This window comes from Hoplias malabaricus, chromosome Y (assembly GCF_029633855.1).
Source record: "Hoplias malabaricus isolate fHopMal1 chromosome Y, fHopMal1.hap1, whole genome shotgun sequence".
NCBI lineage: Eukaryota > Metazoa > Chordata > Actinopteri > Characiformes > Erythrinidae > Hoplias > Hoplias malabaricus.
This window is the reverse complement of record NC_089820.1, coordinates 47,149,755-47,221,843: the sequence shown is the minus strand read 5'-3', so window position 1 is coordinate 47,221,843 and position 72,089 is coordinate 47,149,755. Positions and strand designations below refer to the sequence as shown.

At 38.7% G+C, this 72,089-nt stretch overlaps 2 protein-coding genes across 7 annotated transcripts; one reads left to right on the top strand and one right to left on the bottom strand.

The window, feature by feature from the left end:
* Window positions 1-32,844: 32,844 nt before the first annotated feature.
* Window positions 32,845-48,081, top strand: LOC136678734 (bromodomain-containing protein 7-like). Of its 3 annotated transcripts, none has more exons than XM_066656854.1 (17): window positions 32,845-32,979; window positions 34,258-34,445; window positions 34,776-34,899; window positions 34,997-35,054; window positions 36,226-36,370; window positions 36,764-36,874; window positions 37,108-37,289; window positions 39,041-39,161; window positions 39,372-39,447; window positions 39,751-39,858; window positions 42,173-42,308; window positions 42,921-43,032; window positions 43,358-43,450; window positions 45,429-45,534; window positions 46,056-46,199; window positions 47,190-47,330; window positions 47,918-48,081. In XM_066656854.1, exons 1-17 carry the CDS (start codon window positions 32,931-32,933, stop codon window positions 47,977-47,979), a joined length of 1,956 nt encoding a protein of 651 aa, XP_066512951.1. In that variant the 5' UTR covers window positions 32,845-32,930; the 3' UTR covers window positions 47,980-48,081. The 3 variants fall into 3 exon arrangements, with proteins under 3 accessions (XP_066512951.1, XP_066512952.1, XP_066512950.1); XM_066656855.1 differs by having other exon boundaries at window positions 42,918-43,032; window positions 46,059-46,199; XM_066656853.1 differs by having other exon boundaries at window positions 42,918-43,032.
* Window positions 48,082-48,531: 450 nt separating this feature from the next.
* LOC136679191 (adenylate cyclase type 2-like) lies at window positions 48,532-71,702 on the bottom strand. Of its 4 annotated transcripts, none has more exons than XM_066657573.1 (25): window positions 71,526-71,702; window positions 70,768-70,929; window positions 69,496-69,645; window positions 67,082-67,239; window positions 64,450-64,561; window positions 62,579-62,706; window positions 62,342-62,500; window positions 61,897-62,029; window positions 61,420-61,608; window positions 61,262-61,302; window positions 61,012-61,071; window positions 60,388-60,468; window positions 59,823-59,892; window positions 59,118-59,215; window positions 58,903-58,987; window positions 57,936-58,073; window positions 57,772-57,855; window positions 57,066-57,244; window positions 56,824-56,950; window positions 56,296-56,499; window positions 55,193-55,339; window positions 54,926-55,033; window positions 53,284-53,398; window positions 51,435-51,559; window positions 48,532-50,006 (listed from the first exon to the last, which is right to left on the bottom strand). In XM_066657573.1, exons 1-25 carry the CDS (start codon window positions 71,574-71,576, stop codon window positions 49,860-49,862), a joined length of 3,051 nt encoding a protein of 1,016 aa, XP_066513670.1. In that variant the 5' UTR covers window positions 71,577-71,702; the 3' UTR covers window positions 48,532-49,859. The 4 variants fall into 4 exon arrangements, with proteins under 4 accessions (XP_066513670.1, XP_066513671.1, XP_066513674.1 ...); XM_066657574.1 differs by having other exon boundaries at window positions 56,341-56,499; XM_066657577.1 differs by having other exon boundaries at window positions 57,066-57,115.
* Window positions 71,703-72,089: the final 387 nt, after the last annotated feature.

The following is a 72,089-nucleotide window of genomic DNA, read 5'->3' as shown; positions in this document are numbered from 1 at the left end:
TATATTTAAGCTAAGCCTTCTCAGCGTGCAAATGTAAATGTTTTAGTAGGTATTTTACTAAACAATGTACACACTTTGCCAGGCTGTTGTAAAGTATGCTGTTGTACTGTGTGAAGCAAAATATGGCAACAAAGAGTACTGTGCAATATCTTTTTTTCTTTCTTTTGGGGGAATACAAGGTTTGAGATTCAGATTCAGATTCAATTTATTTGTCATGTACAAAGTTATACAAATACAACATTGCAGCGAAATTACTTTCCGTCTGTCCACTCACCCAAACAGGGGTTAGGTGTGTGCATCAGACGCGACGGCAGCAGGTGCCCGTGCCATCTTACAGTTAGAAGAAACAGCTGGATTACAACAGGGAAGTGGTGGTAAAGAAAGAAGGTCACGGACTGTGCCTGTATATGTAACCACAAAATTTTCTCCATGTAACCGAATCATTTAAGCCCAATTCAAGCCAGTTCTATAGGAAAAGAGCTCAGGGAAATTCCATTGGTCAGTCCTAAATAACTCATAAATCTTGGTTTTGTGGAATAATCCATATTTGTTATCATTTAACAGGACAGTGATAAACTCAAATGAGTTGGGAGCCCTTGGGCAGATTGGCAGCTTGGGAACTGGCTGTTAACTACAAACTACAAAACTGAAGCACTGTATTAAAATAACTTTAAGTTGACTTGTTTACACCAAAAACTAACAAGATTACATTTTAACTGTGAAGAAGGGTGTGTTCTTGCTTTGCGCCCAGTGATTCTGGGTAGGCTCCAGACCCACCACCACCCTGAACTGGATAAGGGTTACAGACAATGAACGAATGAATGAAATGAGTTTTATAGCATTACTGAAAGCAAGCACCATTTTATCAACCAGAAGTAATATATACTTGATTAAGAAACAGGACGGGTTTTAGAGCTTATGGGTAGAATTGGAGGAAAGACTGTTGTCAGTCCTAGAATTTGTTGGAATTTGTTTTTTTAGAAAAAAAGGCTGCAAAAAAGAGGACATGTCTGGTGAAAAGAAGAAATCTGGTGACCCTTGTCTTACCTCACAACACAAAAGCCACTAAAATCATTCCCATAACTTCACTACATCATTAACAACAGCAATAAACAACAACAAACAGCCTGACCTAGGTGACTGAGGATTCGTCTGGGAGCCACTTGTACCACATTATATTGTGTTGGGTGATATTTTGGTATAAACTTACCTGCATCATCCCACTCTGAACTGCTGCATTTAATTATTCTATAGAAATCTTTTTTAAGGCACGGAAATGAAAAATTCCAGGAGAAAATGGACAATGGCTAAAATGGATGAGATAATTGTACTTTACCCAGTGGATTACTTCTAGAAAAAAGAGACATAAATAGCAGTGATTCTAATGAGCTGCCCCCAGGCTGGAGAAATCTAAGGGCCATGAAAGAAAACTGTCAAAGCACTGGAGTATGAAGGATTTCTAGTTGGAAAAGAAAAGTGGGAAATGGGTTACTGCTGATTGTGTGTGTTTGTGTGTGTGTGTGTGTGTGTGTGTGTGTGTGTGTGTGTGTGTGTGTGTGTCTGTTCATTGGCTGATAGGATTATCATGTGTGAGTTAACTCTCCCCATGAGTTACAAACATTCAGCACACTCCCCTCTAGTGTCCAGCTCTGCTGACCCCTGACACCTGTTACTTTGAAAAATGGTTGTGTTTCACAAAGCCAGTCAGCAGGAGGTGTTACCCAAACTCCCTACACACAAATGCAAATACACACAAACACACACACACACACATTCACGTATAACCCACACACATCTGAACATGTGGGTGGCGGAGCATGAAGTAGGATGGGGGAGTAGTAAAAGAGAGAAAAAATTTTCCTTTTTTTTTTTTTAAATATGTAGAATTTAAACAAACAGTAAATGTGAGCTGGGCGGCACGGTGGCACAGCAGGTAGTATCGCAGTCACACAGCTCCAGGGACCTGGAGGTTGTGAGTTCGATTCCTGCTCCGAGTGACTGTCTGTGAGGAGTTGGTGTGTTCTCCCCATGTCTACGTGGGTTTCCTCCCACAGTCCAAAAACACACGTTGGTAGGTGGATTGGCGACTCAAAAGTGTCCGTAGGTGCGAATGTGTAAAAGCACAGCGAAAGCACTGGGGTCATTGTCTCTGAATGTTCACACGCATGCAAAAAAATTATTTTTGACTCTGCCGCTGTACGCTGCCGTTTTTACCATCTGAGAAACCTTGCAAAACTTAAGCATATCCTTTATACAAAAGATCTGGAAATTGTCATTCACGCTCTCATTTCCTCTCGTCTTGATTACTGTAACTCACAGTACTCTGGTCTCAGTCAGTCCAGCATGGCACAACTGCAATTAGTTCAAAACGCTGCTGCCAGACTCCTGACAGGCACAAAGAAAAGGGAGAGCATCACCCCTGTACTCGCCACCCTGCATTGGCTTCCTGTGAGATACAGAATTGAATTTAAGGTTTTACTTTTTGTCTTTAAGGCTTTACAAGGTGTGGCACCTAGCTATATATCTCACATGATCTGTGTTCATTCCTCCTCTCGATCATTGCATTGGGTGATCAGGCATTCTCTGTTGCTGAACCGAAACTATGGAGCAATCTTCCATTGTTCATAAAGTCCTCTCCCACATTAGAAATTTTTAAGACAAATTTAAAAATTTGTTTGCCTTGTCATTCGAATCCTCATAGAGATATTGTGTAGTTCTGTTTGCTTGTTTTATCAGTTTTATTTATTTAAATTATGCCGTTATCCGTTCGATTTTAGAACAGGCAATCTCACTTTGTCTCAATTCATAATTTATTCTTAAGTTGGCTGTGTTACTGTACAGCAGTTTGGTCTGACATTTACTGTCTTTTAAGGGTGCTATATAAATAAAGTTGTCTTGTCTAAAGTTGTCTTGTCTATTAGTTAGCATTGTGGAGACTTTAATTAAACTCACATTAATTTTGTGAAGATTTAACCATAACTACAAGCACAATCCTTACCCTAATCTTAAACCCACACACACACACACACACACACACACACACACTTTCCATAGGCTGTGCTTTAGAAAAGTTGCAGGTAATGTTGACACCTTCTTTCTTCTCTAAATATTTGCTATTTTATCTCTGCTTTTGTCTTCCTCTCGTTCGCATTTCCCTCCTCCCTCCCTCCCACTCTCTCTCTCTCTCTCTCTCTCTCTCTCTCTCTCTCTCTCTCTCTCTCTCTCTCTCTCTCTCTCTCTCAGCAGGAGTCTCGTGAGGCAGGGTTTAATCATGGGGGTCCTGCTCCATCAGTGCAGACGCAGGCAGAAGGAGCCCACTGCAGGAGAGCAGCTGCAATCAAAGCCTTCTCCACCCAACTCCATCGCCACTGCCACAAAACAGAAAAAAGCAGCAGAAACAATTATTTATTCCCTTTGATGTGGGGTTTTGAAGTCACCACCCTACTGCAACAGCCCTCCTCTCCCAAAAAATCTCTCTCTCTCTCTCTCTCTGAATTTCTCCTTCCCTCCCTCCCTCTTTACCTACTTTTCTCTCACTCTCTATGTCCCTCCCTCTCCTTTCCCCTGTCTCCCTCTCTTTCTGTCTCCCTATTACTCCCCACCCCTGTCTGTCTCTCTCTCACTTTCTCTCTCTCTCTCTTTCTGAGACAAGGTCACCCAAGATCCCTCCAGTAGAGGATAATCAGTGTGAGTTTGAGTTCTGTCCTGTTGCTGTATTCTTCAGGGAATGGAGAGCGAGCTGGGTGTGTTCCGTTAGTATTAGACAGTATGTCTGAGTCTACGAAGGTATGAAGAACAGCACGGGAGCACTCTGCATCACTTTGATTTGTCTCATCCTTTTTAGATAAAACATTAAGTGAAACAGCATTTATTTTTGCTAAAGTACTAAGAAGGTTGTAGTTAGGTGTGATTATGTAATCAGTCACTGTCAAGAACCTTGGTTTTTAATGTTTTCCGAATTTCACATATGGATCTACTGCACGGTTTCACAATAAATGGATCAGTGGAAAAGATCTTACATCCTTTGGAAATTAATCTTATTACTTATCTGTGCCATTACAAGGCTCTCTGAAATTAGCAGGGGTTTTTCAGACACTACATCCACATACAGAATCTACATAATAAATTACATTTACCTTTTCTTTTACATTCTGTAGCACAGTGTCCTCCTGTTAAGAGTTAAACCCTTAAAACCCCCATAATATTTTAACATTGTTTTAGATGTATCTCTTCACCTTCACCTTAGAAATATGCAATTGGTTCCTGCCTCTCCACAATGGAGATAATTATCTGCATTGTCTCCACCCACATTTCTACCAATGTGCAGCTTAAAACCACTCATCCCACAAATTGACAGATTTATGATGTAAGAAACCATGGTTATCTGAGTTCACCCATTTGAGTCTTTGGAACACTGCAGATTCAAGGTGGAAATGCCCAGCTAAGACACTGTTTCAGTCACTGTGTATTTTCTAGAGGATAAACAACAACACACAAAATTGAATTTTACATTAGGGGTGTAGCTTTTTAAAATATTTTTTCTTACTAAAAATATTAAGCATAATCAATGATTAATGTAAATTCTATTTTCCCCCCTAATTAAAAAAAATCACTTAATATTTAATTCAAAATTCTAACAGGAGTTGGAGGGTTGGGTGGAGGAAGGTTAAATAAATAAAACAAATCCGACTTGCTTTGACAGTGCTGTTTAATGTTGTACGCTCTCACTAAACATGCTGATGGGGATTAAAATTTTACCTGATATTGCCACTGAGTGTGGTGATCTTAGGCTCATATGCAGCTGCTCCAGTCCCATTCTGTTCTCAATGTCTATATGTAAGTTATGCTGGTGTGCGGCTGAACATATGTATCCACAGTGGGTGCACTTCAGAATGTGAGTGTCAGCAAATGTTTGAAAATACAGAAGTTAGCCTTTTTTAAATGGACATCTGTGCAACTAAAGCAACTAACAACACTCACAGTATGATATGCATCATCTGAATACCTTAACAAAGCATTAAAAGATTTATATTCTACAAATATTTTCTTTTTGACATTTTGTACAGGGTGTCCTACCTCACAACAGAAACATTAATTTATTATCTGTAATCACTCATCCATTCATCAGGGTCTTGGTGTGTCCCGAGCCTACCCGGAATCATTGGGCGCAAGATAGGAACACACCCTGGAGGGGGCGCTAGTCCTTTGCAGGCTGACACATACACATTCACATTTGAGTCGCCAAGCCACCTACCAACGTATGTTTTTGAACCGTGGGAGGAAACGGACGCACCCAGAGGAAACCCACACAGACACAAGGAGAACACACCAAACTCCTCACAGACAGTCATCAGGAGCAGGACTTGAACCAACAACCTCCAGGTCCCTGGAGCTGTGTGACTGCGACACTACCTGCTGCGCCCACAACTCTTTAAAAGATGGTTCATGAAGGGTTTATTAGTATAGACAATGATTCCATATAGAACCATGAAGAGATAAAGAACAGTACTTTGGTTGAAATGCATATTCAAAGTTTTGCAGAATAAATAGAACTTATTTTACTGTGGTTCTATATGGCAATACAATGCTGTATAGAATCATTTACAACATACGTTCTCTATCAATCAGATGAACTGTTTCAACATTTTTTTGGGTGATTAGAGTTCTATATACAGCCACTGTTTTGTGGGTGGAATTTGGTTGGCTCATTAACCTCTAATTTACACACACACACACATACATAGAGATTAAAACACTAAGACTTCATAATGTTATACTTCTAGACGCAATAGGTCAGTCCAGAGTTCAGGGTAAAATTATTAAATCATACTTCCACTGTTGGACTCAACATCATAAACAGTGGAATATTTCATAAAGGAACAGAAAATTGTCTTTGCGATTCAAGTCAAGCCCAAAAACATCTGCTGCCACCATCAAGATTTGTGCACAGCCCCAACAAAAGGCTCAGAAGCCCGTTCCCCTGAGAGAGGCGACATTAATCATGTTTATATCGCTCACGCAGAGCTTTGATAAACTAAAGTTTAATTAGGCTTGACGCAATACTGCATTAACAAGTCATTTGCAGAACAGATTTCTCCGTTTGACGCTGAATCCGGCTTGATGTGGTAAACATTAAGCAAAATGTGGTCTCTGTTCATTCCAGGAGACAAAGAGACTGCTTTTTTATCTTTGAACATTAACCACTTCTTTAACAAGATGACTTAGAAAAACAGTACAACACCACGGCAATTAAATATACCAGGACCAGGACAGTACCGACCACAATCATAGCCAAGACTGTAGTAAAGAAACAGTAAGTCTAATTTGTTTTTCAACTCGGCAATGAGAAATGCATGCCTTTAAACCACATTTGCATGGCAGGGGTGATTTTTTTTTATTTACTGGGAAATTCAGTTTTCCTTCCTCATCCCAGGACATGTTTTTAACATCTTAATTTTTCTCATACATATACAGTACTGTTCAGAAGTCTTAGGCAATTATATATATTTAAACTAATGCCTTCTCAGTAAGTGTGGTGCTTGTATAAAGCTATATATAATCACAGTAAATACAAAAAAGTAATAATATAAAACAAATAAGAAATATAATAATTTACTAAATAGTAGTAGTAGGTGAGAGTGAGTTTGAAGAACAATGTTTTGTTCAGATTCTCCTTGTTTGCATGAATTTGTCAAATCAACAGTACACATGATTTAAAATCATTTTTTATGAACTGGTAAAACTAGGTATTAGATGATAACCTCAGATAATACGGACTGTAACAAGGAGCTTGGATTTTTACCCTAGCTTAATTTTCCTGCTTCCAACACAAAAATGTCAAGACTGTCAAATGCTGTCTAATACATCCCACACCTTGAAAGGTGCCACTGTAAAGAGATGATCAATGTTTTCAATGCTTTTAACTGAATGGAGTACTAAAACATTTTTATCATCATCATCATCTTCTTTTCCACTTTTCCATTTCAGGGTCGCAGTGTAATACATTTTAATAATTATATATATATATTTCTTTCTTTGTGTGTGTGTATGTGATCTTCTACACTATTTTATTTAATCAAATAAGAAATGACAATGAATCACCACTGCGCTAATTTGAACTTGGTTACACAATAAAAAAAAGCACAGCCAATCAGTCATAACACAGCTTTTTCAGACAGACACAAAATAAATGCTCATCTGTGTTAGGGTTTTGCAATCCATATAGCTGCAATGAGAGAATGCCTTTGTAGGAGGAGCATGGATAGATTGATCTCTAATCTGGAATTGTTTTATTAGTATTCATACAACAGTGTGCATGAAACAGAACACAGGTAATAGGTTTACTTGCTGAAATAAAGAGGCACTTTCAACTTTTACTCTAAAAGTTCCAGCCCATAAATCTCAGAATATGAGGCCATCCATCATAAAGTTATACTTCAGCTGGCACCAGTGCTAACCGCAGTCCGAGTGCCACGGTCCAGTCCAAAATAAGTAAAAGTTACTGGCGCGGGACAAAGGCTGTCCTTAAAATACGGTTGAACCCCGTGGTTCCTGAGTTGGGCAGTGTCTGGAGGCGGCGATGACAGGAACACTTTATTTTGACGGGAGGAGCACTGACCATTGCCAGCAGCAATGCCTCAAAACCCCTGGACAGCAAAGGGCTAGCTGTGGACATTCACCTTTCACCAACACATTGATTGTAATTTAGAATGACAAAATCTTAAGCATATTTATTTATTTATTGAGACAGCTACTGTATTTTATTATTATTATTATTATTATATAAAAACAAGCAGAAAAATTATTCAACAGAAAATTCTGTTTCATTTGCTATTCTTTCCCCTTTTGTCTGTTTCCCTTTCTCAGTAACAGTATCATGGTTGTTTTATGTTCATTTAGACTGCTATTATTCATTTGTTGAATTGTTATATCACAGTGGAAGGATGAACAGGAATGATTTATTGGGTCTGAAATAACAGTGGAGTTTCATTTTCTCACAAGTTTCAAAGCAGAAAGCTTTAGGTTCTGTTTATCTGATGGTGACTGTCAATGAGAATATTCCACAAAGCAGTATTTGTCAGTTAGCCAGATAACTTAAGCCAAAAGTAGAGGATTGTCCTGATCCTCAGCTTTCCCTTCAACAGACATTTTTGGGTTATCTGGCACTATCTGAGATTTTACACATTCATATAGCAGCAAACTATTCATTTCAATGTAAAGGTGTAGTGGAGTAAAGGTGTCCTGAGCAGAGGAAGAAGCCAGACATTGTGTCCACACTTCTGGAATCTTGGGCCCTCCCCAATGATGCCAACACAGTCTACAACTTTCTCTATGCAAGATTACAGATTCCACTACCAAACATTCAGGACAACATGACCATCCACATATTCCTCTACTGAACACCACATTCTTCAACAAGAATAGTCTCTAACAAAGCAAGTGAGACAAGAGTGAGACAAGACTAACTTTTCCAACATGGAGAACACCAAGTTCATCTGAAAGGCTCCAACAGGACTGTGAACTCATGGTTATTCTCCTGGAAGCACTCTCCTGGGTCAGTGACTCTTCTCCCCTCTGATGTGGATTTGACAGTGGAATACAGCTTTCACTTCTCTAAATTCCTTTTTCAAGTAAATTCCAGCTTCGCTCACTGCTGTGTGGTGTCTGGCGGGGCGGGAGAGCGGATTTTACGTTCCACCTTAAAACACTGCTGCATATACACGCTGTGTAATGCATGAGCATGAAGTTAGCATCTTGTTGAGTTCACTTTGGGTAATGGAAAAGCACCAGGTATATATGATTTTTGTATTGCTATATATATATCTATCTGTATTCACGGGTGAATGGCATGATAATGTTGGCAGTTATGGATATTATGAATTTGTTGTGAATGTTAAAAGCTCGAATGGACTTTTGCTCTCAGCTATTAGAAGTTAGGGAGAAGGTGAGGCTGAAGAGAAGGGTGTTGCTGAATACCTGTTTATGTTTGGCTCTGAGATGCTAGTGTGATGTCTGTTGGCAAAATCTTGGAGAGTGCACCTCTGCAATTTATGAGCTAATTAACAACACCATCTGAATTTCAAGTGGGTTTGATGTGGTGAAGAGAAAACTACAACATGCAGGGCAGTGGCCCACCAGGACAAGGATTGAAAACCACTGGTCTATACCAAGAAATCCTGCTTTTAGAGTATCCACCAGGTCTTGTATGAGTGTTAGGAGCCCCAATAGCAATCTCTTTGTATCTAAGTTAAGAAAACTCTAGGTTTATATATTTGCTATAATCATTGTGCTTCTGTTTGTAACTGGATTAAAATGTATCTATTGGAAATTAGATTAAAGGAATTACAGTGTCTGATTTTTGCATTGCACTTTATTTAATTAAATGCAATTTTATTTATAGAGCACTTTTACTACTCTTTTTTTTTTACACAAAGCAGATTTACAGAATTTTGGGTCCTAGCCCCAAGTGAGCACTGCTGAAAACTGGACATGGAAAACACCCTCAGAGTATGAGGAACCAAGACACAAAAGGGAACTCATCGTCCTCTGGTCGAGCAGTGTGAAGGAATAACAGTAAAGTTATAGTGAGTGTACATTGGTATGTGTTAATAAAGTATACTCTTGAGCCAAGTGAGCCAATGAGCAATTCTAATGAATGTAAAAGCTCAGTCTCATTGGTCATCTGGTGTATAAACCAGTTTTATAATCACAGCAATGACTTATGCACATTTTTAATCACTTTAATATAATTTACTTCAATATTTGCTTTAATTTAGTGAAAGTAGTCAAAATATGTTCTCACAACCATCCCATAATGAGCCATACATGATGTATTACTTGCATAAAATACTCTATCATTTTCTAAGATATCATGTTTCTTTTTCTTTTATACTCTTTCTTTAAAAAGCCACCTACCTCTCTAGCCAGACGCCATTCCACTAAACCCAAGTAGACGTCTTGCCTCACAGGCTACTGGGGGCCCTCCTGGGGCCCCTGGCTCATTTGTGGTCTCTTTACTGGGTCTAAATTCAGCCTGGTGACCTTCAATTATCACACAGAATGTACACTGTGCAATTATGCAATTATCAGATGTGGTAATGTGTCTATATGTGTAGGAAGAGGTTTTTACACTGTAAACAGTCCCTTTGCTGCAGACCTCATTAGAATTCCAGTAGCCCTGCAGTACTGTACAGTTTACTAGTGAGCAAATTGCTAGTGTTGTGGTTTAAATAAGAAAAAGAAATATAATTAGTAGACATAAGGGGATGCAAAATTAATTGCCAGGATCTAATCAGAAGCATCTGGAATGATTGAATTATAATTAAGATCAATGGTGATATTAACCAGTATTTATTTGATTATTTTAAAAATGCTTTGCATAATTTCTGTGGTCCTATTTCACGTTCCCACAATTACAGTGATTTGGATAGACCAACATAGAAAGCATGCCAAAGTACAGGTTTCAAAGCTGCTGAAAATGTCCTCAAAGGCCAGGCAAGGGCTTGTTAAGCATTTCATTTCTGTTTTATAAGCACTTTTAATGTGTCTCTCATTCTGCCTGCTTCAAATGTGCCTCTAATTAAACTCTGGCTAATTACACTACTCCTGTACACTTCTCTGGCCTGTGGACACTTACGGAGAGCAGCTAAAGATGTTGGTGTTGCTAAAAGTGAACCGTGGGCTGACACCCAGAAATTTGCTGGTTTCCTCTTCTTAACAGCCAAAAAAAAAAGAACTTGACCAGTAGGAGTCAAACGAGGCCACTTCACTCTAATTATCTCGTCTGGATTCCAGCTGTAATGAGCTCCACAATGACAGCTGGATGAAATGTGTTATGGCTGGTTTAAATTTCTGCAGAGATCCACGTAAACGTCTCTGTCTCGACAGTGACACCATATGCAGACATTCATATAGGTGTCAGTCAACATATATATGTAACATGAACATATGTTCTAGGGGCAACATATAAACGAGCAATGAAGAAAGCCTGGTGCTGTGTTAAGCAGAATTAATTGAAGCATGTTAATGGAATAAATAAAGATAAATATTTATTTAATAATTATTTCCCATTTATACATTTATTGTCTGAAAGCGCTTATCTAGTTCAGGGTTGGGGTGGGTCCCAAGCCTATCTGGAATCACTGGGCACAAGGCGGGAACACACCCTGGAGGTGGCACCAGTCCTTCGCAGGGTGACAAACACTCACACATTCCCTCACACACTCACACCTGTGGACACTTTTAGCCAATCCACCTACCAACGTTTGCTTTTTGACCATGGGAGGAAACTGGAGCACCCGGAGGAAACCCACACAGACATGGGGAGAACACACCAAACTCTGTTTGTGACTGCAAGACTACCTGCTGTGCCACCCTGCTGCCCCTTTCTGGTTTAACTCTATGATTTTTAAATATTTACACATAATCAGTTATTCAGCTATTAATTGTATACAAGATTTGACATACATAAATGATTTCATCTGTTTAGGTCAAATTACATTAAAACTTACAATCTAGTCATTTTTAATGAGAAAATGTATTTATTTAGACATTATCCTTGCTTTATTTTTTATTAATGACAGTATTAATGTATTTATTTACTGACTCCATAACCCACCACAAAATTCCCAAAAATATAAACACAACTACATCTGTTTGGGATGAAGTCTACAGAATTTTGGCTGAAAGTTGGTAAAGTTATTCCATAGAAAAGAAACGAGGCATTTTCCATGGGACAGACCGCTCCAAAAAACCTCAAGCAACCCTATAAGCCTATAAATCTTATAAAAGTCATTCTGAAAACCTCCAAACCAAAGCCATTCATTACCGCTTTACTGTCAATGTTTCATAAGTCATTCAACTCTGAAATTTCAAAACATACTGTTTAGTCCAAATGGTAGAAATGCGGATAAACCATAACATTATGACCACTTTCTTGTTTGTGCATTCACTGTCCACTCTCTAACTTCCACAGACGACACAGGAGCACTTTGTAGTTCTACAATTAAAAACTGTAGTCCACATGTTGCTCTGCATACTTTGTTTGCCTCAACCATACTATTCTTGAATGGTCAGGACCAATATAAGACCATCACAGAGCAGACAAGATTTGGGTGGGGGATCATTCCAGCAGCACTGCTGTGTCTGAGCCACTCTTACCAGCACATATTGTGGCGGTTCTGACAATTGAAGAACAGGGTGAAAGGGGTCAAAGAGTGTATGCAGAGCAAGAGATGGAGAACTACAAAGTGTTCTTGTAAAGTCAGTTTATATGACAATTGACAGAGTATACAACATAGACATAGTATAGTGTGTGTGGACTTCAATGTTACCGCCAGTTCAATGTGCCACAGTTTAGCTCCACCTATTAACAGTGAAGTTTTAATGTGTATTTCACTGTCAGTTATGCACAAGTTCTCAAATATATTTTGTAAAAGTATATACTAACGTAATCCGGGTAAAACAAGTCCATTAAACATCCATATTAACACCTGCAAGGTTACCTTTGGGCTGGAACTAAAGAATCCAAGGTTTTGGATATTACCAATTTAAATACATATTAAAAATCAATATTTACATTTATTAAAAGACAAAATATTTATTAGCAGGGCACCTTTTGCATGCCTCCCTCATTCACTCACTCACTCATTTTCAGCAGGCTGAAGATTCTCCACAAGGAGGTGCCATTAACATTATACTGCAGAAAACCATACTGCTGAAAACTTGTGGATATTTGCTCACCCAATATTTAAATAAAATTAAGGGTAATCAATAAGCAGATTGTTTGCATTTGCTGCAGTAACACTAGAACACTGGAAATGCTTATGTAGATGGAATGTTTCTGTCACGCCCTTGTCTTGTCTTGTACTGTTGTATGTCTGTTTCCCCGCCATGTGCTCAGTTAGCACATGGCTCTGTTTGTTTTGTTTTTGTCTCCGCCCAAGCCTCGCCTTAGTCCCGCCTCAATCTCTGCCCACTCATTAGTGTTTCCAGGTGTTCCTCATTTGTCCTGTGTATTTATACCCCTTTTTTTTGCAGAGCTGTTTCTGTGTCTTTTGTGTTTACCCATGTCTACACCAGTTCACGGCTGTCCCCTGTTAGTTCCTGTCCTTGTTTGTTCCTGTTTAATTTTGTTCAGTTTATCCTGGTTTGTGTTTTTGCCTCCTTGCATGTGTTTTCTCTGGTTTTGCTTTTGTTTTATAAATATTTTTTTGTGTACGTCCGCCTCTTCGTCCTTCCTGCCCCACTGTGACAATTTCTGTGGGGGTTTGATTGCATTTTTGTGTATTTTAATGAAAAAAGCTCACTGTAGACAATACTGCCTTTGCTGCATATGAGTAAACATATATACAGATGGTTAAAACAAATTTTAGGGTAGGTCAGAGTGTCCCATAAAAACAAGCATTATCCCATGAGATTTTTCACTGTTCAAAATTATTTCTGTCATAAATTCAGTGTAAAGAAAATAAACATATGGGCAAGAATAGTGAGAACAAGTCTTGAACACTTTGTGTAAGAAACTAAAAGAAGCATTACAAATTATGTTGCAAAATCAAAGCAAACTCTCATTTTTACTCCATAATCTCATTAAAATAATTTCAAATCACATGCAGATTTTCTTCATTCAAGTCTGAAGGAGTGTCTGAGGATAGTTGGCTGATAATATCCCAGATTGATCCAGTAGTGAAGAAATGAGACATTTTCCATGTGAAATATGTTTCACATGGAAAGAAAAAAAGCAGCTTATGCAAACAACCCCATAACTCTTAAAAGTATTTATGTTGCTCTGTCAACCTCAGAATTTGAAATCCAAGCCATTCAATACAGACAAGCTATCAGCACATTTCATAATTCATTGGCCTCTGAAATGTGATTTGTGAGAACACAGCTCAGAGTGGAATAAAATGGTATAAAATAGGACAGCTACCAGTAAACACAGAATTAAATGGTTGTCATTACTTAGTGAGTTGCCTTGCTTCCTGTTCCCTTAGGCAGCATTTAAACCAAAATTAAACCTAGATAAACAGCATATTGAGTAACTAAAGCTTAATTTACTCAAGAAATATCTTAAATAAGAAGATTGACAAAACTAAACACAAGCTAGAAATCTGGATATTTAGTTAGCTGGAGAGTTGGTTAGAAACTTTAATTATTTAATTAAACTTTAATTATTTGGCTAGTTGAAAACACTATGTATTTGGTCATTTGGATCGCTAATTAATTAGTTAGTTGAAATTGGCTTGTTGACTCATTTAAAATCTTTCCAATTTGCAATTTGAAGTTGGCTAGTTCAAGAAAAATTAATTAGTAGCTGGTTGAAAGAATAGTTAGTTGGGTAACTGAAACTGCAGTTAGCTGGCTGGTTAAAACACTTATTTACTGGCTTCTTTAAGAGTTAGTTGAAAATTTTGGTAGCTAAATTTTGAAATAAAAGTTGAAATACTTCTTAGTTGAAGAGTTAAAACAATAGGTAGCTGGCTTCTTGAAACACTACTTAGCTGGCTGCATAGCATGTTTAGCTATACAGCTGATATACATTGATCTGCCAAAAAATGAGACCAAATAACCATTCATTCATTCATTGACTGTAACCGCTTATCTAGTTCAGGATCGCTGTGGGTCTGGAGTCATCCCGGAATCACTGGGCACAAGGCAGAAACACACCCTGGAGGTCCCTGGAGCTGTGTGACTTCGACACTACCTGCTGCACCACCGTGCCACTCTGCCAATAACCATATGCAATTACAATAAACAAAACCTAAAATGTCATCTGATGTTGAACAAATGGTGCCTGTGTAGTCATCTATAGGACACACAGTAAACAGCTGGCTTTGTGTTCAAAATGTTTTCTCTGTTCCACTGAAATGATAAAGTTTATGTCCATTTTGTGATGCTGCTAATCCATCACTGGAAAAAACAGAGGACAAGCGGTCATGAAAGCTATGAAGAGAACACACATTCCTCTTACCCTGGGCTCTGGGTCTCTGGTCATTCATCCACCCATAAATCCCTGGAAAGAGAAAATATTAGGGTCTTTGGCAGGCTGATGTAGGTTCAGTCACTTGTCAAAGAAGCACAGCAGGGGAAAGTGTTCTCCTGTGCTCGGCCACTGGAACACTGCCTCTCAACCAGCAGCTAACAAGCCCCCTGACACACACATTTATTCTTGGTTGTGTCCAAAGAAAAAAAAACATGCATCACCAAGACAGCACATTTATGAGTAAAGGTTAAAAAATAAATAAATAAATAGAGATAAAACATTCTAGCTAATGTTTGACACAGGGAATTGTGACCTTAAGCTCATGTGCGGCTGTGTCAGAGCATCCCAATTGGTTTCTTGCATTTGCATGGGGATAGAAGCCGCATGTGCACATTTGAATGTCTTTGTCCAAACAGATGAACCTCAAAGTTACTGAATCCACGTATTATAAATGTTACAAATGGATGAAGTATAATTAATCTTCAAATATTTATTTGTCTAATCATTTTCTAGTTTGCTGCAGGCAGGATGAGAAAAAAACCTTTTAGTGTCAAGCTACAGAGAGGTGGAAGTACAACTGAACCTTTCCAGCACATTCTAAAATGAAGAAATTGTCAGCAGTGGTATGTGTAATGTAGACATTCTAAACCACTCGTCTGACAGATAAATGCTTTGTGGATATAATGAGAGATTCTGATCCCCCTCTCTCGCCTTCGTGAGCTTGTCAGACACGTATAGCTAAATGTTACTAATCCACGCTGAATTATTACATGCCTCATGCTGTCCTACATTCAGTCTGCATAAAGCTTTAGGGATGAGAAAAAAATAATAACAGGATAAAAGAAAAAGCTTACTGCTCTTTTTCTGTTCTCTTCTTTGCTCTTCCCTATGTGCTTATTAGTCAGATATGAGTCTGATATCAAGACATGTATGTGTAAAACAGCACTATTCATGCATATGTAAACAACAATAATACAATACTGTGTGCTTATTAGACTGCTCTTAAAGGTGCATCCAGTGTGAACACAAGTGTATAAGTTATACAGCTATAATCAACATAGAAACACAGTTCCAGGGTTTTGGTTGGATCTGTGCCTCAGATCACTGTCTTTGTGATGCTTGGTGTGTTCTCCTTGTGTCTGTCAAGGTTTCATTTGGGTGCTTTGATTTCCTCCCACAGCCCAAATTTGAATGTCCACAAGTGTGAGTGTGTATTGCCCTGTGACGGACTGGCACCCTGACTGGGGTGTGTTCTTGCCTTGTGCCCAATGATTTCAGGTAAGCTCCCACTGTGCGTCTGATCAGGATGAGGACGTTACAGAATGAAGGAAGAACAAAAAGACAGAAAAAATGAAGAAGGAAATAAGAAGAATGAAAGCAAAAAATGATTTTGCCCTGAGCCCTGTGAAGGACTGGCGTCCCCTCCAGGGTGTATTCCCGCCTTGCGCCCGATGATTCCAGGTAGGCTCTGGACCCCCCGCGACCCTAAATTGGATAAGCGGTTACAGATAATGGATGGATGGATGGATTTTGCCCTGATAGTATGTTGTTAGATGCGTTACTACAATGCAATCCTAATCAACTTCACAGTACATCCTACAGTCATTCTACATTGAGCTGATAATGGTCATAATGTTGGCAAAATAACAAAACTGAATGGCCAATATGTAGTCATTTTATGGAGTTCATTTTGATTAACAAACAAAAGAGTACATATAATAACCAAAAATATTATTAATTCATTAATCCATTAAAGCCCTTGCTTTATTATTAGTGCCTTAGTTAATTTTGGCCTTACCTTGTTATTAGTCCTATGTGAGAATATTTATTTACATTGTCGTTAAAGGTATAAAGATGACAATAATAACACTGGATGGAGCTGTTTTTGTAGTTTTTAGTTGCTGTTTTTTAAAAAACAAGAAGACTTGGAATAATAACAATAAAGGCAGAAAACCTCACTGGTGATCTTTTCTTTGCCCCCCCCCCAAACACACACACACACACACACACACTATCTCTCTCTCTCTCTCTCTCTCTCTCTCTCTCTCTCTTTTTTTATTTTTTTATTGGAACAGCTCTAGCTGCGTGCACGATCCCTTTATCTCTTTCATTAGCGTGTCTGCGCTGCTCTTGGTGGGGAGACAGTCACTTTCTCACCCCTGTGAAGTTCAGGCAGATTACAGAGGGGCTTTGAAGCTATTGCTGCCTCCCTCCTCCCTCCATACACACACACACACACACACACACACCCCTCCGCACCCCGGCCGAGCAACAGCAGCAGCTCCCTGCCGACGAAGGAACTAAACGCCCTCCGATGAACCGCCATCTTTTATGTCGTCGCGTCTGTTCCCTCAGACAACAAAAGACACACCTAAGCAATCTCATACCAAAAGGGACCCAGAGTGAGAGGCAGAGATTGGACAGATAGAGAGAAGTCCAACCGAAGAGAAGCCGGAGGGAAAATAACGGCCACATTATAATTACTTCTACCTGTGGGTATCCGACTGCAATCTAGTCAATAATCGTACAGGCCTCCCCCGCAGTCTGCTTGCCTTTAACATGCTGCTTTTCCCAATGAGTCTCAGTAAAGACAGGAAAATAATGACTGCTGTTTTATTCCGATACAGGGATTCTACACTAAATCAAGTTAAAGCTGACTGGGTCACAGTGGAGAAGAAACTGGAACCCCAGCTGTACCGAGAATAATCATTCTTATGGGCTATAAATTATGAGAATAAGCGGCAAGACATTACATGATTATTAAATCACATCATCTGACCAGTAGTGATCCTGGACTATTACTATTATGCCTTCAATTTAGGTAAAAACAAATTATTAAAATCATTTCACTAATTTGGCTACATTTGCACACATGGACCAAACCCAAAACTGAGCCTGAAACAAGAAGGTGACCTCTGCAGAAGTTCTGGTTAGTTTTGATGTTGGCACAGAACCTGGACCCTCCAGCTTTTCAGCAGGAGAAAGCAGTTATGGAAAAGTGTGAGGTGACGGGTGGCAGTAGGATGTATATTTTTCATCACAGGAGACTGAAAGAGCAGACTAATATTTATAGGACATGGAATGTGTAGGAGGGGTTTCAGGCATGGTCCTGTTCATAACTCAATTTCTCCACTTTATTGCAAAGATAGCAATTGGTTCAGAATTACATGTGCCAGTGCTTCCCCTGCCTGGAAACCTGTATTGAACCATTACACCCAGGGATTGGTTCAGTCCTGCTCTAGCGCCCTCCATGCTCCACCCGTAGGCAATTACTCACACCTGCAGCTACTCAAAGTTATGTCTCCTGCCTTTTCCATATGATTTGAAGCTTAACCCTAACAGAACCCTGTTTCACCCTGAGGTCTTACCTTTGTGTTTCCTCTCTTTTTTCCCTTCAACACCATGAATTAACCCAGTCATGGACAGTACAAAATTAAGAAATGTACAGGAAATCACTGCATTCGGCAGTTGCAACGTGGATGCAGTCTTTCTGTAAAGAGAGGATTCCAGCAGATGCTTCGAGGGTTGATTAATAGGACTGAGCTCTATGGATTACTTAGGACACCATTCAAGTACTTAACATGAAACATACATTGTGAAATCATACATTATCTATGTCAATTTTAGAAAAAAAGTGCATGAAAAGCCAAAGAAAGCTAGGGTGATTTTGAAGAAACTCATATCAGGTCAAAAATTTGACATACAGGTTTCAGCCATAATTGTTGTGTGCAGAGCCAGAATCTCCCAAAACACAACATCCAACTTTAATCTGTAGAACTCTATCTTCATCAGAGCCTTGAACCAGAACTTGGACAAATATGAAGAGAGAAATAAAAGCCAGAATATAAGCAGTAACAGAGACCCTAAATAAAAACAGACAGGGATATTATCAGAGATAATAATGCAGACAGACACGGGCAGTGGAATGATGACAGGGACCAGATTGGAAACAGAGATTTGGACAGAGAAAGAGAAAGGGATATGACAGAAACAGGGACCAGGGAAGAGGTAGTAACAGGAACTAGAATTGAGATAGGGTTTTAGATAGAGACAAAGACAAGGGCTGTCATAGAAACCAGTACAAATGCAGAGGCGCTGTCAGAAGCTTAGGCTGGGGCTGCAACAAAGACAGTGACAAAGGACTCAAAGAAAATAAGGACTGAGACAAAGAGAGTTTCGAAGAACACAATGGAGACAAAGGCATGGAAAGAGACAGAGTGATATGAAACAGGAAGAAGGACAGCAAGTGACAGGGACTGAGACTCTAGATGGGATAGAGTGAGGTGGGGTTAGTAACAGGGATGTGATATAGACAGTGACTGGGATAGGATCCATAATCAAGACAGAGACTGTAAACAGAGATAGAATGGACACATTGACACCATCTATGGCTAGACAAAACACAGGACCCAAGAAAGCTCATGGGACTGGACTTAAGTCTTCTTGTGGGATGGGGCCCAAGTATCCTGAAAGGACTGGACTCAAGGCTGCTCCAGGAATTGTACCTAAGGCTGCTCAAGGGATTTGACCTAAGGTTTCACAATGGGAAGAGCCCAAGGCCTCCCAGATGAGTGGATCCAAGCCTGTTCAAAGGAACTGGGCCAAGTCTTCTCAAGATGGAGCACTAGACTTCTTAAAAGACTGGATCCAAATCTGCTCAAGGGTCTCTAACAAGACTAGAGTTGGCAATGGATTCAAAAATGTCCAGACCTGCTTAGGAGTCCCAGGACATTCATCTCCTTTTAAATGTGCAGGTGGGTCAGATAAGAAGAGAAGTGGAAAACATCTTTTTATATTATGTGTGAACAAAATAATTTGCTTTGGTATGTGTGCTCTGCAAATGTCAGACTGACCCCTGATAATAGCACAGGTGCATCCCTGACATTTTCACTCACTCCCAGTGTACGATTGATATTTTATTATTAACTCTAGAGCTCCTTCTACACATTTCAGCATTTGGTGTAGATGGTACATTGGTTCTCCAGTCCACGTTAATCTTAAAATTGCTAACTATAAAAGGTAATGAAGTAAGCAGCTGCAATAAACCTATCAAAACGTTGTTCTCGTTAGACAGAAGATACTGATAAAGACAAATGGTCAAGGAAAATGGCAATCTGATTGTATGAATATGTGCAATTGATTTAATTTGTTCCTCAATCACTTTACTGAATTAATAAGGGACAGAGTTCATCCTATATTTTGTACGATATATCATATATTAGGTCTTCACACTGGTGAGAATTAGCTTAATACTGAATCAAGTTGTGGAAGGCACAGTGGTGCCGGCACAAATGTTAGTGTCATGTTCACACAGTTCCGATGACCTGGGGTTCTGGGTTCCACCCTTATTTATGGTCACTCTCTGTGAGGAATTTGGTACGTTCTCTTTGTGCCTGTGTTGGTTTCCTCAGGATTTTCTAGTTTCCTCCCACAATCTAAAACACATATTGGTAGGTGGATTGGATGGGTGAAACCATAATAAGTGTGACTGGGTGAGTGTGTGATGTCCTGTAATGGCTTGGTGCTCTGTCTAGAGTGTGTTCCTGTTTGCTCCCAGTGCTTCCAGGTGGGTTTTGGATCAACTGTGTCCCAGATCTCTTTGTGAGGTGGTTATAGAAGATGAATGAATGAATAAATGAATGAATGAATGAATGAATGAATGAATCAGTAACAACATTTGAACTTCACACTGGGAGTAGTAAAAGCAAAATAAAGCAAAATTTCAATCTATTTGCATCTACAAGGAAATTAAAAAATCAGTCCTTGAGCAAAACTTTCCTGGGCACACTGTTTAAAAAGAAATATTAAAAGTCTTAATTAACACATGGAAAAGTATATAAAAATGTGCCAACGCATTGTGGACTACTCTGGCCTACGTCAGGACACAAAAATGGCATACCAACACAAACCCACTGAGAACACACCTATACAGTGTGCATGCACCCACATGCATCTGCCCCTTAATGTTCAGGAAGAAAATAAAACCACAGAAATGGAAAGAAATCAATATAAAAACTAGGATATTCCAAAGCATTAAGAATATAAATCCGTAATGTAAGGTAATCTGAAACCTCCCAGATGGTGATTTTGCAATCACCAAAATGATCACATCTTGTAACCAGCTGAAGCATCAATGGTTAGGTGGCTTATCATTTAGGGCCATAGATTAGTTAGGTTCTGGATAACAACAGCATTTTATGTTCTTATAATCTGTCTTTAAACCTACTGTTTGTTTCTGTGACCAGTGTAGGAACAAATAAATTCACATTTAAGTAATGGAAGTTATGCCAGAATATTCAAAAATTAGTCATCCCTTAACATATTGGAGTAGTGACAACACTTGAATGAATCAATAAATTTGTTCCACTATAGCAGGCTGAGCTGAAAAAGCACATCACTGGCATAACTATGATCAATTATATAATATGCTGCTATTTTTCATTTTAATTGTATGTCATATTCTGATTTGACAGAATGATGAGTGTACTCCTGAACACCACTAACCCACAAAGAAACAGTAACTGCTAGTGTGCATTTAGCCCAATCATACTGACCACATCCCATCCATTCTCAGACATTATTATACAGATCTTTTAATGCATCTTTTAGGGAGGTTATATTTTAGGGAATTTTCATATTTTGTGTTAAATTTTTCCAGTGTTAAGCTGTCTAAAAATGTCATTTCTGCATTCATTCCTTGCACGATGTTCCAGTAAGTTTGCCTTATATTTATTTAATCCAGTTTTCTTTGTTTTGTACATGATGCTAAGTACAATGACAGTTTTGTCAGATTTTTACCAGTGATTTTATATGTTTGTGAAATATTGCTGTAGCTTTTAGTTTTTGAATTATAGATCTCTGTGTATTTATAAGGGAGGCACAGTGGCACAGCAAATAGTGTCGCTGTCGCACAGCTCCATGGTCCTGGGGCTGGGGTTGTGGGTTCAAGCCCTGCTCCAGGTGACTGTCTGTGAGGAGCTTGGTGTGTTTTCCCAGTGTCTGTGTGGGTTTCTTCCGGGTGCTCCGGTTTTCTCCCACGGGCCAAAAAAACCCACACGTTGGTAGGTGGATTGGCGACTCAATGTGTTTCTAGGTGTGAATGTGTTAGTGTGTGTCACTCTGCGAAGGACTGGCGCCCCCTCCAGTGTGTGTTCATGCCTTGCACTCAGTGATTCCAGGTAGGCTCCGGACCCACCGTGACCCTGAACTGGATAATCAGTTACAGACAATGGATGAATGAATGTCTATTTATAGTGATAGGATCCTGTTCTTTTATGAGTGGAAATAACTGCCAGACATATTCCATATGGTCACTAACTGGACAGACCTTCCTATAAGGATCATGATTACACAAAGAGTGAGACTTAATAGAACAGTACATTTTTCATCTAAAATGTAACTTTATAAGACCTGCATACTAGAACTGCAGAATAGTGTTGTGCTTTTTGAGAATACTGGTTCTAACCCCTCTCTCTTTGTATGCTAAATTCTGAGTCATGGTGAACTGTTCTCTGGGTAAAGACCGTTTCCCTGTGGCAGAAGCACAGTTTATGCAAACTTTTCAAACGGCTCTGAACGCAGCAGCAAGCCGTCAGCCCGCTGCACAGCTTTGAACACATCATCCCCAGAGGACTGAGCCCTCCACAGGACCACTGCCTTCAGAGACCACTGCAGAAGAAAAGCCTCCAGCGACAGTTAACAAAACCTAACCCCCATCACACCACCTTCTTTCTCTTCATCATTTATCTCACATACACACAAGGGTGGAAAATGGTAAAATTAATGTATTTCTTTAATATATTTTAAAGGAGCAATTCACTATTTTTAATAACAAATATATCAAACAATATTTAAGATATTATTTACTATTTTCAAGATCCATGGTGATTTTGTATTACCTGAATGAATTCATTAATGGTCATAGGGTGGGTCCCTCACTTGAGGGCAGCCATATTTATAATAGGTTTAGTAAAGTACCTCTGACACATACCGGCCACTAGATGTCAGAATTTACATTAGTGAGAAAAAACTGGCAGATTGCCCCTTAATGTAATGATATGAATGTGGGTGTTTTACTCAGTTGAATATTCTTAATAAATTGCATTTCACTATCAGTTACATTTTGTTATTAGGACCTCCACAGTACTCACTACAAATCTTAAAATTGGCAAATTTTTTATTTATGCTGTCTTTTTTTTAATTCAAATATATTTAATTCAAATATCCATAAAGGGGCGGCACGGTGGCGCAGCAGGTAGTGTCGCAGTCACACAGCTTCAGGGACCTGGAGGTTGTGGGTTCGATTCCCACTCTGGGTGACTGTCTGTGAGGAGTTGGTGTGTTCTCCCCGTGTTCGCGTAGGTTTCCTCTGGGTGCTCCGGTTTCCTCCCACAGTCCAAAAACACACGTTGGTAGATGAATTGGCGACTCAAAATTGTCCGTAGGTGTGAGTGAATGTGTGTGTGTGTGTGTGTGTGTTGCCCTGTGAAGGACTGGCGCCCCCTCCAGGGTGTATTCCCGCCTTGCGTCCAATGATTCCAGGTAGGCTCTGGACGCACTGCGACCCTGAACTGGATAAGCGGTTACAGATGATGAATGAATGAATGATCCATAAAGTGGACAATCCAAACCCCCTTATCTATGTTGATTTAGCCTAACTTTGACAGAAGCCACAGACGGGGTAAAAGTTGGCCAGCAAATGTTAGTTAAGTAGATTCACGTTACAGTTAAATAATTAGAACACTGAATGTTAGGGGTTGTGGTAAATGAGTTCACCAGTGAGGTAAGCTAGACTGTAAACTGTTTCTCCAAAATAAAGGGCTATTTTAGGGATTAAGGAGTAAGGTTATACATATATAGCTACTTTGTTGTGAATTCCACTAGTTAATGTCACCAGCCTGTGAGGGTTAATGGATTCTCACATTGATTAGCATAGTGCTTGTAATACGGGGGAGGGGAGCCCAAGGCCATATTCTCTTGGACTAGTTGAGGCATCAGCAAAGACTGAACCAAAGATCTCCCGATGTTAGGGTCAATGTTTATATGACTGCACCACTCAGGAGTTTTTTTCCTAATTTTAATATGAATTGCTTCACCAACAAATTATTTAGCTAGTTAACTTAAGTAGTCTGTTTATATGTCAGACTGAGGCTACTTTGACCTAATCTGAGACTTTGTCTGGTGCTGGGGCTTGGTCTGTGGTGCTCCAGCAAGATGGAACTTAACATAAGATGGAAAAAGAGAGAGAATACAATTACACATGTTTTATGTATAGTTTATAGTTTTCCCCCAATACTTGGAGCTCAGTAAACAAACATAACCTTTCCACTATTTGTACATTGACCACGAGTGTTGAAACCTACACATACGGCTGTGTAAAATCTGCATAGTCCATACACATAAGGCTGTAGAAAATTTGTCAGCAGTGAGCTTTTCTGATGTGTATAATACCGTATTTAAATGATTTGATGTCATATTATGTCAATGTGAATACCAATGGAACAGAAATAAAATGTAACTGATAGTCTCATCATTTCCTTTGTGCCTAAAACAAGCTTAAACTACTAAATGTTATTTTGGAATAAAGAATTAGTTGATCTGTATTGTTCATCTTCAATATGAGCATTTGAAAATTAGAAATATTAAAATGACATCAGGTTATTCTCTCAAATTTGCCTGGAAACACACATACCCCCACAAACTCACTCACTCTCTTTCTTAGACACACACCTCCTCCCTCTTTTACTCCCACTTTCTTACACACACACACACACACACACACACACTCACACACACATACATGCACACACATCCAACAAGCCTCCCCACAGAGCCTCACATCATAAAAAGCTCTCAACTTCTTTTGTAATGGGGCTGTTAAAAACAGAATAATACATTAAAGCAACTTAAAGCATCAGACACAGAGGGTGACGTTCCACTACAACAACAATAAGCGCCCAAGATGAAATATACATTACAGTAATTGGTTCAGAGAGTCGAGAGGCTGAGAGAGAGAGAGAGAGAGAGAGAGAGAGAGAGAGAGAGAGAGAGAGAGAGGATTATATAGAGGCAATGAGCGCTGGTGTGTCTAGATACTAACGACAGTCTATCAGATTGATCCATGTGGCACTTCAGTTCAAACTTCTGTCTCTCTCAATTTTCCTCTTCTTTCTCTCTAGTGAGTGTGAGTATGAAACGCTTACTGCTGGAGCTTGTTTGTATTTTATATTTTTGGAGAGGATTACTGCCTGCCTCCACTGCCTGAAAGAGGTGAGATGTTTTTTTTAAGCACAAGCTGTCACTGTGTAGAATGAAACATTTAACAGACAGTCTAATTGTGATTCAATCTTGAAAGTGGCAGGCACAGATGAAAATGGGGTACTGTTGTCTGTGTAACTACACATGTACTGCAGGTGGACAGAACTTAGCTGCATGATTCCCCATAATATAGGAAAGTGAAAACAAAACATCTCCTTAATATCATGTTAGCTTATCTATACAGTACCTGTCAAATGTTTGGGCACACCCACTCGGAGAGTTTCCTTTGTTTTGGGCCATTTTCTACATATTGTTAATGCCCAGTACCAGTCAAAAGTTTGGACATCATCTTCTTCAATGTTATTTCTTTGTTGTTGTTTTTTTTTATTATTATTATTTTCTACATTGTAAATTAATATGGAAGACATTAAAACTATGAAGGAACACATATGGAATTATGTAGTAAACATTCAATCATTTAATCATTATCTGTAACTATTATCCAGTTCAGGGTCGCAGTGGGACTGGAGCCTACCCGGAAATCACTGGGCTCAAGGCAGGAACACACCCTGGTGGGGGAGCCAGTCCTCCACAGGGTGCCACATACTCACTCACACATTCACACCTTTTGGACCATGGGAGGAAGCCAGAACACGTGGACACAGGGAGAACACACCAAACTCCTCACAGACAGTCACCTGAAGCAGGAATCGTACCCCCAACCCCAGATCCCTGGAGCTGTGTGACAGCGACACTCCCTGCTGCCTCAGCTTTGCACACTCTTGCCATTTTCTCAATCGGCTTCATGAGGTCTTTACTTGGAATGGTTTTCAGTGAACAGCTGTAGCCTCGTCAAGAGTTAATTTGTAGAACTGCTCACCTTCTTAATGTGAGATCATGATGTGGGTTGTGCAGAGGATGGTACACAGTCCTATACAATGAATAGCCCTATTCCACCAATTACTAATGAGAAGATGTGTCCAAATATTCGACTGGTGCTGTATAACTATATAGTCCTTCCTTGGACCCCTTTTGGTAGGTAACCACTGCATACTGGGAACAATGCACAAGACCTGTCATTTTGGAGGCCCTCTGACAGAGTCATCTAGCCATCACAGTTTGGCCCTCGTCAAAATCAGTCAGATCTTTATGCCCCTTCTATTTCTTCTGCTTCCAGGTCCTTCATGGACCTTTAATTTGTTTCCTGATGTTTCAAAGCCTTTGTTGGGTGCCAATGTAATGAGATAATCATTGTTATTCTCTTCACCTATAATATGTTTTTTTTTTACTTCTGGTCTTGTGTGTATATTGTAAATTTCATGGAAAACAAGCTTTTATCTCCAAATACAGGAGAAGTAAAACATATTTAACTTGTGATTCAGTCTAAAAACATATTTGTAAATGTCTATTTATCATGAATTGTACACAATGTAAAGGAAAGCCAGTGTTAACACATTATGTAAAACATTGTGTATGCAGAATAGCATAGTGGTACAAAGGATATTGTCACTTTTAGTGTCATATAGAACCATTTTCAAAAAGAGGTGCTATCTACAGAACAAGCTATAGCACATTCTCCATTAATCTGAAGAAACAATTAATGATGCAAAGAAATTTTTAGTCATGCAAAAGGTTCTGCACATGTTCAGGGTTATAGAACCATATAGAACCATTACCTTTAGTTAAGAACTTGTAGAACCATCATTTTTAAGTGTGTATTATATAATAAAAGCATGTGGACACCTGTTGTTTGCCTCAAGACTTTTTCAATTTTCAATTTTTACTTTAAAGAATATGTTAAGCATAACTTCAAACATTTTACAAACTTTGAAAAACAGGCAGTATAACAAATTGGCCAAAAGTGGCTTAGACCCCAAGCATCTAATTCCAGTAAGCAAGACATTTTTTTACAGTGCATGCTTTTGGGAAATTCCAGAAATTTTGCCTTGTTCCATTGTCCTTTAAAACAATAGCATTTTCTCTTTGAACTCATCTGGTTAAATGAGCCATCTGTGGCTCAGATAAAACAGTAATCATTTCCTTTGGGGAGGGGATGGAGGGGATGGAGGGTTAGGAGCGGAGTGGAAGGAGAGGGTGAGGGACGACTGTTTGTCTTTTGTTCTGGTTGTATGGAAACCAAAATCTCCAGTTCCTCTCAGGCCACAGCAAGGTTTCCCATGATTCCAGTGGGATGGGGCTTTCATGTGTGTGTGTGTTATGCAGGCTTGTCTGGATCCTTTCAATATCAGTGTTGTGACAGAGGGTAATGAACTTGACTACATCTGACAGTAGTTAGCCCTTCTGGCTGGAACTGGTCTGCGTTTTGTGGTGAGTTTCCAAAGCATATGCTGCAACTGAGAGTCAGGCAATCCTGCAACACACATATACACACATACACACACGTATATACACACATACAAATGTCTGCTATTATGTCTATTCTTGTTTACAGCATGGAGCATTTTATACCAGCTCCCAATTATTATGTAAACAAGTTAACTGCTTGAAACTTTCCCCCATTCACTATTTTATATTGGAAACTATTAGCAAGCACATTGTTTCCTACACTGGAAAATTAGGAGCGCTATACGGAATGTTATTATAGAGAACACATTATTCCCTATACTGGAAATAAGAAAAAGAAAGTACCCTTCTTTGAAGATTTGTGATTCCTTCGTTTGGTTTTAATAATTACTATTCTAACTGTCTATTTAATTTGTTTTGGGCCACAGTGGTTAATGAAGATCAGTATTTATTCTAGTGTATTACAATGCTAACATTATTGAATGGAATTTAACAGGAGTAGATGAGGTATGGGATGTAAGGTTGGACCGGGACATTACAAATCAAACAGAATTGGTAAAACATCACACAGATATGTGCTCGCTGAGTCCTGTATGAAGAAGCCAAGTTAAACTAAAACTGCGTAGGATGAAAAAACACTGAATTTCTTGGCCATTAGAGATAGAGAGTGTGCTCTTGATCCACCTGATGAAAGAGTCTGTCTTCACGAGGGCTTAAGAGTACCAGACACAGACAGTTACAGTCCTGAACCAAAAACCCTCCACGTGTGCGTGCACGTATACACAGACACGCACAGACTTTAGCAAGAACCAGACACACACACCTACACACAAGGATTTAACCCATCACTGTAAAATAAATCATTATAAATCTCCAGAACCGCTCCATCTCCACTTATAGAGGCCCAGTATTCCAAGCCTACAGGAATTCCATGCCTGAGAATGCAAGGATCATATCATAATTCCCAGTGTACAAGCTCTGATCTAGCATATAGTATTTTCTGTAGGATTACGGGAATATGGTCCACTGAGCAGCTGCTGAAAAGGTATTGAAAGGAGGTGAAAAGTTTATTACATGTCCTTTCAAGGAAATTTCATTTAACAGATGTCATGCCAGAGTGCAAGTACCCCATGTGTGCAGCAGAAAACAGATGTTGACTTGCACACATTTGGACTCACACCTTTGTACCCCAAGTGAAATGCACAGCTGATACAGAGAGAACTGCAATGGAAGAAGTCTGAGCTTCAACACAACATGCACTAACTTCTTTCCAAGACAATCAGTCAAGTTATTACTTATGTATGATATTACTTCCCAATTTAAGAACATAATTTTAAAAAATGACCACCCTGCAACTGTATTTTACATTGTTAATTTACATTGAAAATAAACAGCTTTAGACAATTGTGGGACCTAGCCTCCAAGTGAGTGTCACATCGGTGACAGCGGCAGGAAAAAAACTCTCTTAGAACAAGTAAAAGAAACACTGAGAAGAACCAAGACAGTGGGACCACTTCTTCACAATGGAGCAAAACAGAGACACAAAAAGAGCAGTATGATGAATTGTGGACTTGAAGTGCAACTACAGTATACAGTCTCATATCATTCACATATCTCAGTCACATATCATTCTTTCAAGGCGGTAGAGTGTCTGATGATTCTACACTCCTCTTGACTGATTTCCAGTCAAAACAATTATTAAATGTATATTATTCATCATTCAGCATCAACACAAAAAAATGCATATCATAAATATTTAACAGAAACTTTCACACACCCCCAAAAACTAAATATATTATCAAAGAAACCATTATTTAAAGTGCCCCCCCTCCCTATCTCCAAAGTTCAGTCAGAGTGAGGTTGGTGTGGGCTATGGGGGGATCAGGCCATTGTTCTGAGAACACCAGCAGCCTTTTTGCTTTCTTTGATTTTCTTCTTTTTTTGTTTCAGTTTCTTGAATTTTTCCCACAGCTGCATTTATGGTGAAAGGGGCAACACTCTACAGTTATTACAAATAAAAGATTTTTAAGCTTGTTTTATGTAAATTCAGAAAACAAAGATGTCAAAAAAGTCTCTGAATTGTTTTTAAATTGTTAGAGGGTTTTCAGCACACAGCTGCACCCTGTGAGGGATTTAATATACTCAACAAACTTTGGGTGCAGCATAGTGTCTGCAAAGGGTTTAGCTGACTCCTAATTCATTCCTGAGACGCCTTGTTTAGAAAGGGCTTATTACCCTGAACTTACACTTTTCAAAATAAAAGTTCCTGTCTTTGATATACGGTATAAATCCAGGAAAGAGTCATTAATCATTATAGAACCTTTATATATGTGGAGGTTATTTAGAAAGCATGAACAGTTGTTCAAATCTTGGTAAATGAGTATCTATTGTCTGTTCTTGGCATGGCATTTACTTATTCAACACAAATATATTTTACAGTTTTTTATAGACTTATTTATTGTTCCAGGGCTTTTTGTACATCTGAAAGGTGTTTGTGTCATAATACTGATGTGCTGTTTAATCAGACATTTATTTGTGCCCAAAAATAAATAAATAAACCCATACAAGGCTGTATCATTGTTTGTTGTCAGATCTAAACTGTTTTATCAACAGATAAATAGACAGAAACAACAGGCCTATTTTGGGATGTGCTCATCACACATTTCCTAACGCTGCTATTTCAGCTTTGTCTCTTTCTGAGGAGCAAAATATTACTCCTTTATTGTAATCAAAGGTTTACACAAATATAAAAGGCATTTTGAGGATTTTTCTGGTTTTCTTTATGAGCCATTGGCACAGCAAACTCACCAAACATCAAATATGACAAATGCAGCAAACCTCTCTTTCTCCACATCTGGGTTTTTTTCTGAGCAAAAGCCATCCAAGAATCTGTCCTACACAGACGATACGAATTTGATCAACACACAAGAACGCATTGGTGGAATCTGGAATCTTCCTGTCATTCTTGGAGCAGATGGATTGGGACACACACAACATCACCCATCTGACAGGGCTCTCACCCCATTAGAATCATCCCTCTATCCAGAGCAGCGGTATGGGTGGAATGGTGGACGGATGGATAGAGAGGGTTTATTTTCCTTCCAAAAAATTTGGAATATGAGAGCTGGATCCCTCAACGGGATGCTTCATAAAACCTGGAATGTGCTTCAAAGAATGTGCACTATCTGCCCTGCATGAATAAAACAGCTGCCACTTAGCAGTCTGCACAAATGCCCAAAGGTTTCACCAGAGCAGAGCATGGTTGTAATGGCAAACACCCACACATGCACACACACACAAACACACACACACATACACACACACACACACACACACAGAGTTAAACAAGGCCTTTGTACCATTTACAATCTCATAAAGGACGTACACTGTACAGCTTTGCTCAGTTTGTTCATTCTGATTGACAACTTATGATTTGAAAAAAAACTAAGTGAATATGTGTGTGTGTGTTTGTGTGTAAGTGAGAGAAAGAGAGAGAGAGAGAGAGAGGGAGAGAGAGAGAGAGAGAGAGAGAGAGAGAGAGAAAAGAGAGAAAGAGAGAGAGAGAGAGAGATTGATTATAATCCTTATGAAATCATATTCATATTCAAAATGTTCTGAGAATATACCAAAAACATAACTAAAACAGCTTTAAAACTTCCTCAGTAAAAACTGCTCTACAGCATTCATTATCTGTAACTGCTTATCCAGTTCAGTGTCACGGTGGGTCCAGAGCCTACCTGGAATCATTGAGCGCAAGGCGGGAATTCCCTGGAGGGGGCGCCAGTCCTTCACAGGGCAACACAGACACACACACACACACACACGGACGGACGGACACTTTTGAGTTGCCAATCCACCTGCAACGTGTGTCTTTGGACTGTGGGAGGAAACTGCAGCACCCGGAGGAAACCCACACAGACACAGGGGAGAACACACCAACTCCTCACAGACAGTCACCCGGAGCGGGAATCAAACCCACAACCTCCAGGCCCCTGGAGCTGTGTGACTGCGACACTACCTGCTGCACCACCGTGCCGCCCTGCTCTACAGCAAATATAGAAAATCTTTGTTATTTCTTAACAGCAGCCAAGTTATGAGTGTATGCATAAGCCCTACTTTTCCTAATGTTAGTAAACACCCCTTATACTCCTTGTAAATTCAGCTACTTTACAGAGCATCCATTTGTGGACACCCCTTCTACTGTGCACAACCCACTTGTATAATCTCCAGGGTAAAGTATGAAACTAAACGGGATGTTCTGGATCAGCAGAGTATAAGTTCAACATGTCCAATGTCAGCACTGGGCTGTGGAGCAGGGGAACTGCATTCTCCAGAGAAATGCTGCCCTGTCCAATACCTTGGTTATGACTTGAAATAATGTTTGTGATCCAGAATGATCACCCAAGATTAGTACTCTCTCTCTGGGCTGAATGTTATCAAATCCCGACAGCATTCCCCAAAAGAGAAAAAGTTCTTACTGTAGGAAATGGGGGACAAACTACCTACTAATAACTTTACTTTCAGAAGGATGAAGGATGATCAGGTGTCCACAAACACCAATCCTTCACAGGGCAATACACACTCACACCTATGGACACTTATGGGTAGCCAATCCACATACCAGCATGTGCTTTTTGACAGTGGGAGGAAACCAGAACACCCAGAGGAAGAACACACCAAGCTCCTCACAGACGACTGGTGTGTTTTCCCCATGTCAGCGTGGGTTTCCTTCAGATGCTCAAACCCACAACCCCAGGACCCTGGAGCTGTGTGACAAAGATAATACCTGTTTTTTAAAGGCCATAGAGAGGGCAGGAGAGAAAAAAAGAGAAAATCCAGAAATCTAACTAGAATAAGTATCTTAAATCTCCTGACAGGAATATGAGACAATGCTGCCTCCTGCTGTTTGTAGTAAAGTTTTACACTCACCGCACAGTTACAGCTAAAGCCAACGCGGAATTAATACCTAAAGTTACATTTAAAGTATTTATGAAACTATACGCATTTCAGGATCATTCATGTGCACACAGGACAGGACATTTACAGAGTGTAACTGAATATAATTTTGAGTAGAGGTAACGTGTATTGTGCCTTTCTTACAGCAGTTTCAGTTCCCCGTCCAGGCAGGAACACCACAGTATAAGAATTCCTTAAGCAAAACTCCAAAAACAATTACATCAGCCTACCAATGTAACATGTATAAATGTGTGTCATGCTCCTTAGAGGCTCTTGATAATATCTTCTACTAAATGCAAAAGTATGTTGTGCCAGTACAGACCTCCTGTCCTCCGTGGGGCGCTGTTTAAACACAAAGCTGAACCCTGAAACTCCTCCACAACCAGCACACAAACAAAGACCTCTACGCACTGAGAGCGGGTGTAAATGCAGTATGGGCAAAAAGCACAAGAAACACAAGTCTGACAAACACGCACATGAAGGTAGGAGGACCTTTAACTCTGTCTAGTTCACGTTATTGTCCGTCTGTATGTCTCTGTTTAGAGCAGTTTACGCATTTACCGTTAGCCGGGTTTCCCTCAGAACTTGTGTGTGCTTAGCGCGCTAGCTTAGTGTACAGACCGAAGAGGAACTAAAACATGCGGATACAGAGGGTGGGTTAATCATATATATACTGCTCCGTCGTATCGATAATGTGCTTGTGTATACTACCTGCTTTTTTATATATTGCTAGAACATTAGCTGACAGACGTTTCACAATGTCTCCCTCAAAGGTATCTACACACCTATCTGATAGCTCATCTCAAAATCTAATACTTAGACTATACGTCCGGATAAAATACGGTTATAAACTTGATTGTGTTGAACAATGTTACATCTACTGGAAGTATAATTTCACCCATTTCCCAAAATGTCGGATTTATCATATTCCTAAAATGTGATTGTAGTCATTCAATATGTTTTTGTGGGAAACAGCACTGTAAAGAACCTCAGACTCAGGATTCCTTACCTATGTGATTATGAACTAGGTGTCACATTAAATGTAAAATGAACCCCTTTGTCCTAAACAATCAGTAAATCTACAGGAGTCAGTATGAGATGATGATAACTAAACAATGGTAGTTCTGAGGAGGGAAAAAAGTTAGAGAACTAAGAATAGAATAAAATAGAAGCCTTTATTGTCATTATACATAGTAAACGAAATTGGAAGCTGCACCTTAAAAAGTGCCCACAGTGCAATATTTAAATAGAAAAGTTAGAAATAACTAATAAAAACAACTGTGTAAAAACACGCTACTGTGCACAGACAAGAACTCAACGTATAAGTGCACAATAGACAAATAGGACAGACAAATAAGATGAGACACTGTAAATGTCAGTTAGTGCAGATTCCCATTTAGCAACGTGATGGCTTTGGGAAAGAAGCTGTCCCTGAGTCTGTTTGTTTTGGCCGGTATGGACCTGTAACACCTACCAGAAGGCAACAGGTTAAGGAGGTGGAAGCCAGGATGGGTGTTATCCTTCAGAATGTTCCTGGCCCTACTGAGACAGCGGGAATTATAGATGGAGTTTATGGAAGGCAGAGCCAATGATTTTTCCTGCAGTATAGGATTTTTCCTGCAGTATAAGAGAAGTTACACACAGTCCAGTTCTGCACAGAATAATACAAGCATCTTATTTGACAATGTCCTTAAACTTTTTTTGTTTTTGTTTGTTTTGTTTACTTTTCCTTTAATATCTTTTTTTGTGTTTTCTTACAGAATATGTGGAGCGGCCACTGAAGCTGGTTTTGAAGGTGGCAGGTAATGAAGTGACCACTGAACCTGTTGATGATGAGCAGATAGAACACGACAAGCACAAGGATAAGAAAAAGAAGAAGAAGAAGAAAGACGATAAGGACAGAGAGAGCCCACCACTTTCACCAGTGGATGACAAGAAAAAAAAAAAGGTTAGATGGAATCCATTTTTGTGGTGAGGGCTGGTGTATTATACTTTAAAATAAGACAGATTTCAGTATGTTAGTCCATGGCTTCCTAGATGTTTTGGAGTAAAATAATAAGCATGTTTTCAAATGTTTTTTTTTTTTTATAACTGTCAGTTATGAATATCAGTCAAACAGAAAAAATGTATGTATGCAGTTAAATTCCAATAATGATATTCTACAATCATAATACTGCTGTGAAGCATTAAAATGTTGTTCTTCCACAGAGGATTACAAAATTAAATTAAAATTTTCTGCATTAGATGGAAAAGATGTTCTTTCTCTATGTGAATGCAGATGACCAAGAAGAAGAAAGGCCAGGACTCTGTGGACATGGATATTGATGAGCAGAGCAGAACTCCTGTCCGGTCTGAGGCATCTCAGGATAAGATCTTCACTCCCTCACTGGCTAAATCTGATGGTATTTTTCATTTTGAGTGTCTCTGGGTGCCATGTGACTACACTGTTTGAAGATGAAATATGTTAAGAAATTGTCTTTTTTTTTTTTCTTCAAACAGATAAAGACCAGACTCCACTACAGGAAGCACTGAGTCAGTTAATAAGACAGTTACAGAGGTATGACCAATTTAAAGACATTTTTTTTTATCATTTCATTCAGTCATTCATGTATCACTTTTCCAGCTTTTATTGAAATCTGCTAGACCCCCAAGACACATTGACAGATTAATTTGAATGTCCATTGTACAAGACGGAATGAAAGGAATTCTATATAAATTGCATTTTGTCTGGTGTGTAACGGCAATTATGGCAAAAGTTTTAACCACTTGACCATATACAAACTCTAGTTATTTCCGTTTTATTTCACTCATTTTATTTTAGCATGTCAGAGACTACAGACACAAGCAGCATATACCATTGTCCCATTAGTTGTGGATTAGTGCACATAAGTCTTTAGTCCCTGTAACTTTAAAAACAGTAGGATGTTATAAATCATTATTCAGTAGAAAATGTATGCAGGAGGTCCTCGGGTTACGTCAGTCACGAGTTACGATGTTTCATGGTTACGACACCTCTTCCATTTACTGTATAAAGCCTTGTTTCGACTTCACAAGGGGACTCCCTTGTGAAGACTCCTCAACGCGAACTTCATGTTTGGTGTGCTCGGCGGAAGAATACACGGTTACGCGGCTCGGGACCGAGGAGGATAGGTGTTAGGATAGGATAAGTGCTTACAGTATGTTATTTACGTACTGTATGTACGTATGTTCCGACTTACACCGAAAAACATTTTACAACGCGATGTAGGAACAGATCAACGTCATAAGTCGACCCCCTGTATATTGTTTTCTGCTTTTGCAGTTGATACACTGCCTGTTTTTAAATGTTTATTCCCAAGGTTTGAGAGCTTGTAATACACTGGTAGTAGCCAGTGTAAAATTATGCACATGTTGCAAAATAAAGTCGGATCCCTTCTTGTCAGTCTGGGGACACGTTTTAATGACAGGTGTAAACAGAATCTTGTCAAAGTACATCCAGTTACTATCCGGACACAAATCACATGTTAATGCCAGGTGTGAACAGGCAGTGATCTGAACGGGACTTTCACTGACCCTTTCTAGTTAGTGAATGCTAACTATTGAATGTGTACCTCTTTCCCATTCAATAAATAAAGCTATATGTACTCTATTAAATTTGTGATTTCACCAAACTCTGCATTGTTTTTGTTAGTGTTTTTAGTGTTATATTTACTGATTTTCTTTCTTTGTTCTGGCATTGTTTTTGGCAGGAAAGATCCAAATGCATTCTTCTCTTTTCCTGTAACTGACCTCATTGCTCCTGGATATTCTTTAATCATAAAGAGGCCCATGGATTTCAGCACCATGAAGGAGAAGGTGAAGAGAGACTGCTACCAGTCTCTGGAGGAACTTAAGGTATCCTATATGTCCATTTAATCTATTTTCTGTACTATAGGTTCATTTTTCATTGTCAGCATAAATGATCAGAATTTAAAATGGTTATATTTTGGAGTCAGGTATTTTATGTGATGCACCAGTTCAAATTCAGATGCCATAATGCACAAAAGATGTTATTTACTGGCTTCAAAAGTTATTCAGATGTACTGGCTGTGTTTTTGAAAGCAAAAATGTAAGCAAATGCATGCTATGTAAAACCAATTTGACACACGCATTCTATATAATCATAATAAGCCATCCAAAATGGATTTCAAATATATTATGTATTTCAAAATGTTATTTCTCAGTTCAAAGATGCTTTATGACCTTTTTCCTATTTTTGTCATCACCTTTATGGGTCTTTTTGAATAGATGGATTTCAAGCTAATGTGTGAGAATGCTATGGTTTATAACAAACCAGAGACGATTTACTACAAGGCTGCCAAGAAACTCCTCCACTCTGGCATGAAGATCCTGAGCACAGTAAGTTCTCCTGGAAAACTGCTGACATCTTCCAGTACATTGAGTGGTTATTTGTAATGTTGTGAAATCGACACTAGAGGGAACCTCTGTACTATGTTATTGTTTTGCCCCTTTGTTAAAATTGGAATTTGAGTTTTACATTGGTTTATTCTATTTAGAACAGGTACATATTTAAACATGGGTTAAGACAATATTGTTATACCACATCACACAGTATTTGTGTGTTTATAAAGGAGAGACTTCAGAGTCTGAAGCAGAGTATTGAGTTTATGGCAGACTTGAAAACATCCGGAAGGACAGTGGAAGACAGAGAGGAAGAAGGATCAGCAAGTGACCCCGCCAAAGATGGATTATCATCAATGGATACCAGTGACAACTCTCAGTCGCCTAGAGTGGCCAGCAGGGACACACCTAGGTATGGTTCTCTCATTTCAGATATCAGTTCTAGGAAGAGCTCGGCAGACCTAATAACTAAATGCTAGTCATATACATGACATTTTCATTTAAATAATGACATTAATGTTTGTAATAGTATATTTCATGTATGTTAATTCTTGTGTGATTTAATGATGTAACAACATGCACATATTCAAACACATCTTGTTAAAAATAACTTCTCCTTATTCAAATTTGTCATGAATAAATTAAATCCATACATGAAATTTGAATAAAAGCAAAAGTCATCTCAGAGCTAATACTGTTTATTAAAATGACAAGAACAAAATATGAGAATTTGATAAAGCCTAGTCCTGGATTAAGTTGGAGCAACAATGTTGAATCATTATTCGAATGTAGATCAAATATACAAATACAGGGCCTATACTTAAACTGTTTATTGTTTGTTTGTTTTTGTCTGCGTAGCAAGGAAGGCTACTTGAAATTGTGATGTATGTGTATAGTTTGCAGAACTCTAGTTAGTGGATATTAGTTTTCTATATTTGTTAGTTATTTTAGCATTGTGGCTCCAGACCCAACATAAAGAATGTACTCTGCATTTATTGCAGGCTTTCTTGGTCAGGCCATTCACAGCGGGCCTAGAAAAACCAGGTCTTTGCACTTCTAACCATTACATATGGGCAGAGCCTCTTATTTTTGGGTTGCTATAGCCTCACTTGAAGCACACACATTCACAGATCTACAATTCTTTTGTTCTTTTCCAATATCTCAATATTTAAATATTTTTAAGAATCTATTAGCAATATAAATAAAGGACTGACATATTATGCTGGGTCTTTCTCTCTTTCCCTCTCTCCCTTTCTCTTTCCTTTTCTCTCTCTCTTTCTTTTTTTCTCTTTCCCTCTCTTCTCTTTCTCTCTCTCTCTCTCTTTCTTTCCCTCACTTTTTCTTTCCTTCTCTCTCTCTCTCTCTCTCTCTCTTTATCTTTCCCTCTCTACCTCTCTCTCTTCCTTTCTCTCTCTCTCTGAAAACTGCTTTAAGAGAGGAATGTGTAAAATCATGTCAAGACTTGTAAGCCATCTGTGGCGCTTGTGCTACCAACCCACGCTTCACACAGCAAGTGCTGCTCTCACTCTAAACACATGCTTAACTCTAGGTAGATAAATACACATTTCAGAATGTTGAGTAGCTGCTTCTGCAGGGTGGGGCAGGATATAAACATTCCAGTAGGTGGAAAATGGTCAGAATCAAGATTTTATAATTTAAAAGGAGTGATTCAGCCCAGAATATTATTTGAATAAGAAAATAAATATAGAGCAGTTAGTTAGAACAAGGGTAATCTAAAGGCATATTAATGAAATGTTCATAAGGGGGCAGTCATGGCTTTGAGGTTAGAGATGCGAACAACATTCATTCATTCATTCATTATCTGTAACCGCTTATCCAATTCGGGGTCGCGGTGGGTCCAGAGCCTACCTGGAATCATTGGGCGCAAGGCGGGAATACACCCTGGAGGGGGCATGCGAACAACAGATAAATAAATGTTAGAAATTGTTTATGTTAAGTAAAAAAATATTCTTAGAACCATGAAACCATTCAAATATCAGAAGTGGCCCTCAGAATTAATTTAAAATCATGTAGAATAAATAAGCATTGACCCTGTAAGAGAAATAACTTCAACATTTGTGCTGGCAGCATTTTCAGAAATGAGATGATTGCCAGTTGTGAATATTTTCTAATGGCATTTCTTTGCCCATTTCCTGTCTCCAGTAAGGACTCTAAAGAGGATGCTCAGAAGAGTGTGAACCAAGCAGAGAAGGATCTAGAAGAAATTAAAAAGATAATTGCAGAGTCTGAAGGTAAACTGTCCAACAGGAGCCTGCAGTGTGAGGTAAGATATTAATGGCCACATCAGTCCTACCACTGGAAATCGGAGTTATGACAAATCTTCCACAGAGTTGTTTAAATTAATTAATCCACAGGGCACATCGACAAATAAAAGCAAGTGGAATTAAAGAATTAATGACACTATATAATTTGTAGTTCAGCTGCCCTTATGTTAAACTGCTCAAAAGGCTAATGTTATTTTCTTTCCTGATAGCTTCAGTTTGAAAGAAGAAAATCTGATGGCTCGACCACTCTGGGCATCCTAAACCCGGCTGACCTGAGTGCAGGAGGTAGATGAGCATAAGTATATTCAAACATGTTACAGAATTAGTGAAATACATTTGTGTTAGTAACCAGTGCAATGTGATGTCGTGTGTTTAATTTTGCTTTATTATTTAAGAGTGTTTACACATTTATTTGCATGCGGAGAAATTTGCTTTATGTAGCGAGATAATTAAAGTTGAATTGCTCCTTATTTTATTTTTAACTTTAAACGCAACTTCTGAAGGTTAAGCTCTATACTCAGAGCATTTGTATGTGTTAATAAAATTGACCTTTAAACTCTGCTTATTATTCTTGTGTTTGTGGATCAGACCCTGGTTACTGTCCAGTGAAGTTGGGGATGATGGGTGTCAGGCTGCAGACGGGTATAAACACCTTGCAGGGTTTTAAAGAAGACAAGAGAAACAGGGTCACCCCAGGTAAACCCCCCCCCCCCCCCCCACACACACACACACATTCACTCCCTAAATAATATATATGTCTTATATATACTGTAACCGTTATTTATTTTTATTTTTTTAGGTGTTAGTCAATCCTTGTATTTGTCCCTAAGTGTAAAATATCACATGACATTCCATGTATTACTGGATTTAATCAGGCACCAGTAGATCATGTTGCACACTGAGGTTCATATTTCAGGAGTGTAGTTGATACTCATTTGCTTTGTCACCTTTCTTTTCATAAAGGATCTTTTTTGCATATGTAAGATGTTTATCATCCTAATTAATAATGTAATTGCAAATTTGATGCCACTTGTTCATCTGTGTTAGTAGAAGTAGTACAGCACAGTGCGTCACCCCTCAGCATGGTTTAATTTGTGAATGCTGTAGCAGGTCTTCAGAGTCCATGTGGCCATTAAATCACACTAGGAATGGCAGTATATAGAGCAGAAAAATGGCTTGTTATTGCATGGAAAAAAGGTGTTTGTCTTTTCCTGGTTTCATAATTTCCTAACAGTAGCCAGGAGCTGAATCATTTAGACAGAGTCTTTGAGAGGACACAGTAGATCCTGTTGAACTAATCAGCAAAAAGAATGTTAAACTGTATTCTGGAAAATGCCCGGCTCTGCCAAAACTGATGAATTAGTGACAATAGCGCTGCATTCAGGTTTTAAACTAAAGAATTTGCTTTAAAAAAATAGAAGGATATGTTTTTTTTGACACAAAATTTTTTTTTTTTTTTAAGATTTTTTACCCCAAAATAAATTGCTCTAGTCTTTAAGTCACAAAAGCTTCCATTTCATTTGTCTCCTGGTGACGTTAAGCCATTTTAAAATGCATCATGACTGAAGTAAGGTGCTATCCAATAGTTATAGTCATAACTCTGTACCTGCCATCATCTAAAATCTAATATTCTGTGCAGGTTAGACTTAATTTTTTTTGTCTCCCAAATCTTTCTCGTTTATCCAGTTGGCTTAACCCAACATTGATCTCAAACCAAATTTAATTTTATACATTTGTATTCAAAGTAAAATAATTATTAGGCATCATATACAGACAAATCTCTTGTGGCTCAAAGGGTGATGGATTGGTTTACTGTCCATATATTTTCCTGATGCCACTTGATGTACTAATTAAGAGTTCCTTTCTTTATATTTAAAGAAATGTGGGCTCTGTATTTACAGAAATGTGTGATTTGCCTTATGGGAAAATCTGCCCTTGAGCATTCCAAAACTGGATTTTCGTACGTGGTTGGAGAGAATCTATAATGATGACAGGCTACCACAAAATTGATTGGAAATAAATAGTGGAAAATGGTTTAAATGTTTGAAAGCATTTTTGGGTGATTATGGCGGAATGTTTTTGGCACAAACCAAAGTCTTAATATTGTGCAGTGGGATAAACTGGAAGAGAAGAAATAAGGACACAGACAACATAAAAGTCTTTATTTCACTTGGCTTTGATCTATTTATTTATGTTTTATTTCATATGTACAGGATTCCACGAAAGTGAGGTCTAAAGAAGTCTATTTACCTCAGTGTATGGGCTTTGGCCTAGAGGCCTTGAACATGTGGTTCTCATGTTTTTGCTTGTAATCCCTGTCTTCAACAGATCAACATAACATTATGCACATCCTCCTTTCTGCATTCACTGTCTGTTCTCTCAGTTCCATTGACCATACAGGAGCACTTTGTTTTTTCTAAAATTACAGAATGGAGTCACTCTCTTTCACAGAAAACTGTTTGCCAGTTTAACCCTGTTCTTCACAGAGAGGATTTGGCTGGTAGCTCATTCTCAGTGCTGCAATGACACTGACATTGTGGTACTGTGTTAGTGTGTGTTACGGTGGAACGTGTGGATCAGCAGTGCTACTGGAGTTTTTAAACCCTCGGTTTCACTACTGGACTGAGAAAAGTCCACCAAATAAAAATGTCCAGAAAACAGCATCCTGTAACCATTGATGTTGGACTCTCTTACCAATGCAACACACATTACCATACCACCACGTCAGTGTCACTGGAGCGCTGATAATGATCCAGGTGTCAAAACATACCTGCTCTCTTGTGGTCATGTAGGGAAAATGTGAAGTGTTTTAACTGATATAAGCAATATAGAAATCACAGCCCTTTACCAACTGTCTATTTTAAGCTGTTATTCAGTATTTCTTTTATTTTGGTGTATTATTTATGTGAGTGAGAGACCCTGTGTATGTTTATGATCCTATGTTAAAAACAAAATTTGTCCATGTGTCTTATCTGTTCCCTCCAATTTTATTTTATTTTTTTCCTGCTAGTGACCTATATGAACTATGGGCCTTTTAGCTCATATGCTCCTACATATGACTCCAGCTTTGCCAACGTCAGTAAGGAGGATTCAGATCTTATCTATTCTTTCTACGGCGAGGAATCCAGCCTCCAGGGCTCAGAGAGGTATTTCTCACATTAGCTGTATTTAAATCTACATTCTACACAGATTCCTAGAAACGAATGTGTATTTTACGTTGATAAATATAATGATGGCATTTGCTGCTTAGCAATATATAATGCTCAATATAATATAATATTCACAATGGCTTAAACTCGCATGTTATGGATCAAATTACATTAAATATATGTTCTTAAAAATGTCCGAGTTTAGTATAAGAACACATTTGGGGAGGTTGTTCATTATTAGTATAAATTACTGTAAATAAATGTTCGTACTCTGCTGATGTGTACTTCTTTTAGACTATTTTTTCACCACTGATTTATGATTGTGCAGCTGTTTTGGGTGTTTGTCACATAGGTATATATCGATCTGTGTAGTTTTCACATATTCTTTTTATCCATTTTGAAGTGATGTCAGTTTTTAGAATGAAGTGTAAATGTATTTATTTTTCTAAAAGTAAAATTACTTACCCCGTAGCTGTCTGTGCTGATGAGTCAGTTTTAAGTAGTCAGCAAGCCCAACCCCTTACTTAATCAATGCCTCTATTCACACAGTCATCATTTCACACTCACCTTGAAATACATTGCTTCTGTGTATGTGTGTGTGTGCAGCAGTATTGCAGATTTCCTGGCCAAGTCTGAAGAGCATATGAACAGACTCGCTGATAATATTTTGGATGCACTGACCAGTGGAGAACATTCTAAACAGTTAAAGGAGAAAGAAGCTGTAAGACTGCATTCCCAGAATTTTGTTTTACTCTATTGAATGGATGTACAGTCAGCTTAATCTCAGTGAATGTGCGTACATGAAGTAATATGAAGTTTATTAAAAATAGTCGACATAAAATTTAAAAAAAAACCTACAATAGGTGCAAATTATGTTGTATTTTACCAGCACTCCTATACATTTATGTTTAATGATTATGTAGGGCCTAGTATAAGTAAAAGGGCCCATGAACTAAGAAATAGAATATGACTACTTGTTTAAATCTCTCAAAAAAATGTACTTGACCGCAAAGAAATATTAATTGGAGTATACCTGTTTCCATCAGACTGTCCAGGAGGCGGAGGAACCAATGGAAACTTCAACAGAGAAATCAGCTAAGACTGCAGCAGAGAAGTCAGACAAAGCTAATGATGTTGAGGTAATACAGAATGGAAGACATTAAGGTCTACTAAAATGTACAGCTCATTACACATTCCGCTGAATCGATTATTAGTTCCAAATATCTGGCATGGGCCGTTGAAATGGAATATTCCTTGTAGTTTGATAAACCTAAATGAAATTGTGTAGCCTAATGCTAAAATGATATAGAAGTGGGACTGCACAGATGGAATCTAAAGATGTTTTCTACCAACACACTATCAGCAAAATTATGCATGACCAATTGTGTTAAGGGGGGCAATTCCAGGTAGACATTTTTCGGTTTTTGGACTGAACACGGCTCCAAGCAAGAAGCATTTAAACCACTTCAAAACACCTTGAGGTAAAGCTGCGAGCTGCCATTGTGAGTCAGATAAAAATAAACGTGAACACTGCTGTAAGATATTTTACAAGTGGTGAATTTGTGCTGGATTTGAATGAGCTCTGCATTTTGTGGTAATTGACATGTCTCTCTGGGCAGTCAGCACTCCGTAATCACCATTTAGTACCTACTCAGCATGGTTGAACCCAGGCACAAGTAGGTACTGAAAAAGTACATGGTTCCGGGGACCAGGTACCGGATTTGGCCAGCGGAAAAGCAAAAGAGCCGAGCTGAGTCAAGTAGAGTCGTGCAGGTTCCATTCAGTGGAAAAGCGCAATAAGAATATGCTTGTGTTATTCTGTTCAGTTGGCCCTCGTACACTCACCCCCACCCACCCAAGGGGAAAAAAACCCCACAACTAAAAATGTCCTCATCAGTCAATTTAGTCACTGTATAATGATAATTAATTCTTTGATGGTTGACAGATGTTTGTTTAACTGCCCAATGTGAATGCATAAAGTAGTTGATACATGGGAAATGGACTGTAAATCTCAATCTTATTCATGACAGTGATTGCAGAAGTGAATTAACCAACGCAGTAAAGTCAGCTAAGAAAAACCAAGCCCAGGTCTTAGACTGGCGTCTCCCTCACTCTTTGCTCCAAAGCAGCTGTGTCAACAGAGCCAGTCCACCCTCTCACATGCATACGCACATGGAAAGAACATTTACTTTACCATCACTCTCTCTCTCTAACACACACACACACCTTCAGCAGAAAGAGCGGCCTTGGATGCTTCTGAACATATCTAAAAACAAAATCATGCCAGTTCAAATCACAGTGTTGCCATTTGTAGATTTAATTTCAATGTCCTCAGGTGCCTTTTTATAAAAACAAACAATGATTTCAGTTTATAGCACGTCACAGCAAACATCCACCACGTGTTTCTATTGACTCAGTTAATTCAGTAATAAAAGCACCTGCAAACATTCAGGGTGGGGCATGGAACAATACAGAGCAGTTTGTTGCTTTTATTGGTTTTTGTGTCAGTGTTAAACATATATTCACTGTTGAAGTAAACCTCATTCTTAATTTTCAGTGCAAATTAATATAACAAGTGTTTATTTCTATTGGTCAGTTCATCCTGAAATTCTTACAAAGTGTAAAGGACATACATTTTTCTTTTAATGATAAGGAAGACTGTAAAGTCTTGTCATTTTAGACCCTAGGAAACTGAAAAAGTTTATTAATTAATTTATTTAAATAATAATATAAACCTAATTACTGAAATTTTCAGCTGTGGTGAAAAACATATATATAATATTGATAAATGTGTATTGTATAATACACTCAAGTTTTCACTGTTGGAAAGATGATGGTATTGTGAGTGTGTGTGTGTCTTTTAAAGTGCTGTATATTTTCAAAGAACTGAAAAGGGTACCTGTAAGTTCCTTGAGCACACTGTAGCTTTTGTACTACTTTGTGTGTGTTTCTGGAAGCATTTCACTGACAGCTTGAGCTGACATTTAATGGAACACTCTTCATGTAGATACTCTGGCAAAGTCAACTTATTTCTAAAAATGTGTATCTGAGTGAGAGAGTGGGGGGGTGATTTTGATTTATTTATTTTTCATGCATTTTCCCTCTCTCTCCCTGTAGGTGGTTGTGTTAGAGTCCAGCAGTGGGAACAACATAACAGCTCTCGGTTCAGTCACGAGTTCGGGTCTGGGGCTTGACCTCCGGCCCGAGAGCTTTGACTCAGAGGGTGAGAGCACACACTTGTTAAAACAAAAGTTACATGCCATTTTCAAGTCTTCTTTAAAATTGTTCACAAACTACAGCTGCATATAGCGTATACAGTACAGGCGTATACAGGATTTAGTTGTGTGTATATAATAATTATTTATTAAACGCATTGCATTATTAATATTGGATGCATCGTAACAAAAAGCAGTCAAGTTTATATCATTGGATTAAATCATGATCACTAAAACGTATTTCCCCATCTATTTAATATTGTCGATGTTAAAACCTTAGAATAAAATTCTTAACATTTCTCAATAAAAATGGACAGATGTGGGTTTTCAACTGGCTCCACTACGATGATGGTGACCCTTGGGTCATTTTAATTTGAAGCCCCTTCCTGTGGTACAACACAGAGCTGTGGAGTATCTTGTATTTTGTGTGTCACGTGAATATCGTGATTCCACAGTTGTAATAAAATAATGATTAAAAAAAAAAGACATATGTACACTTGTGTTTTTCTCACTCAAATTTCTGTCTCAGAAGCAGAACAGTTTCAGAAGAAGCTGGATGAGACCACTGTGCTTCTGAGGGACCTGCAGGAAGCTCAGAGAGAGAGACTAAGCGCCAAACAGCCTCCAAATATTATCTGCCTGCTTGCTCCTACTGCTAAAGAGCTCCAGCTAGGTACACACACATACACATGCAGTAATTCTCAACCGTTGTGTTCACACCTGTGTTCTGAGTAAGGTAATAATTTTAGGTGTCTGTCTGTGTTACGTGTTCTTTGACATGAACCAGGCATTTTTTTTAAACATGCTTCAGGCAGGTATAATCCAATATGTTTGAGAACATAAAGCACGTTATTGTGAAAGTTACTAAGACATAACAATTATTCAGAGTGGTTTGATGTTGAAATCCTCCATTCTAGAGAAATTCTAGCCGACTTCTGCTTGCTATGCACCATGGTATAGAAATTAAAGTAAGTCTAGCCCAAAAACCAAGTCCCATACCTACATAGCAATGATATTAAAGCAACACACCTTGTGGGATTGTTGGTAAAACATTGTACTGCGCACACTGCCATCAGCCTGGGAGGGGAATGCATGCACATGCTTCCTCTCAGGCATGTGAAGCCAGCCACTGCCTTCATTTTGAACTGCCACTAACACAACACCACGGGACAGGTCAACAGAGTGGTGGAGAAAGCCAGCCAACTACCCAGATCCGCTATGTCACCCACACAATGCCCGTTGTATTGCCTCTGTGGTTCTGTGACTGGAAGGTGGGGTGGACAAGGCCCTTCAACTCCTGGACTCAAATGGCTGAGACATCATTTCGGATTGAACAGCTTAAAATACTGCACCACTTGGGAACTCAAGATTTCTCAGCCTTCACAAGACACATATAAGTTTCATTATTCACCTGTTTAATTGTCCAAGATGAGACCATCTCGTTTTGTTTTTGGGGACTCTACTGTCGCCATTCTTGCCAAAAGGACCTAATTATTAATGTGACGTTCCCTGCAGCTTTCCTGACAAAATAAAAAATGTGCTGTTCTTAAAGGTTTCTGATTTACAGCTCAGAGTAAAGTTCATTTTGAATTAAACCAGCCAATGATAAACCCACTTACATTTGCTGAGATTGTAATACAAAGTGTTTTGTTCTTGTGTGCAGCGGAGAAGGTGACCGGGAACCTGGCCCAGCTGACCAGTCAGGTGACGCCGGGTGATGTGAGCACTGTGTATGGTATTAGGAGGGCTATGGGCGTATCGATGCCTATTGAACCAGAAGAGACACTCGCACACCTGACTACAGGTAAACTATCAGCAAAAACTAGTGAATGATCACATCTGATTTCATGTGTCTTTCTGCCTGCATGTATGAGCTTAGTGCTTTCAGCAACAACATACAGGCTGTCTCTCAACTAGATCAGTGGTTCCTACATAGTGCACTGCACAGGGGTTATAATTACGGCTTCTGTGCTAAAATAATATACTGAATATAAATGGATTATTGTTATATATATTGCGCAGTACATGGGTTTAAAAGCTGTTTAATAAGAACCTACGTCCTGCACTACAGTGATTAGGGGTATATTTAGGACAGACCCAAATAAATCTACCAATGTGCATATGCATGCCATTTCAGGGACAGATTATGAATGTGAACTGAGAGTACAGCCAAATCTGATCTGAGCTAAATAATCTTAATTGATTGTTTTCTGTAATGTGAATGTAGCCTAATGTACACATTTGCTTTCAGATGTGAATTGCAGTATTTCCTTATCAGTTTAAGAGTAACAGATTCTATTCTTTTCTGACTTCATGTAAATTCATTTAAGCTTCCAATTTGTACAGTTTCATTCTCAAAAGAGGTGTCAATCACATTTTCTTTTTCCACAGTGGGAGCAGATATGGATGTGGCATGTATTGGCTCAGAGGACGTCCCAGCCATTACAGTCTAGCTGACCATTCAACTCTGTACCAATGGTGCTCTATTTGTTCCATGTTTGTTTGTATACAATGTCAGTAAATAAATGTTTTTGGGGGTTTTTTTCAGTACTTGCTCATATTATTTTTTTTTTTTTATAAAGAAAATTGGTTTCAACAAGCTGTCTCTCTTTAGAGCCCATTTCCATTTAAAAAGCACAAATCAAGTGGCATTAGAACATCAGACTTTCAATTAGAGAACATTCTTTCACACACATGCCACAACCATCTGTTTCTATGCACTCTAATATCTCAATACCCATGCTAGGACTGGTCAGGGTTTTGAAAGCTTTGGCTGGGCTTTGTGAATTTCAGAGTGATATTCTCAGCCTGTAAACCACTTTAAGCCAGGAATGGTCAGATAAGAGCAGCCACTTAGCAGCTAATTAAATAAAATCCTAGAAAATGCTGCCTTAAGTGCCTTTTAAGCACCATGGACCTATGAAGTTATGGTAGTGGTGTATTTCATGCCTGTATCATGTGGCCTTTTGATGCATAAAATATAACTTGTTAATACAGTGGCAGTCAACACTTTAAACGTGTAAAATTTATTCCATACAGATAATGTACAGCAACTTGAAATTCAGAGAAGTTCCTCTGTGATGCGGCAAACAGAATGGAAAAGGCAGCTTCTGAACAGTAGAGACAGATAAGTCTGTTAGTTAAGTAAAGGTACAGTACAAACACAATACAAGTCCCATGTTAGTTTTTGCAATGTCCATTTTAGCCTTACACAGGCATATAATGAACCCGGAAGTTGGGGTTCCCTCTTTTTAAAAAAAAAAAAAATAATAATAATAATAATATTTATTCCCGCACAGCAAGAACGCAGAACTTGACTCTGAAGCACAGCAACAAAGTGAAAAGACAGACAGGCAGATTCAGAGAGTAACAAGTGCAACAAGTAGCATGATCCCACCTTCAAATGGCAGGGGCCAAAATGGCAGTCAAAATACAAAAATGATTTCGGAAATTCCTATTAAAGGTTTGTAGTAAGTAGAAATGTCCATGAGCCGTGTAATTCACATTCTTTTACAATTGGAACTGATTGTACTCCAGCGATTTTTTTGCCATGGTAGACAGCGTAATGTTTAACATCTTTAAATTACAGAATCTGATCCATAACATAGATCTGTTTGTAGGCCTAGAAATAAAAGTGAAAGGCTTGTGTGAGTGAATTTGGCTTAGAAGTGTAACCCCACCATCACGAGACAGAAGAAAACGTAAAGGAAATTCCATTGCAAAGATTGAGAAGGTTTATAAAAACAGAAGATGACCATGTTGGAAACAAATCCTTCAGCAGCAAATCTGTCTAAAACTTTTCAGTCCCATTTTTTCCCCCAAAAGCTTCATATTTGCTGAAAAATCCAAAAGAAGAAAAAAAAAAATGTTCTTCATGTGTGTGTGCTGATCAGATGCTCTGCCAGTAATCTCAGATTAAACCATATGGCTGATAGCTATGAGCAGATCAATTTTCAAGACAAAACCTCCTTATCCGTGAGCTTGGTTAATCGTGTCCTCGTAACGAAGGATCAGAACAGTGCATGGGTTTTGAAGATGATTACAAAGTCAGTAAAAACTTGAACACTGAAAATACCTATTGTATTCCAGTGAAATCCATGATCAAGCATTCAGTACATGTCTGTATTTTGAGTTGTTTTTTGGTTGCAGGAGTTTTTAGGCTCATCCTAGACGTTTCTGCTCAGTTCTAGAACATGCGACGTAGAAAAAAAAGAAAAATCACACTCCACTTCCATATCGAGCGAGATGTCAGTTGAATGACATGTCATTACATTTAAAGAAGACAACTGTGAGTTGTTCCTTTGTGATAGAGACAATGCTAGAGGCAGTGGTTTCAGCTGAGAGCCATCCCCTGCTGCTTGTTGGTGTCTGTACACACAAAAAAAGTTTTGAGCTCCCCTTTTCCCTTCACGTTTATCAGGCCACGGCAGTCGCATGAGTAACCCAGCTTCTGCAGGACATCAGAGGTCTCTTCCGTCACCTAGGACACGCACAGACATTAATAAACTTGCATAAAATTAAAATGGGGATTCCACCAATTTCCACCAAACTTCCTACATAATAAAATAGTAAGAGAAAGCGCTTCTTTGTTGACAGATACATTGAGTTGTTTGGAGTTAGTAAAGCATAAAAGACCACAAAGGGACAGATTAACCATGACCAGCATTACATATTAAACCAGTTGTTGTTCACTGGATTGCGAATGAAATGGCTATATTTGCATTTTTGATATTGCTGCCTTTCCATCCCCTCTATTATAAAGAAAAAAAATCCCTTTTGAGGAAGTTCAATTAAAGTTCAACACTTGTTTGATATGAATTAAATATATTAAAATTATGAATGAGAAAACCCAAGCTAAATCTCAAACACAACAACAGACAGTTGAATTTACATCAAAAAATGCAGGAAAGACATACACAGTCCCTTCAAGGCATAAATAATGTGGATAAAATTCATAACTTTGTAAACAAACAAGATTTAAACGGTTAACTTTACACTTAAAACTCTTAACTCTAATAAGCTAAGAGTTCCAGCAAAACAATGAGGCTAATGGAAAGTTAGTGATGGGTAATGAACTGCAATTACAAAATGATCATTTAAACATTTCTTCAAATCGAGTGTCTGCACTTAGTGAAATGTGAGAACTGTCATTTATCATTTAAAGTATTTTCCCTCATTGATTTTTTTGATTAACAGCAGAGCAGCTTAAAAAAATTAGATCATTTTAACTACATTTCCCAGACTCTTTGGCATTGTTATACCTCCAGCTTGAACGTATGTAACTCAATTTCCCACTTCTAGTCCTATGGGACCACACTGCTATGGTGTTTCTAAGTCTGATTCATAAACTAATGACCAAAGCCTCAATGTCCTTGACATGCAGGCAGTAGATTATGGGAAATGAGGAGAGTTCGAGGGCAACTGATTCCAGTGACGCATAACTTGGTATGACTTGACGTTTCTTCCCAACACTGGTAATGCATTTGTTATTAGTGGCAGTCCTGTGGCTCCATGTATAACAGAAGGCACAATTTTCACCATCTAAATACCACACACATGAACACGTGTCTAAGCTGTGTTATTATATAACCTGGAATCTGCTCAATAAATTCAGGGTAATAGTCTTGAAGCAACAGCTAGAGTCTGTAAGCATACCACCTCAAATGAGGATCTGTGAGGTGCAGCTGGGTGTGTAGAATTTCTGTTTGTTTATCGTAGAGCCATTTGGTCCAGATGGTAATTTTTCAGTATAATTTGAACACACTGACTGCGCTATACACTGTGTTAAACTCTCATGATCTATGGAGCCATAGGAATGAATGACTTTGAATTAAGTCTCTTCTTAACTTAACATTTTGCTTTTCTATTTTGGAGATGCATGTTTTTGACAGCAACCTATGCCACATACCTGTATTTTGCCCAGTTCTCCAGTGCTCTCCATTCGGCTGGCCACATTCACTGTGTTCCCCCAGATGTCGTACTGTGGCTTGCGTGCCCCTATCACTCCGGCTATTACTGGCCCATGGTTTATGCCTGCAAATACACACAATTGATGTCGCAAGAAAACACGTAACTTAAATATTTATATCTGGAGGATGCAAGTTACAGCAACAACAAATGTTTACACCCCATGGGAATAAACACTTCACAGGTCCGTCCTGAAATGCTATAATAAAAAAAATAAAAAAGTAGTAGAGGGCTCACTCCCCATCAATTTTACACTGTGACATAAAGGCATTCAAATTTATATATAATATATATGAAAGTATGTAATACAACACTATTCCTTACTGCTACAAATACATGCTTCATGCTTCAATGCTGATAATTCATATTTCAAAATGTCAATTCTTTCCATTTGGTGTCTCTGTATAAAGTCAGAATCTTCTAAATGTCCCTCAAATCAAGCATGTAGCTTTAAACATACCTTTACAGAGAAAAGGAAAGAGACAAAAATAAGAAAATGTCCACTACAAAAACGTAAATAACCATCTGACAGTAAGATTTGTTTTATAGAGGTTTCAGAAACTAACAGAAGGTAGTAAAACTGATGTAATAATGTAAGAACCTTCAGTTAAGTATTATGTAGTATTAGTGCAAGTAGTGATTTGTGTTTAGTGTATTAGAGGTTGGTTGCATTCCCTGCTTGTTATGAATATGCTTGATGCCGAATGTACTGTTGAAGTGTTAGTGTCTTAGTGTTATGTTAACGTTTCTGTGAAAGTAAATAGCTTGTACAGCAGTTTTTTCTACGTGAAAATTGAGAAAGTTTGGTTCTTTCATCAAGTTATCGTTTTGGAAAAGTAAGCTTGTTTCAATTCTTAGATACTGTATATGCACATGGACACACATACACACAGAAATTAATCTGAGATCATAAAGTAACTCTTCAGAGAATTAAAGGCCAGGCCTGCCTCTGGAGCACTAGAGCGCTGAGCATATGCTTTCAATAAAACCTTTTTTCCAGTAGGAACTTTCATTGTTATTTCAGATCTCCCCTGATCGCTATCAGAATTTTTTTGTGTATTCTCTGACGCATTTGATGCTTTTATGAACCGGGTTATTCCAGATGGGAAGGATGAGCTCCTCATTCCTGAGCAGCTGTATATAATTTTATTTATACAAAAACTGACATAAGAATGAACAGATCAATGGGTTTCCAGACTATCCAGTGTTTTCGTTTCATTCATGATATTTAGAATATTGTGGTGCGGATATTGAGCTTGTACGTTTCTTCTGCAACAACAGACAAAACCTCAGACATGTCTCAAAAATGCTTGTGTATCTGCATTGTACTGAAGGTGAAATACCCATTCTAAAACTGAACTTTTCTATCATAATTGGTAATCTTTTAGCAGAAGAGATATTGTGCTAACAGTGGCTTCTCTCTTAAATTAGTTTTACTCTGACATTTAAATTGTACACATACTTTAAGCTACAAGAATACTAAGGCTGTCACAATACTAAGGACCATACAACCTGTACAGTTGTTCCAGTAGATTGGTTATTTAATTAAAAAATGCATTTGGGCTTTTTGGAGACCGTTCAGATGCATTAAGCTGAAAGTAAACTTGATCTTTCAAAATGTAATCTCTAAAATGCAGAACACAAACTCAACAATAAACAATGACAAAGGAGTGTGCGTGCATATGCATCGTGCGTGTGGTGGGAGTGTTATCTCTGATTTGTCTCGAGCCTCACTGGCTGACTTATGATAATAGAGTGTGTGTAAGTGTGCACGTATCCAGAACACTCACCCACGCGTAGCCTGAAGCTGTTAAATGAGTGCCTGTTAATGCCATCCAGTTTTCCCATCAGAGCGATGGCAAACTCCACCATGATTCCAATCTGAGCCTGCTGCCTCTCTCGGTCCTGCCAACACACCGTTCTTACATTTAAAACATGGACAATAAAGGAACAGTGTGTAAGCGCAGACCCATGCAGATATATAGCAATATCTATGTTTTATGTCTCATAATACTGCTGTCTAAACAAAAACATGGATCTCCATGTTTGTCAATTTACTACATGATTTGGACACAGCAGCTGTCCTTCATATTGTGTAAAATAAATCATGGTGAATGGACCAATAGAAATGCTATAAAATTACTTGGAACAAAACCTTTTTACATTGAAATTTATGAAGGTTTTTTCTTTATGTAAAATTGCTATTTTGGAGATACATGTTTTGATTGACCAGCAATTATAAGAATACAATTTCTTTAGGATCAACTTTACAATACAGTGGAACCTCTACTAACGAACGCCTATACTAATGAACTTTCCAAGATATGAACCGGGCATTTGAATATTTTTTGTCTCTACCAACGAACCATGACTCTAGAAACGAACCCGAGCCTCCGCCGAGCCACTGACCCCAATAGGCAAGTCTCCCAGCGCGCCCAGACTTGAGTGAGCTTTTAAGATTAGCAAATTGTAGTTTTAGCAATTTAGCATTAGTGTAAATAGCAGACATCGAAATTCGTGGTAAGTTAAGCCGTATCTACGCTTCGTCTCCCCACATTCACCCGCCTACTCTCCGTTATTCCACCCACCCCCCACCTCCCGTCATACAGCCAGTGCCTGTGTTACTCCTCCAGCCAGTCGTCACGTCTTCAAGGTAGCGATGTGTAACCACTTAAAACTTTTTTCTTTTTTATTAGTTACCACTGTATTTCTTTTTTATTTTTAGTAACGCTACATGAATTTTTTTACGAATTTGAGAGTTTTGTAAACATATCAGTGCAAAAAGGGTGACTTTCGGGGTGGTACTGGAACGCATTAATTGCTTTTCCATTATTTTAAATTTGGAAAATTGACTCGAGAAACCAACTTTTTTACTTACGAACCGGGTCACGGAACGGATCAAGTTCGTAGGTAGAGGTTCCACTGTATTGCATATTGCTAGAAGCATTCATGTGTGCTATGAATAAAATTCTATTTTACTATTTGATGGTTTCACAGAAATTATTTGCATGGCTAAGAACGGGACACAAAATGCAAATCATAAATATTTTAATTAGGGCTGGTTGCAGTGTGAGAAGTTAACATTTATCCCGTGCAATCTGTACATTAGACAGAGCCATAAATGAACAACATGTGCACATAAAATGGTGGAATTAAAATAGGACTGCCCTGACAAGTCAACAAAGCTAATCAGTCATTGGTAAAGCCAATTATTAAAGTTGCAGAACGTTGGTCCATATGAACTGGACACCAAATATAATGATTCAATTACTCGTTTAAAGAAATAATAATTCATAGATGAATCGATTACAGAAACGATCATTGTTTGCAACCATAATTAGTAACAATGGTAATAGTTAAATAATGTGCCCTAATATGAATATTATAGGCCAAAAATATACAGCAAAGCCTTTCTACAGTAAAGAATTTTACCTGGTTATTTTCCATTCCAGGTGTTCCACTAAGACCAACAGCTGCCATGTAAGTGCTGCCAATCGTCTTAATCTTCTCCACTCCGCTGAATTTCGGTTTGGATAGCAGCTGCAATAAGAATGAATGGAGGGAGGAGAGTAAGAGATTAACAGATAGAGGATTTTTACTGTTTTTGGAAATGCCTTGACATTTTAGCAGCTGTTTTACACTTGGAAGAAAAAAGATGACTCATGAAGTCTGAGTCATTGTCCCAAGCTGCTAGCTCACCTCGTCAAAGTCAGCAATAATCTCATTGAGCAACCTCAGACACTCCAGTCCCTCTTTGTTGATGTCACACTCTGTGTAGAACTCCTTGAAGTCAGGAACTGAGGCAAACATCACACATACGCAGTCATATGATTTGTAGTACAGGTCCTGGAAAAGAAACACAGCAATAGACATGTTGGGTTCCTAAAGCCAAATCCAGCAAAAAAATAAAATCTAACACAGATACATCAATGTATTCATTTAAACAAGTGCAAGCACAATATGACACACAACACAACACAGGCAGCTGAGGCTGAGCTACTGATTCATGGAAATGATGCAGGCACTGGTTACTTCATCTGAAACCATTAGAGTCTGCCCTTACCATTAGGCAGTCCTGCACTTAATGACTGTTTACGTAGATTAGTAACTGTAAACTGTTTAGCTTCTCCAACTGTCAAGTTTATAAATGTAGTGCCAAAGTGATTCAGAATAGCAATAAGGCTTAAAAGGAAAATGGAGCGTTCCTTGTAAAACGTACATCAACACTTACAGACCGAGGAAAAAAGTAATCACAGGCTAAAGATAAGTGAATGGACAGTTAGGCACTGAACGGTATTTTAAAGCTAATAAGTCGCTAACTGAAAACTCAGTTAGCGAAATACAGGAAAAGCCAAGAAAATGCAAAGCACTAACACTGGCCACTGGTCATCAGATGTTCCCAAATATTACAGCCAGGCTCTAAGTAATGTTAGGGAGGTGCGGCTCACAGTGCTGAAAGTTAGTGAATGGAAGGAACAAGATATCAACAAACAGAGACACTGGAATGGCAAATGTCCAGTCATTCTCTGCTGAGTCACCCATGACCGAACCTGAACACAGGACTTGAGAGATCCATCAAATCGGTTCTCTTTGAACACCACGTAAATGTGAAAATGTTCACAATCAGATAAATCCATTCAGGGAAATGGTACACAACACAATCGACATTACAGTTTTTGCACACATTTCGTACACTTACACTAGATATGTCGCCATGTTGTGGTATGGTACAGCAAGGCATGCTATGATAAGCTGAGCTGGTGAAATGGATGGCTTCTTAAAGAGACCTGTGTGGTTCCTACCTTGTATTTCTGGTTTAGTAAAGTGTTAGTGGAGAGCAGCCCCACCTCGTTCTTTTTGTTCTCCCCCACGAAGAGTGCAGCCACATGTGCTGGGAGAACATTCTCCAGCAGGAGCCGTGTGAGGTTCTCACATAGCTCGATCTCGTCTTTATCTGTGCGGTTCTTGTTCTTTAGCAGGAAGTCCTGACGGCAACAGAATTCATCCTGAGAATAATAGGAGGAGTTAGATTACAGTGGGTTTGTTACAGGAATCAATGGCTTTACTGGAGATATACTGTTCTTAGCTTAAAGTTAATGGGTTTTACTCAGTCATTTTGGACCGTATCTAAGGGCCCATTCATGAAATTTAAGTAACAGAATTAATTAGATTTTAATATGACACTTAAAAATGTACTAATCTTTGCTTTCTGTTTCATTAGCATTTCACACCCTGCTGAAATGTTCTGGAACTGAGATCTGTACGTGTATGGCGGAGAAACATAGTGTTTAAGTGGTGCCTAGTGATAAGAAACAGTATAGTGTGCATACCTGACGTGATATAAGGAGCATGGTAAACAGAAAGAGAGTGATGTAGATGCAGCTCATAGCTGGTGGGTGTTTCATCAGCCCTACGTTGGAAAGCAAACTCTTCTCATCCTCCATAGAACTGCAGCAACTAGTGTTCAAATATACACAGGCATAAATACACACAATAAAACTTGTCAACACACACACCCACACAGTTCAAAATGCTGGGACTTGATTCTGAATGTTGATGCATGGGTCCTTACTTGCTGTAGTTTCTAGTGAGAAAGCAGCTGTAGGTGAGGAACAGAGTTTTCTGGGTACAAAAGATGATGATGTAATAAATTGTACAGGCGGTGAAGAGGAAGGCCACTTTCAGCTCGAAACTCACTCTTAAAAATACCCCGCACACTAGTAACGCCAGTATACAGCTATATACCGAATACTGCGAGAGAAAGAGAAACCATTAAATGGATTAGTTCCAGGTATCTGTATGGTAGGGAATTATATTTTAAACAGTCGTGTAAAAGATAAACATATATGGCTTCTGCACCTCAACACTAAATGTTAGACAGGAATTTTTGATGCTTCTCACTTTTGACCGTATAATTTAATAATAATACAGTTTATAATATAAATGGCTGGGTGTAGAAGCTATCTTTCCAAAGCTTATGTAGCTCACTATTTAAAAATGATATTTAGCCACAGATGTTGATAGCAAGCTCGCAAAAATAGTGTTGCGGAACCCTGTTTTCATTGGCTGTCCTGTAAAGGACAGCTGTAAAATTTTGTACCAAATTAGTATAAAACATTAAAATAACTCGCTGTGTTGGCAGTGCCATTCAAATAAAGGGATGCATTAGAATATTTGTCGCTAATCAATAAGTAGACAGGTTTGATCTAACAAGCTTTAGAACAAGCTCTTTTTTTTCATAAAAGAGTGATGTTCACAGCAAATAGAAGGCTACTCACAGGCAAATAGAAGAGGGCTTCTTCAAAATTGCTTTCATTAAAATTGCAGTAAGTATTGAAACTTGTGTTATGCTGTTTAAAACACTGAAACAGAGAAGAAAAACTACTGACACATGAACAGAATAACGTGCATAAACATCTCAACTACACAAAGTGTAATTTACCAGGTCAAACAAGGCAATGATGACTATAACAGTTGTAGCGATAGTTGCTAGGGGAAGACGCAAGAAAGGCCTCTTCACCACCGCCTGTGACACAGCTTTTAACCACTGGCAGGATTCTAACTTCTTTGGAAACTTTTTCTAGAAGAGAAAATCAGAAAAAATAATGAGTTTTTATTTATATTGGATGTAGTAAATGTATATGCATGTGTTTGTAAGAGAGAAAGGGATACGGACTTTAATGAAACCACATATTTCTAGGATACAATTAAAGGGAATTCCAGCCAAAAATATTAGATTTATTATGCTGTGCCAGGCAACGTGCATCACTGCATAGCCTCAGATTTGTAAACCATTTATGTGTTATTGTTTAACTCTGTATAAACCCAACATGAATTATTCAAACATGTCATACAACAATTCAAAATCCTCTTCATTGAGATTAAAAAACTACACATTGGTATAGTGAACTGTGTGTAAATGTGTGTGTGTGTGTGTGTGAGAGAGAGAGAGAGAGACATAAATACTATGACAAATGTCAGTCTGTTTTTAGTGGTTGCAGACATTCCAGACAGTCCTCAGCCAATCACACTCAGAGTACAGTCACATCACATGACATTCTCAACATAACACCACCATACAGTTTAGTACAATAGGTGATGGGCATGTATAAAACCAACAAGGAGGACTACATATATACAGGAACACACTCTACCTAGTGTTATTATTATTTAGACACTACTGCAGCTTTAGATTACCATGTATGTACGCACTAATAATTACAGCTGTACACTTTACAAACCTTAACCTCCTCGTAGATCCTTTTTTGTAAATATCACAAGGAGGATGTTGAATGATGTTTCTAAAAAGAGTTTACCCTCAGACGGAGCAGAAAAACGTCCCCAAAACATTTCATATTTTGCTTCATGGAAACCATAATGAGCATGTTTAAAAATGGCAAATGTCTAACCTGAATATGACCCGCGTAACAGATGGCGAGGGTCAACAGCATCACACACGCTAACACCATGAAGGTCAGTCCCAGCTGAAACTGACTGAAAAACAAAGAGAACACACACAGTGATGCACTGCTACATAAACAGAGCCCGGTCATTGTGAATAACTACGCAGACATGGAATATGGCAATTTAAGTATTTGATTCTGTGCGTGTCCATTTCACTCACTTTGTGGAGACAAGTATCTGAACAATGAAGATGCAGAGAAAGATGAAGCAGGCACAGGTGATGTAGTACCTGAAACTGGGCATGTCTATGGTCCTGTACTAAGAGACACATGGAAATGTTGTTATGTCATTTGGGTTTTGAATAATTTAATAATTATTAATAAGATAGAATGAGTGAGGTTAAAGTCAAAAAGTTGTATTACATTATGTATGTAACACATCACAGCTGTAACAAAACTTTAAAAAATTTAATAAAATAAAAAAACAGCAATGCTTTACAATAATTTGATTATTTTTCACTAAAGTTACTCTAGAAGTGACTTCTAAAACACTGCTCAAACTCTCTCTCCTACCACTGCTGAAAAGCCCAGTGCTGGGGAGATTTGTTTGTAGCTCATGTACATATGCAGTTTCATTTCATGAACTTATAAGAGTGTTTGTGCTAAACTGGACATATTTCCACTATGGCTGCACAATAAATTTGTTGAATTCATTAATACTTTTACAACATCAACAACATTAATAATAAAGACTTCATAGTGTGTCAACTAACGTTTGTTTAGTGTAGTTTAAAGTTCTCAGATATTATTCACAATTAAAATTTTAATAAGAGTAACAAGAATACATGCAAACAGTGGTAATAAATAAAGCTTGCTGATCCACTGTTTAGCACAAAAGAAATGCACTGTTTGTATTTGATAGATACCTGTTTTTCCAGCTCTCGCTTAGTGAACCACAGAGTGAGACCTGAAATTTCTTCAGAATTCACCCACTGCCTGAATATAGGAAAAAAAACAAATATGTGAAAATCAAGAATTATTTTTGTTAATCGGGACAGAATACACAGATTTTGTTTGTTTGATTTTTTTCTTCTTCCAAAGTAAAGCCGAATATATGAATTCAGAGAAGACTGCTCCCAACATATTTTGAGTGGTCTCAGACATCAGTGCGCGCTCAGTCTGTGTTCCAATTTCACATTCTGACTTGTCAGCCATTTCCCACTTCAAGCAGACTTAGGTTATTAGCACTGATTTTTTTCCCCTCTGGCAAACGCCATATTTGTTAAAACCTTTGTACAGTCTCCAGTGGATGTTTGATGGATTTGAATTTGGTTCAGAAAACCTTTGTTGAGCTGCAGCCCATTTAACACCTTACTTTCAGCCTGTTAGAAGACCTACCTCAAAGATTAAGCATGGCCTACATTTCACTGTTGATTATAGATATGTTTACATAAACCTTACTGTAAGAGAATACAGAAAACCGAGACTCACTTGCTGGAGCTAAGCTCGTCTATGGTGGTGATCATCTCGTTGTGCAGTTCTTCATCAAACTTGCTCTTCTGGGATTTATTTCTGTTGGAGGTATATGTGAACTTGGATAAACGCTCATAAAAAGAGTATGAAAGCGAGAGAGCTAGAGTGAGAAAGTGGGAGAGTGTGTGCAGTGGAGCAGGTGTGAGTAGTGGGGCAGGGGTCACAGCCATTATCATGCTGGATACAGAACTCTTCAGACCAGTCCACCAGTATGAACAAGGAGTATTCTGTGTATGCGTGTGTAGGTGTGGCATGCAGGATACCATGTGTTAGTTTAACACCCCTGAGAAAGACAGAAATATGCATAGATACAGCTTAGGAAGGAAAAGTACCATTTCCTTACACCCTTACATCACACATGCGTGCACACAGGCACCAGCACACACTTTCTCCAGTCAGAGTCTTATCCAGCAGTGTGCATTATTCTGTGGGGTAGGAGGCTCACTTTTCCAGTATGAGGGAGTGGCTGTTAGGGGTCATGCGGTGAAGCTGTGATGTTGTGGGCCTTGTAGCGTAAGCTCAGTGAGATATTGGACTGTTAGTGAACCTGTGGCCCAGCAGAACATGGCTCCACACACTCACTTATTGCTGTTGAACGAAGGGGCAGGCAATGAAAACGGCTCTTCAAGAGATTCATCAAAACTGCCAGGGACCAACAGTAAAATACACAACTTTCAATTTTTTAACAAACAGAAAGAAACAAAAAAAATAGATAGAATGGAGGGAGGTGAGAAAGATAACAGAGAAAGAGTGAACAAGAGACAGAGACAGAGCTAGAAACAACTCCCCATCTCTTTCTCACTCTCACACACACAGAAGCATACCTACTCACCTTTCTGTGATTTTTAAAGGTGCTGATCTCAGAGGGATATCCTGATATAGGGAAAATATAAATGACACAAATATACAATAAGGCACAAATCATTTGTTAAAATGAATCTCATGTCTCTTTATACGCATATCTGTATTTGAGTCTGGGAGTGTGTTTACCTTGAAGCGGCCCTTGCCATTAGACATGGCATCAGTGATGGCACCTTCTCTGCTCTGCAAATGTGCAAAAGGTTTAACTGCTCCCCAGGACTCCAAATACCGTGTCATTCTGACAGACGCCCTCATCTTCAGACCGTCATTCACTCGCTGCTTCGGAACATTGCGGCTGCTCAGAGACGTATCCTTAGACTGTGCATGCATATTAACGAGGAGAGGTTTTTGAGTATTGATCAAGAATATAAAAAATAATTAAATAAAAATGTAAAACCATAAAAATAATATATATATATATATTTTTTTTTTTGTTAACGTGATATTAACCAAAATTTTCTAATTGAGCTTTGCTTTTTATCACTAGGTTTGCAGTGCAATTAAAAAGATAAATATCAGCACCAAATTATCAACTACACTAGTAACTGGTCAACCCTTAACAAACATACATAACAGCTTCTGGTAGCTACTACAGCTCGTACTGACCCTGGGGTCTATTACAAGATAAGTCTTGATGTTGAGCTCTTTCAGGTAGCTGTCTCTCAAGTGGCCGTTCCCCTCCTCCACTTCATATGCCTTATTCAGGTGCTTCAGAGTGGCTTCAGTGATATGCACCCGCCTACACTCAACCAAACAATAACATGAAAAAAATGTAAAAAATAAATAAATACATAAACAGCAAAAACAAAAAATAAAACAACAACAAACAGCAGCAAAAATACCCAAAGGTGCCAAAGCTCAAAATGCTGTTTGGGCACCAAAATTTCATGGAAACTAGTCTTAGCTGTGTTTCAGAAGGCACCACATAGCATTTACACAACATTTAAAACTGAAGTTCATTATATTGATGGAGCTTCCATTTAGTAATTTGTTTCTTTGAACACAGGTCTGCTAAGTTCAGTGTAACTAGGCATGTGTTTCTTGGACATACCCTGGCAACCCTCCAGACTCCATGTGATTGGCTAAAGTGACATCATGTGACCACACATCAAACTGCCACTTGCGCAGGCCAATCACACCGCAGAGTACATTCCCAGAGTGGACACCAACTCGCATATTAATATCTACACCCGTTGCATCCCGAACAAGCCTGTAAATGGTGATAGAATTTGTTCATAAATATATATATTTTTAGGCAATATAAATAAATAAATGTATGTACACTTACTTAATTGCCTCACACATGTCTAATCCCATTTTGACACAGTTCTTGGCATGTCTGGGTAAGGAAACAGGTAGGCCAGACACACAGTAATAACAGTCACCCAGGATTTTTATCCTCATACACTCATTCTCCTGTAGGAACACAGACATACAGAGAACAAACAGAAGAGAATATCACAGTTCTTTATGAGCTCTACACAAACAGTAGGAGTTAAATTGGAATTCCGCAGATTTTTCAACAAAGGTAACACAGAAATTAACACATTTATAGAAACAAAAAAAAGTTTGAATTATTCACAGTTGTGGCAACTGGGAACAAATTCTTTGAAAGTTTATAAGATGTGTCTACAAATGTTTGGACATAGGGTACATTTTTAACCCAATCATAGTATTTTTTAATCACTATAAATATGTTATATATAAAATAGCTACATTGTAATCATTATGCCTTTCTACTATAACATCTATTAATTTTTTTCTACCAAGTATAATTTCAAATCAAACCATTCTAAATAACTTTAGTTACATCTCAATGATTAGGAAAAATTCATGGAATTCACCTTCAAGAGTCAGGTACTGACATACAGGGGTTGGACAATGAAAGAGATCACAATAATTTATTAGTATGGTGTAGGGCCTCCTTTTGTGGCCAATACAGCGTCAATTTGTCTTGGGAATAACATTAACAAGTCCTGCACAGTGGTCAGAGGGATTTTAAGCCATTCTTCTTGCAGGATAGTGGCCAGATCACTACGTGATGCTGGTGGAGGAAAACGCTCCTCCAAAACACCCCAAAGTGGCTCAATAATATTTAGATCTGGTGACTGTGCAGGCCATGGGAGATGTTCAACTTGACATTCTGATACACAGCACCGCCTTCAGGATACAATGTTTAAACCATTGGATGCACATGGTCCTCCAGAATGGTTCAGTAGTCCTTGGCAGTGACGCGCCCATCTAGCCCCAAGTATTGGGCCAAGGGAATGCCATGATATGGCAGCCCAAACCATCACTGATCCACCCCCATGCTTCACTCTGGGCATGCAACAGTCTGGGTGGTACGTTTCTTTAGGGTTTCTCCACACCGTAACTCTCCTGGATGTGGGGAAAACAGTAAAGGTTGACTCATCAGAGAACAATACATGTTTCACATTGTCCACACCCCAAGATTTGCGCTCCTTGCACCATTAAAACCGACATTTGTCATTGGCATGAGTGACCAAAGGTTTGGCTATAGCAGCCCGGCCGTGTATATGGACCCTTTGGAGCTCCTGACGGACAGTTCTGCTGGAAACAGGAGAGTTGAGGGGCACATTTAATTCTGCCGTGATTTGGCAGCCGTGGTTTTATGTTTTTTGGATACAATCTGGGTTAGCACCCAACCATCCCTTTCAGACAGCTTCCTCTTGCATCCACAGTTAATCCTGTTGGATGTGTTTCATTCTTCTTGGAGGTATGCTGACATTACACTGGATACCGTGGCTTGCTGTCTTGGTCACAGATGCGCCAGCAAGACGTGCACCAACAATTTGTCCTCTTTTGAACTCTGGTATGTCACCCATAATGTTGTGTGCATTGCAATATTTTGAGCAAAACTGTGCTCTTACCCTCTGCTAATTGAACTTTCACACTCTGCTCTTACTGGTGCAATGTGCAATTAATGAAGATTGGCCACCAGGCTGGTCCAATTTAGCCATGAAACCTCCCACACTAAAATGACAGGTGTTTCAGTTTCATTGTCCAACCCCTGTAGATAAAATTAGTCTTAGCATCCTGGAAGACTTGGCTGCTAGTTTAGCAAATCAGGCAACAGTTTGTTATATGCAATATTTAAACAATCAGAGACATTTCAGAGTGTAAAAAAATATCATTTACTTTGGCAATCTGATCAAATTTTCCAAAGAGCTCATTCAGCATTATCACCAACTCCTTTGGAGAACAGTCGCTGGCCAAACGAGTGAAACCAACAATGTCTGCATACAGGATACTGAAAGAAAAGTACAATCATTTTAAAATTAGATTCGGGATGAAGAATATCTAAAGCTTGTACATTTTTATTTTATATGTGCTGTGAAATCATCTTAGTATTGAAAAACGGTGAGGAGGTACTGCTGTGTAATGCTGTGTCATGCTTGGCACGTTAACAATTCTGAGTCAGTATGAGGGCCTCTGTGTTTTAACTTATGTTAAAAGATTTTAATGTTAATTAAAGATTTTAACTGCATTGAAAGTAGATCGGTGCTATTTTTTATATGTTGTAGAATTAGGTCATATTTGTTAGTTCCTTCGCCCAATATATCTAGTGCCTTGCCTGTTCCATTCTTATAGCCAGTGATTTTTTTTATGACTCCAAAACAATAGACAAAAGACAACCCTTTGTACTTTCTAAAAACAGAAGTGGAAAAACTACTAAAAAAGTATCACAGTACTGTTGTAGAGACACCAAGGTTTCCATAACAGACAGCTGACATTTGCACAGCAATAAAAAGGAAACTTTCAATGACTCTTACTGAAGAGGGTCTATTTCCCTTCGTATGTCTGTAGTGGATGGCAGTGATATGAGCAAGACAAGAATGGCTGCTTTAAACTTTATGAGAAGAATGTAGAAAAAACAGGCGCAAAATAACATTCTTCGTAACATACGTTGTGAAACCGAAGTGTTTGACTTGAAGTAGGCAGAAATATGAGGTCCATAAACGCTGTGTTTGTGTAAAAGCTTTCAGAGGTGTAGTCACTACAAGCTTTGGGTTTTTCTCACCTCGTAAAATAGTTCCTGAATGTGCACAAAGACAGGTATACACCCACACACAGATACAAACCTTTGAAATTAACTTGCCAAACTATGTAGCCACGAATTCAGAAAGCTCTCCTTCCTGACAGCAGTTCACACAATCACTTAACAAATCAACATCTTTAAAATCAAGCGTCCCCAGAGGTCAAGACTATTAAACAATATGTATGCTGCATCACATCACAATGCTGGCAGGTTTTATACTTCCCTAGCCAACAACTGGCACTTGATATTGCAGTCTTTGCTTCAAACTTTCACAATATAGAGGCAAAGGTTTAATGAAAAACTATTTTCTTTGTCAGCAACGTGTGCAAATACACTCATTTCAGTCTGTCATGGAAATATTTATATTAACTTATAGCATAGATACATTCATTATATAAAATAAAATAACAAACATGCTCTCAAGCTGTCACGACTATCTTGCCTCAAGAATATAACACAGCTTACGCAATTGCATTTAACAGACAGCTACAACATAGGTGAATGTAGGTGTCACAGAGTATGTTCAATGAGATATCTATTTTGAATATATTATGTCTCAACTGATTTGTTTTAAATAAAAAATAACATTTATCCTGTCATTTTTTGTTAAATTCAATACAATATTAAGTGAATTAATATAGGGGCGGCACAGTGGTGCAGCAGGTAGTGTCGCAGTCACACAGCTCCAGGGGCCTGGAGGTTGTGGGTTCGATTCCCGCTCTGGGTGACTGTCTGTGAGGAGTTGGTGTGTTCTCCCCGTGTCCGTGTGGGTTTCCTCCGGGTGCTCCGGTTTCCTCCCACAGTCCAAAAACACACGTTTGTAGGTGGATTGGCGACTCAAAAAGTGTCCGTAGGTGTGTGTGTGTGTGTCTGTGTTGCCCTTTAAAGGATTGGCGCCCCTTCCAGGTTGTATTCCCGCCTTGCACCCAATGATTCCATGTAGGCTCTGGGCCCACCGTGACCCTGAACTGGATAAGCGGTTACAGATAATGAATGAATTAATCAATTAATGAAATAAATATAAATAATTTAAAACTCAAATCCATCAAAACAAACAACTAACTACTTATTTAAAATTGATGAGGTCTTATTGATTAAAAATTATTCTTTACATTGCTTCAGAGACCTAGGAACCCTATAGAGCAGTCTGGCAAACCAACTTGTATGTAAAAGGTATGTCATGTTCTCCTGGCCTCTGCATGTTAAACACCCCACACACTTCAGTGCATGTGCATATGTTACAATAAGAGATTTTGTGTCTGGCTCAGAAGAGATTTAATGTTGAAAGTGAGCGCTGTATCTAAATATAAAATCTGGCCAGAGAACCGGATATCATAAGCATGGGACAGAAGAGAGAAAATAGATATCAAACACCCCCAGGGGTCAGTGGTTTGAAAATGAAATTAATTGAACCACTGGCTACTAATGAGGTTCATGAAAAGCTTTTTATGAAGCGAGACACTAGGCCAGTCAAACTGAATGAGAATGTGTTTAAGAAGTAAAACTACAGAGCGTCATCCTCCACAAAACACATGAGTTCAACTGAGACAAGAATGTGTCACACATACACAGCTTTCATTTCCTTAAATAAAAAAAGCTACTCAGCTTCACTTCACAGGTCCTGGCAGAGGCATAAACACATAGTAAACACTACGTGTTCAGATCAATCAAGATAATGAAGCCATTGTGTTTTGATGTAGGCGGTGTATGTTTGTGTGTGTACGGGTTTACCTGACATTCTCGTGCCTCTTTACGTAGAGACTGTGGAAGTTATTGTCTTTGACTAGCCGCTGCTGCGCCTCCTTATCTTTACATTTACAACGCTCCATTATGGCCAGCTTCATCTCCATAGAGATGTACACCGGCAGTACTGACTGCAGCAGATTTTCCTGATAAACACACAAACAAATATATCAACATCAGGAAATGTGGAGCTAAATCTGGGGTGCACACAGACTGCATTAAATGGGAGTAGTCATCTGGTCAGACAACACAGGGATCCTTAAACTAAGATGTTTATAGGGAAGCCTGGACGTGCAGAGCTTAGAGCTCACTTTATTTATTTATTTACACTGGCTTGTTTTCAAACAAAAATAGGGGGGTGGGTGTTACTGTTTTTAATATTTTTCTTTGTGCTTTGGCCTGTTTGTAATTCCCCATCGGAATAAGGACTAGATGTTCTAGCAGGGAACTTCCTTAATGTTTATCTTTGCAGAAGTATAAAATCACCCAGAATTAGCACCAGCAATGAAGGGATTTTGTTTAGACAGGGTATGTGTTTTGAAGGTTAGGCTTTGCAGAGAGCATAGAAAGAACAGGCTGTATTTCTTTGGCTGCTGAGTTTAAAACAGGCAGTTTTGGCTGCCTTTAAGTTATGGAGTTAGCAAGTAATAATAAATCGTTATTTACAGGATAGATCTTTCTGGAAACGTTGACTGTAGACAGTGACCGTGTTAAACGCCTTTTCATCCTCTTCTTGGAAAATACTTTCTATTGCTGCTGGCACTGTTTTGCCATCTTTACTGACTGTGAGCATTCACTGTGTCTGTTAAATAGCAAACAATGCGTGACCATTCCCCTATAAAGGAGATTTTTTTTAAACTCCTCTTCAACTTTCTCAGTCTCTCTCTTCTCAGTGTTGAACACTGTGTTTGTAATGGGAGAGGAGCAGATATCCTTTCTTCACTCTCTCAGCTTCTAGTTTCCTGAGGATCGTGTACATACCTGTGCTCGCACACACACAGACGGTTTTATGTAGATATATTACAATGTTAATTTACTTGTACACTACCACATCTTACGAAAAAGGGGCAACAGAACAGTCAAACCTCATTTGGTTCAGCATCAGGAATCTAGTTCTGTAATTACTGCTGTCTTTTATAAGAAATGGGCTCTTTGGCCAAGAGACACAAGTTTCCATCCAGCGGTTAAATTAAGTTCAAGCAAACAACTGAATTGTCGTTATGTAAATAGGTTGGGTGTCCATCAGCTCTGAACAAGAGAATACAACATCATCTCAAAAGGGAAATACAGCTGCTGTACTATGCATTTAATAAACATACATTAAAAGTAAATCTGTTTTCTGTTTTTTTTTAGATTTCATAGTTTCTTTTGTCCATGAATACCTTGATCAAGTTCCCATGTAGTTAGTCAAGAGAGTCACCAATCTCTTCCCTTTTGTGTTCGTTCATCTAATATACATTTCAACTTCTGTGCAAACTTTAAATATGTTTTAGTTGTTTGCTGTTTCTATCAAACCATATGTATTTATATGTCTATAAGACACATGGAAGGAAATTCAGTAACAGACAACTGAGAATTTCCTCGCCAAGTATTTACTTATACATTTATACAGAGAGAAAACAACAGCTTAAGGTTTCCAATTAAAATGAAAACAAAATTAGCTGCACTAAAGACCCAATTTTCAATGAGAGGCTTTAAATTATGTATTGTTATAAGGAACAATACATAATATGTTTACCTTAAGATCAGAGCTTAACTCACTGTGAGGCACCACTGACCTGTAATAGGGAGAACAGAGCCTCTGTTTTTGCTACCCTGGGCTCAGCACTGCAGAAACAGCATTTTGTAACTTTTGGAAGAAGGTAGAAAACAACTTCTTCCTTCTCCCTCTCAACTGATTCCAGTACAGTGCTGTAAAAATAAATTACACTAGGGGGCCAAGGTGCAAAAACCCAAATAGAGTCCCTTTAAGGGGTAAAATGTATTTAAAGGCAGAGAAAAACCTGTTGCTGACCAGAGTAAGAACATCATTAAAAACCACAACAGAACAAATTAAACCAGGTGGAAGAACTGTAATGACTCTTAAATAGATATAATTTCATACAAAGATACATCATCTGAAAGGAGCAAAATGAGACTGGAACTGGCATCACTAACTGGTCTCTTATGACTTGATTATATTGAATTTGGTCCAAATCTAACACTCCCAATGGAAGACAGCATAAAACACCTTACAGTTAGAGTGTTAACTATGTTCATTCCCATTCTAGAGAAAACAAGTTCATTTGAGGACTTTCATTATTAAACATTATAAGTGGTAAATATCCATTACTGTCACTTGACCCATTAGCGGTTTCCTTAGTGTAACAGATTGGGTGAGTGTACTTTATGTGAACAAGCACCTGCTGTCTCTTCTCAATCTCCAGTTTCATTCGTATGCCAAGGCAGCGAAGTGTGTCCTGGAAGGTCTGTCTGAGAGCTTTCTCCATCAGAAACTTATGGAACATTCCCACCACACCTCCACACAGGAACACTACAGCATTGGAAATGAACTAGTGAGGGTGAAAGAGAAAAAAAGGAAGAGCGTGAGAGAAAGAAAAACATTTACATGGAGTATATGCCAATACAAGAACATGAATTTGCTTTGGGTTTTAATAGCCATCCATCCATTATCTGTAACCGCTTATATTATCTGTAACCGCCTACCTGGAATCATCGGGCGCAAGGCAGGAATACACCCTGGAGGGGACGCCAGTCCTTCACAGGGCAACACAGACACACACACACATTCACACCTACGGACACTTTCGAGTCGCCAGTCCACCTGCAAACTGTGTTTTTGGACTGTGGGAGGAAACCGGAGCACCCGGAGGAAACCCACGCGGACACGGGGAGAACACACCAACTCCTCACAGACAGTCACCCGGAGCGGGAATCGAACCCACAACCTCCAGGTCCCTGGAGCTGTGTGACTGCGACACTACCTGCTGCACCACCGTCTTTAATAGAAACTTCTGAAATACCTGCCATTGCTTCCTACCATATTTACCATATATATGAGTCATATTTAATATTTCTCATGATCAGATATCGCCTTATGTGTATACTGTGGTGTCACTAATCCTGGCTATGTAGTGCATTGCTTCTTTTATTTTGGACACTTGAGAATAGCCAAACTATTTACAAACATACTATATGTTTTTGGACTGAAATAGGAGCACCCAGAGGAAACCCATGCAGACATAGGGAGAACACACTGAACTCCTCACAGGCAATGAGCCGCACTGAAGTTTGAACACAACCCCAGAACCCTGGAGAAGTGTGACCTTTAAATGTCTATAAATGCAATGTGGCTTGTCCACATGTAGCTCCACCTCCACCTTCCATTAGATTTCCCACACCCCACACTGTTTCTGAAATTAACTTAAATCCAAATGGTGTAATTTAAATATTTCACTGGAAATTAATTCAGTCAATGTCTAAAAAGGACAAGTGGTAATTTCATTGCTTGGATGAAGATCCAATCCATGATCTGTTCACAGTGCTCAGGTCTTCATTTGCCAAAATCTAATTTTTCATTGCACTTATTTCATTTACTATTTTCTACATATTTAAAAAAACCATTCACACAGCAGTGCCCCCAAAGTGAATGACCCCTGACAACGTATCATTACCTGATAGACGGTGTAATGGCTGTCTCCGTCTCTGAAATACACTGAGAGACTGAGAACAATAATATGAGACAAGGATGAGACGATGCTAATGATAACAGCATGGCACATCTGGAATGGAAGCAAGGTGAACACTGTGATGATGATGAACAGGAAAAAAGGCACCTGAAAGAGATTGAAAATGAGTGTCAGATTCTGATTCAGTCAATTTAATTTAGGTATGAATAAAATGAACTCTTATTATAAAAACAGAATTTATACTGCACAAATGACAGCCTCACAGGGCTGGGTACTGAAATCCTGTACCAAAACAGCACAGATATGTCTTAATACTACCAAGTACTGAAAAGAATAAAAGGAATCATGCCTATTTTCGATACCTCACATACTTGAAGTGCATGCGTTCTGGAAACATTTACATTGATCTGGCATCTTTACATAGAATATTATATTATTCTCTCTCTCTCTCTCTCTCTCTCTCTCTCTCTCTCTCTCTCTCTCTCTCTCTCTCTCTCTCTCTCTCTCTCTCTCTCTCTCTCTCTCTCTCTCTCTCTCTCTCTCTCTCTCTCTCTCTCTCTCTCTCTCTCTCTCTAATAAACTATTGATTTGGTAGAGAAAGTATTGTACTGGTATTGAAAATTTTCTAATGACACCCAGCCCGATTGAGAGATAAAGAGTACAGCTCTTGTCGTTAAGAGTTAAATGTATTAAAAGCTATCTGACTTCAGATGAAAGACAGAGAGGGAGAGTGTGTGCATTACCTGGTCCCAAGGTTTAATCAAGTCAGCACTGAAAATGAAGGTGAAGCCCATAGATAGGTGTGTGGCCCACACTACTATACCCAGCAGCGTTGTCCATCTCTGTGTAATGGCCTCAGCACACACCAGCACAAACACGGCCAAGAACACACACAGAGCCCCGCTCACTACTCCCACAAATTCCACGTGTTGATGCGTGTTCTGAAACAATCACAGAAAGAGTTCATTAATGTAGATTCATAACCTTAACCAGGTGTGAATATGTGCTATAAAACAGAAATAGTACTATTTACAATTAACCTGAATTAAATGATTATGTTCTTCCAACAGAGGAAATGTATCCCATTCAAACAAACATTTCAAGCTTTAACTGTATAAGGTTCAAATCTGAGAAAGTTTTGTGAGCATATCAAAGTGTGCTAAAGAATTAAAAAAAGCCTAAAATGTACACATAGTAAATATATCTTATGAAAAAAGCCAATTAGAATGCACATTTAATTTATACCCATTATGGCCGGTTAGGTTTACAATTAATTATTTGGTTATGTACTTTTAAAAAAATTTGTT

Coding starts and splice junctions, on each gene's coding strand:
- LOC136678734 (XM_066656853.1), top strand. CDS start 32,931: ATGGGCAAAAAGCACAAGAAACACAAGTCTGACAAACACGCACATGAA. Junction 37,290..39,040: donor GCCAGCAGGGACACACCTAG/GTATGGTTCTCT, acceptor TCCTGTCTCCAG/TAAGGACTCTAAAGAGGATG. Junction 43,033..43,357: donor AGTTAAAGGAGAAAGAAGCT/GTAAGACTGCAT, acceptor TGTTTCCATCAG/ACTGTCCAGGAGGCGGAGGA.
- LOC136679191 (XM_066657573.1), bottom strand. CDS start 71,576: ATGGGCTTCACCTTCATTTTCAGTGCTGACTTGATTAAACCTTGGGAC. Junction 70,930..71,525: donor TGATTAAACCTTGGGACCAG/GTAATGCACACA, acceptor AATCTCTTTCAG/GTGCCTTTTTTCCTGTTCAT. Junction 59,216..59,822: donor AGCGAGAGCTGGAAAAACAG/GTATCTATCAAA, acceptor TGTGTCTCTTAG/TACAGGACCATAGACATGCC.